Raw genomic sequence first — 72,089 nt, forward strand, 5'->3', positions numbered from 1 at the left:
TTTTTCCCTGGTCATTAAATTAATCAGATCCTGAAAGAAGGCATGAAAAAAGCAATCAGTATTAAAATTTGAGCTGAGGGGAACTGAATATTAAGCAAGGTGACATACATTAATAATTATTCAGCAAAATGGTTTTTCCAGCTGATTTAAACTATAATTTACTATAGCCTATGAAATGTTCTGTTATCTATTAACTGGTCATTTATTAGCCTACACTTACTTTTTCTCCATCCAGAATCTAATGACACTTTAAGAAAACTTGCAGATCTTAGGCTTCTTGGTGAATGGAAATTTTATTCAAAATAATTATTGTATCTCTTTGTATTGAGTTCTATGACTCTATTTAGGTTTTTCAATAAATAAAGTTACTTCACCATAAATGACAAAAAAATCAGTCCATTTGACTTTCAGAGTCTATTCAGTTTTAAATTTTGAATGAAATTATAATAGGAATAAAATATTCTTTTGAAATTTGAAATTAAGTCTTATTTATTAGACTTTGAGGAAGATCAGGATATTCAGTCCTGTTCCCTCCACAAGTAGAATTGCATTTATTAGACCATGTGTCCTGGAATTGTCCTGATGTCACATTTTCTATGTCATTGGTCCAAAGTGTTCAGTCTCACTTGTTAGTGGCTCATTATTTTTCTCTTTGTAAAATAAATTCAAGATAAGTATGCCAGATCTTTCTGTGACATAATGCTGTAATGCTCTCCCACAGAAGTTAGTATCTACAGGTTTCAAACACTTTGTTGTTGTTTCAGTTGCTAAGTCATGTCCAGCTCTGTGACTCCATGGACTGCAGCAACCCAGGCTACACTGTACCTCAGTATCTCCCAAAGTTGCTCTAATTCATGTCCATTGAGTCAATGATGCTATCTAATCATCTCATCCTCTGCCTCTCCCTTCTCCTTTTGCCTTCAATCTTTCCCATCATCAAGGTCTTTTCCAATGAGTTGGCTCTTCGCATCAGGTGGCCAAAGTATTGGAGTTTCAGCTTTAGCATCAGTCCTTCCAGTGAGTATTCACGGTTGATTCCTATTAGGATTGACTGGTTTGTCCTCCTTGCAGTCCAAGGGACTCTCAAGAGTCTTCTCCAGCCCCACAGTTCAAAAGCATCAATTCTTCATCTTTCAGCCTTATTTATAGTCCAAGTCTTACACCACACGTGACTATTGGAAAAACCATAGCTTTGACTATACAGACCTTTGTCAGCAAAGTGATGTGTCTGCTTTTTAATATGTCATCTTAAGCTTCGTAGGTGGCACTAGTGGTTAAGAATTTGCCTGCAAATGCAGGAGACATAAGAGATGTGGGTTCAATCCCTGGGTCAGGAACATCCCCTGGAGGAGGGCATGGCAACCCACTCCAGTATTCTTGCTTGGGAAATCTCATGGACAGAGGATCCTGGAGGGCTACGGTTCATAGGGATGCAGAGTCAGACACGACTGAAGCGACTTAGCCCACCTGCAGGTTTGTCATATCTTTTCTTCCACAGGGCAATCATCTTTCAATTTCATGGCTGCAGCCACTGTCCATAGGGATTTTGGAGCCCAAGAAAATAAAATCTGTCACTGCTTCTACTTTTTCCCCTTCTATTTGCCATGAAGTGATGGGACCAGATGCCATGACCTTAGATTTTTGAGTGCTGAGTTTCAAGGCAGTTTTTTCACTCTCCTCTTTCACACTCATCAAAAAGCCCTTTCAGTTCCTCTTCATTTTCTCCCATTAGAGTGGTATTTTCTGCATATCTGAGGTTTTTTATATTTCTCCCAGCAATCTTGATTCCAGCTTGTGATTCATCCAGCCCAGTATTTCACATGTTGTACTCAGTATATAAATTAAATAAGCAGGCTGACAATATACAGCCTTGAAAGACTCCTTTCCCGATTTGGAACCAGTCCGTTATTTCACGTCCGGTTCTAATTGTTGCTTCTTGACCTGCATACAGGTTTCTCAGAAGACAAGTAAGGTGGGCTGGTATTTCCATCACTTTAAGAATGTTCCACAATTTGTTGTTATCCACACAAAGTTTTTAGTGTAGTCAATGAAATAGAAGTAGATGCTTTTCTGGAATTCCTTTGCTTTCTCCATGATTCAATGAATGCTAGCAACTTGATCTCTGGTTCCTCTGCCTCTTTGAAATCCAGCCTGTACATCTGGAAGTTCTTGGTTCACACACTGCTGAAACCTAGCTTAAAAGATTTTAAGCATAACCATACGTGCATGTGAAATAAGCACAATTGCATAATAGTTTGAACAATCTTTGGCATTGCCCTTCTTGGGACTGGAATGAAAACTGACCTTTTCGAGTCCCATTCAAACACTTAGTATATGTCAATACCACAGAAGTTGATGATTGAAGTTTTGTATACTGTGCATGATCATGAAGTATGTATCTCTCAATCTTCCACTTAGTTTGATCATCTTAATAGATGAATTAATTTAAAAGAACCAAAAGCAAATAAGCAAGTAGAAAAGGAAGCATAGACACAGTCTCCAAAACAGTGCCAGTTCTTAAAATTGAAGGTCAAAAGAACTCATTAATGAGTGATGCAAGGAGGAGAGTTTATATGTAGTTGAACCATCTACTCTTCTGTCCCATTTCAACTCTGAGTGACAGGCAGCTGATATCCTGATTTCTAATTGTTTACAAGGAAGCAGGAAAGACCACAAATGCCCAGAGCAGTCTGGGGAGCACAATGATAATACATATGTTATATGTATCATTATATTATATGTATCATTTTATTATATATATCACATGTTTTTATGTCCCCCTTTTTATGCATAGCTGTGAAATTTATCCCATTTGTAGGTTCTTGTTCCTACCACTAAAATTAAGATACAGAGTCATTCCATCACCCTAAAGAACTTACTTTGCAGACCATCCCCACCTCCACAACCCTTGAAAATCCTTGAAATCTGCTGATGTCCTGGTTTCCAATTATTTGTAACTAATAAGAAGAGACCACAAAGGCCACAACAGCCTGAAGAGCAGCTTGATATTCTAAAATATATATGCTAATATAATAATTACATATACATACCAGGAAATTGATATTGCCAAAATTTTATTGAAATACAGATCACTATCTGATACATCAGTTTTATATGCAATCTGGTTTTGATGCATAGCTCTGTGAAACTTTATCACATGTATAGGCTCTTGTTACCACCATTAAAATCATGATATAGAGTTGTTCCATCTCTCTTAAAAAACTCTCTTTGTACATCCTCCCGAGGCCTGCAATTCTTTACAAACCAGGTCACTACTGATAGATACCTTTCATCTTTTTTTGTCCTGTTGAGAATGTTGTATAAGTAGAATCACACTACGTATACAGTCATAATAATCCAATAAGTGTAATCATATACCATGTAGCTTCTGAGATTGATTTTTTTTTACTCAGCATAACATCCTGAGATCCATCTAGACTATTGCATATATCAATAATTTTTACCTTTTAATCACTACAGACTGTCCCCAACTTAATTTAGGATAATTCAATTTAGGATTTTTGACTTTACAGTAGTGAGAAGGTGGTATGCATTCAGTAGAAACCAAACTTGGAATATTGAAATGTTATCTTTTCCTGGGCTAGCAACATGCCGTATTATGTTTACTGGTGATTCTGGGCAGCAAGAGTGAGCTGAGCTCCTGGCCAGCCTCAAAATCATGAGTGTAAACAACTAACACCTTATAGCCATTTCATACCCATATAACCACCCTGATTTTCACTTTCAGTACAGTAATCCACACCTTCATAAGATTTCTGTCATTTTAGTATAAAATAGACTGTGTGAGATGATTTTTTCCCATCTGTAGGCTAATGCAAGTATTGGCCACATTTAAGGGAATCTAGCTTAAATATATTGGATGGATTTTCTTTTTTTTATTTTAATTGATTTTTATTGGAGTATAGCTGCTTTACAATGTTAGTTTCTGCAGTGCAGCAAAGTGAATCAGTTTTACATGTATATATTTATCTCTATTCTTTTTTAGATTTCCTTCCCATATTAAATGAACTTTTGACTTCCTATTCTTTCAACTTAAAATGATTTTTTGCAAAATAACCCTCTTGAAGTTGAGAAAGATGTATAAATAATATTTCATTGTGTGAATGTACTACAGAATATTTATCTGTTCATTCAGTGAAGATCACTGGTTGATTTGCAGTATTAAGAATTCAGCAAGTGAATATTTAAGTGTATTTGAAATTCTTGGACTCTTTTCCAGAATGACTGGGCCAATCACCCACCAGCAATGCATGAGTGCTCCAACTTCTTTGCATCCTTGCCAGAACTTGGTATTGTCAGTATTTTTAATTTTAGCCCTTATGATATATGTGAAGTGGTATCTCTTTGTAGTTTTACTCTGGATTTCCCTAATATAAATTTAGGGGTATATTCTTTGTCTTTTCTACATAGATAATCATGTTACCAGCAAATAGTGGCAGTTTTACTTCTTCTTTCAACTATAAGATCATTACATCTACTTTCTTTATTTCTTGCTCCAACATCTAGCCCTATACCGAAAGAGTGACAAGAATGGACACTCTGTTTTTTCTTTCTTAGAGAAAATTATATTCTTTTATTAGTAAGAATACCACTAGCTTTTGAGGAAATTCCCCACTATTCTTGTGATTCTCAGAGTTTTCACCATAATTGACTACTGAATTTTTGCAAATCCTTTTTTTCTGACTAGATTAATATGATGATATGATTCTTCTTTTCTACCCTGATAATATGATGAATTCTATCCATTGATTTTCAATGTTAAAGTGTCTTGCACCCTTGAAAGAAATTACATGTGTGCTTGGTATAGTACTCATTTTACATATCAATGAATTTTACTTGCTAAAATATTTTAAGAAATATGTGTCTATCTTCTAGATAAAAGATATTTCCCTGTACTTTTCAGTTCTTTATGGTCTTTGTCTGGTTTTGGCATCAGGGTAATATTAGCCTCATAAAATGAGTGAAGAATTATTTTCTTTCTATTGTCTGCAAGAAACTGTGTATGTTGCTAAGTCGCTTCAGTCGTGTCCGACTCTGTGTGACCCCATAGACGGCAGCCCACCAGCCTCCCCTGTCCCTGGGATTCTCCAGGCAAGAATAATTCTGCTTCAATGTTTGACAGAATTCTTCAGTGACACTGAGTCTGGGGATTTGTTTTTTATTAAAAATTCAATTTCTTCATAGACATCATGACTTCAGCTTTCTCTGGCCCCTGCTCTGAGGAGAGATGAGGAGGAGCAACCCCTGGAGCCCACAGTGAGGTTTGGGGACAGACAGCAGGTGCTTCCAGAGCATTGTGCCCTTGCCCAGAAGTAGGTTCTTGCATCTGAAAGCTGGGCAGCCATGAGGTGCAGGGAGCTCTGCTGCCTGGACTCTCCAAGCCGACCTGCCCATCTCTGCTGCATCTTCGCTTCTCCACCCTTAGCTAATATCATCAAGAGGACAGGACTGCCCCCAGGCCTCTGCTTATACCACTGTAAGCTGCTTAAAATGCTTGAGGAATTGCAGTACGTGGTGAAGTTCTCTCCTTCTTGCAGAAGCAAGAATTCAGGAAAATTCTTTATCTGTTATTTATTCATTTCTGTTCAGGAAAACAGAGGGAAGTAACAGAGAAAGCCTGATTAGATGTTAATTCTCTCAGCTGTCATGGTCTCTCATTCTTCTTGTGTATTTTCTTCTTCTTTCCATGTCTGTCTCCCCAACTCTATCTCCTACTTTTTAGTTTTCATTTTTTTCCCTCAACATCCTGCTCTCAATCAGAAAATCCCAGTCCTACAGTTGCCTGCAGATAAGATTCCACTGTGATGAATTTTCTAGGAGCAATCAGGGAAACCCAAAACTCACGTGATATTTGTATCCATAAGATCAACACTGGTGCCAACAGTAGCATCTCCCTTTTCTTCCTCTTCAGAAAGAGTTGCTGAATCTGCCTGCTCCTAAAAGGGTTTCCCTTGTATCACCTTCTTCCAGACCTATAGAAACCTGGTCTATACTGCCTTTGGGAAATAAAAAAGAAAGGAGTGACTGCAGTTTGAGACAGCCCATCACTTACCACCATGTTACCCACCCATCTTCCCCACGGAGTGCCTATGTTTGCAGATGCTGCCCCTCTGTGAGTGGATCAAAAATTGCTGATACAGTTCAGTTCAGTTCAGTCGCTCAGTTGTGTCCGATCTTTGCAACCCCATGAATTGCAGCACACCAGGCCTCCCTGTCCATCACCAACTCCCTGAGTTCACCCAGACTTACGTCTATCGAGTCAGTGATGCCATTCGGCCATCTTATCCTCTGTCGTCCCCTTCTCCTCCTGCCCCCAATCCCTCCCAGCATCAGAGTCTTTTCCAATGAGTCCACTCTTTGCATGAGATGGCCAAAGTACTGGAGTTTCAGCTTTAGCATCATTCCTTCCAAAGAAATCCCAGGGCTGCTCTCCTTCAGAATGGACTGGTTGGATCTCCTTGCAGTCCAAGGGACTCTCAAGAGTCTTCTCCAACACCACAGCTCAAAAGCATCAATTCTTCGGTGCTCAGCTTTCTTCACAGTCCAACTCTCACATCCATACGTGACCACTGGAAAAACCACAGCCTTGACTAGATGGACCATTGTTAGCAAAGTAATGTCTCTGCTTTTGAATATGCTATCTAGGTTGGTCATAACTTTCCTTCCAAGGAGTAAGCGTCTTTTAATTTCATGGCTGCAAGTCACCATCTGCAGTGATTTTGGAGCCCCAAAAAATAAAGTCTGACACTGTTTCCAATGTTTCCCCATCTATTTCCCATGAAGTGATGGGACCAGATGCCATGATCTTCGTTTTCTGAATGTTGAGTTTTAAGCCAACTTTTTCACTCTCTTCTTTTACCTTCATCAAGAGGCTTTTTAGTTCCTCTTCACTTTCTGCCATAAGGGTGGTGTCATCTGCATATCTGAGGTTATTGATATTTCTCCCGGCAATTTTGATTCCAGCTTGTGTTTCTTCCAGCCCAGCATTTCTCATGATGTACTCTGCATATAAGTTAAGTAAGCAGGGTGACAATATACAGCCTTGACGTATTCCTGGTCCTATTTGGAACCAGTTTGTTGTTCCATGTCCAGTTCTAACTATTGCTTCCTAAGCTGCATACAGGTTTCTCAAGAGACAGGTCAGGTGGTCTGGTATTCCCATGTCTTTCAGAATTTTCCACAGTTTATTGTGATCCACATAGTCAAAGGCTTTGGCATAGTCAATAAAGCAGAAATAGAAGTTTTTCTGGAATTTTCTTGCTTTTTCGATGATCCAGTGGATGTTGGCAATTTGGTCTCTGGTTCCTCTACCTTTCCTAAAACCAGCTTGAACAACTAGAAGTTCACGGTTCATGTATTGCTGAAGCCTGATTTGGAGAATTTTGAGTATTACTTTACTAGTGTGTGAGATGAGTGCAATTGTGCAGTAGTTTGAGCATTCTTTGGCATTGCCTTTCTTTGGGATACAGTAATACCTGGTAAATAGTGGTTACTCAAACATTTGTTGAATGATAAATAAATGTGTATGTTTACTTATATGAGAATTTGAATGCAAATGTCCCAAAGAGTAATTTAATTAATTACTCTTTAAAGTAATTAAAAAATGCCCTTCCATGAATGCAAACTATCAGGCATTGCTTGTAGATATTTAGAAATGTTACCTTTGGAGAACTGTGTTAGCCTCAGTAGCCCTTGTTCTACCATTACAAATTATCACAAATTTGATGGCTCCAAAAAGCAAGAATTTGTTCCCTACAAGCTGGAGGTCAGAAGTCTGAAAATAAGGTGTCAGCAGGAACATAAACCTTCTAAATGTTCTAGGAGAGAATCCTTCCTTGCCTCTTCTGGCTTCTGGTGGCTCCAGGTCCTCCTTTGCTAGTGACTGTATACCTCCAACCTCCTCCTCCATCGAGAAGACCTCACAAGACCTTCTCACCTGTGTGTCTCTTAAAAGGACACTTGTCACTGGATTGAGGCCCCAACAAGATAATCCAGTATGATTGGATTTTGATACCCTTTTCTCAATTACATTTGAAAAGTTTCTTTGTTAAGTAAGTTCACATTCAAAGTTTCTATGGATTAGGATGTGAATGTATCTTTTGGGGCCCACCCTCCAACCCACTATAGGGTTCTTAATGTCTTTGAAGTGTTGCCATGCAGTTATATAAATGGTAGACATCTCAAGACTTCTTTAAAGTCAAAAGTAAATCTGAATCTGAATTACTTTATATATAGAAACAGAAAGAGTAGCAAGATTTCAGATGTAATGGAAAAGGAAAATCCCATGAGTTAACAAAGTTCTTTTTTTAATTTTATTTTATTTTTTAACTTTACAATATTGTATTGGTTTTGCCATATATAAAAATGAATCCACCACAGGTATACATGTGTTCCTCATTCTGAACCCGCCTCCCCCCTCCCTCCCCGTACCATCCCTCTGGGTCATCCCAGTACACCACCCCCAAGCATCCAGTATCCTGCACTGAACCTGGACTGGTGTCTCATTTCATATATGATATTATACATGTTTAAATGCCATTCTCCTAAATCATCCCACCCTCTCCCTCTCCCACAGAGTCCAAAAGACTGTTCTATACATCAGTGTCTCTTTTGCTGTCTCATATACAGGGTTATTGTTACCATCTTTCTAAATTCCATATATATGCATTAGTATACTGTATTGGTGTTTTTCTTTCTGGCTTACTTCACTCTGTATAATAGGCTCCAGTTTCATCCACCTCGTTAGAACTGATTCAAATGCATTCTTTTTAATGGCTGAGTAATACTCCATTGTGTATATGTACCACTGCTTTCTTATCCATTCATCTGCTGATGGACATCTAGGTTGCTTCCTGGCTATTATTCACAGTGCTGTGATGAACATTGGGCTACCCATGTCTCTTTCAATTCTGGTTTCCTCAGTGTGTATGCCCAGCAGTGGGATTGCTGGATCATAAGGCATGTCTATTTCCAGGTTTTTAAGGAATCTCCACACTGTTCTTCATAGTGGCTGTACTAGTTTGCATTCCCACCAACAGTGCAAGAGGGTTCCCTTTTCTCTGCACCCTCTCCAGCATTTATTGCTTGTAGACTTGAATCACAGCCATTCTGACTGGCATGAAATGCTACCTCATTGTGGTTTTGATTCGCATTTCTCTGATAATGAGTGATGTTGAGCATCTTTTCATGTGTTTGTTAGCCATCTGTATGTCTTCTTTGGAGAAATGTCTATTTAGTTCTTTGGCCCATTTTTTGATTGGGTCATTTATTTTTCTGGAGTTGAGCTGTAGGAGTTGCTTGTATATTCTTGAGATTAGTTGTTTGTCAATTGCTTCATTTGCTATTATTTTCTCCCATTCTGAAGGCTGTCTTTTCACCTTGCTTATAATTTCCTTTGTTGTGCAGAAGCTTTTAAGTTTAATTAGGTCCCATTTGTTTATTTTTGCTTTTATTTCCAATATTCTGGGAGGTGGGTCATAGAGGATCCTGCTGTGATGTATGTCAGAGAGTGTTTTGCCTATGTTCTCCTCTAGGAGTTTTATAGTTTCGGGTCTTACGTTGAGATCTTTAATCCATTTTGAGTTTATTTTTGTGTATGGTGTGAGAAAGTGTTCTAGTTTCATTCTTTTACAAGTGGTTGACCCGTTTTCCCAGCATCACTTCTTAAAGAGATTGTCTTTAATCCATTGTATATTCTTGCCTCCTTTGTCAAAGATAAGGTGTCCATATGTGCGTGGATTTATCTCTGGGCTTTCTATTTTGTTCCATTGATCTATATTTCTGTCTTTGTGCCAGTACCATACTGTCTTGATAACTGTGGCTTTGTAGTAGAGCCTGAAGTCAGGCAGGTTGATTCCTCCAGTTCCATTCTTCTTTCTCAAGATTGCTTTGGCTATTCGAGGTTTTTTTGTATTTCCATACAAATTGTGAAATTACTTGTTCTAGCTCTGTGAAGAATACCATTGGTAGCTTGATAGGGATTGCATTGAACCTATAAATTGCTTTGGGCAGTATACTCATTTTCACTATATTGATTCTTCCAATCCATGAACATGGATATTTCTCCATCTATTAGTGTCCTCTTTGATTTCTTTCACCAGTGTTTTATAGTTTTCTATATATAGGTCTTTAGTTTCTTTAGGTAGATATATTCCTAAGTATTTTATTCTTTCCGTTGCAATGGTGAATGGAATTGTTTCCTTAATTTCTCTCTCTGTTTTCTCATTATTAGTGTGTAGGAATGCAAAGGATTTCTGTGTGTTGATTATTTATTTAATTTATTTATTTTTATTTTATTTTTAAACTTTACAAAATTGTATTAGTTTTGCCAAATATCAAAATGAATCCACCACAGGTATACATGTGTTCCCTATGCTGAATCCTCCTCCCTCCTCCCTCCCCATGCCATCCCTCTGGGTCGTCCCAGTGCACTAGCCCCAAGCATCCAGTATTGTGCATCGAACCTGGACTGGCAACTCATTTCATACATGATATTTTACAGGTTTCAATGCCATTCTCCCAAATCTTCCCACTCTCTCCCTCTCCCTCAGAGTCCATAAGACTGTTCTATACATCAGTGTCTCTTTTGCTGTCTCGTACACAGAGTTATTGTTACCATCTTTCTAAATTCCATATATATGCGTTAGTATACTGTATTGTTGTTTTTCTTTCTGGCTTACTTCACTCTGTATAATAGGCTCCAGTTTCATCCACCTCATTAGAACTGATTAAAATGTATTCTTTTTCATCTGTGTGTTGATTTTATATCCTGCAACTTTACTATAGTCATTGATTAGTTCTAGTAATTTTCTGGTGGAGTCTTTAGGGTTTTCTACGTAGAGGATCATGTCATCTGCAAACAGTGAGAGTTTTACTTCTTTTCCAGTTTGGATTCCTTTTATTTCTTTTTCTGCTCTGATTACTGTGGCCAAAACTTCCAAAACTATGTTGAAAGTGGGCACCCTTGTCTTGTTCCTGACATTAGAGGAAATGCTTTCAATTTTTCACCATTGAGGATAATGTTTTCTGTAGGTTTGTCACATATGGCTTTTATTATGTTGAGGTATGTTCCTTCTGTTCCTGCTTTCTGGAGAGTTTTTAATCATAAATGGATGTTTAATTTTGTCAAAGGCTTTCTCTGCATCTATTGAGATAATCATATGGTTTTTATTTTTCAATTTGTTAATGTGGTGTATTACATTGATTGATTTGTGGATTTTGAAGAATCCTTGCATCCCTGGGATAAAGCTCACTTGGTCATGGTGTATGATCTTTTTGATGTGTTGTTGGATTCTGATTGCTAGAATTTTGTTAAGGACTTTTGCATCTATGTTCATCAGTGATATTGGCCTGTACTTTTCTTTTTTTGTGGGATCTTTGTCAGGTTTTGGTATTAGGGTGATGGTGGCCTCATAGAATGAGTTTGGAAGTTTACCTTCCTCTGCAATTTTCTGGAAGAGTTTGAGCAGGATAGGTGTTAGCTCTTCTCTAAATTTTTGGTAGAATTCAGCTGTGAAGCCGTCTGGACCTGGGCTTTTGTTTGCTGGAAGATTTCTGATTACAGTTTCAATTTCCGTGCTTGTGATGGGTCTGTTAAGATTTTCTATTTCTTCCTGGTCCAGTTTTGGAAAGTTGTACTTGTCTAAATTTGTCCATTTCTTCCACGTTGTCCATTTTATTGGCATATAATTGTTGATAGTAGTCTCATATGATCCTTTGTATTTCTGTGTTGTCTGTTGTGATCTCTCCCTTTTCATTTCTAATTTTATTGATTTGATTTTTCTCCCTTTGTTTCTTGATGAGTCTGGCTAATGGTTTGTCAATTTTATTTATCCTTTCAAAGAACCAGCTTTTGGCTTTGTTTATTTTTGCTATGGTCTCTTTTTTTATTTTTGCATTTATTTCTGCCTTAATTTTTAAGATTTCTTTCCTTCTACTAACCCTGGGGTTCTAACAAATTCTTTGAAATGCACATAATTGGGATAACTTTTCCATTTCAGCCATGTTGAATTTGAACACCCAAATGAAGACAAATCTAGCAATGCTATGTTGATGAAGGCTCCACCTCCACCCTAAAAGAGCAACGGGTCTGGAGCAGCACTTGGGGATGCTTTAAAAGTTCCCTTGTCTTCATGCAGATCAAGAGCCCTGTCACAGTTTACATAGAAGAATGTAAACCAAAACAGAATAGTCACCCACTGGAGAAGACTGCCCTTTCCCAACTCACACCATTGTATTTGCTATAGCCTATCTCTGGGTCTTGTGCTGTGAAGGAGATATTTGCTAAATGAAAAGAAGGGAAACTGACTGTGCTTTGGTTTGTGGACTAAAAGGAATCTCTTCATGCCTCGTAGGAAACAGTTTGAATGAATATAAATATAAGATGTCCCTTAGTAGCAAATATTCCTGTCAAACCATCTTAAGAGGGGACCAGATCCAAGAATATTTATAATCAAAAGTTAGCAATATTATCCTCTATGATTTCACATAAGAAATAATGTTGCTTGAACTTGGCTGTAAGGGTTGAGTACATATATGTGTTTTACACAAGTACCTGGGAAAAACCATTCTGACCACAGAGGACAACATCTGCAAAGCTTCAGATTAAGGAAAAAGCTTAATACCAGCATAAATGGTTTTATTTTAAAGTGGCTGATGTACATCTAGAGTATGAGGCAGAAAAGGGTGAATGAGAAAACTAGAAGTAACTCAGGGAAAAATTGTACATTGCCTTGTAATTCTTAATATAAAATTTGACCTTTACAATTTCTAATGGCTCCTCATTATCCAAGGATGAGCAGGAAGTGAACTAATTTTATGTTATTGTTGTTACTATTGTTGCTATTGTCATTCAGTTATTGTTATTGTTGTTCAGTCGCTAGGTCATGTCCAATTCTTATTGACCCCATGAACTGCAGCACGTTGGGCTCCTCTGTCCATGGGATTTCCCAGGCAAGAATACTGCAGTGGGTTGCCATTTCCTTCATATATATATATATATATATATATATACTCTGTGGTCATGTAGAAGTCAGATTCAAAGAGTTGAGAATAAAGGCAGGAAGAGAGTGAAGCAGCCTTTGCAGTTATCCAAGTCAGAGGTGCTAAATGCTTGGATTAGGGGAGCTGCAAGGAGTATAGAGATGAGGAAGTGGGTGTGGGTGCTATTTGAGAAGTAAACTGACATGACCTTGATGATTATTAATGTCTATGTGCTTCATTAGCACTCTGGTGCCAGTTTGCCACAAGGAATGTATTTATTCTATCAGCTCACGTGGATCTAGTGGCCAAAGTTACCTCCAGTGATCCTTGATCCCTGATATCTGGGACCTTGTGTAACCCCTGCACACACTGAGTCCAGGCTGGCTGCATGACTTACTGTAGTAAACAGATGAGCAGAAGTTAACATCATGCCAGTTCTGAGGCGAAAGATGGCGACTCTTTGGCAGTTGACACTTCTGTGATTTTGGAAGCCCCGAGGCACAGTGTAAGCTGCCCAGCTTCCCTCAGGATCACAGAGAGAGATCACATGGTCACTCCTGAGAATGTCTGAAGAAGAGATGAGCCCGGGCCTCTGAGATTTCATTGAGCCTCAGCTTCCAGTCAACCCCACTAATTAAGTGAGTAAATTGAGGGATTCCAGTGTAGTTGAGCCCCCTTTCACTGCATGGAGCAGAGGTATCATGAGATAATTAAACAGTAAGTTTTGAGGTGGTTTGTTGTGCAGCAAAATGCAATGACACTAAAGCCCATGAAGAATCCTGTTGAAGACTTGTGAGATATTAGCAAGAATAAAATGTGTTTTTCCTCTCTCTGAATTCTGATTGTCTCTAAGAGCTGGACCTGAAACATCTGTCTGTTTCACCAAACTTCATTTCACGTGTGGTCTGAGTGCTCCTGCCTTAGCACAGAAGATTAGCTGGTGATGCTCAGGTGTGATCAGAGAAGGCAATGGCAACCCACTCCAGTACTCTTGCCTGGAAAATCCCATGGACAGAGAAGCCTGGTGGGCTGCAGTCCATGGGGTTGATAAGAGTCAGACATGACTGAGAGACTTCACTTTCACTTTTCACTTTTCACTTTCATGCACTGGAGAAGGAAATGGCAACCCATCCCAGTGTTCTTGCCTGGAGAATCCCAGGTACGGGAGAGCCTGGTGGTCTGCCATCTATGGGGTAGCACAGAGTCAGACATGATTGAAGTGACTTAGCAGCAGCAGCAGCAGCAGCAGCTCAGGTGTGATGAGAGCCTTGGGCCCCATAGAACAGGAGCAGGTGGTTGGTTGCTCATGTTGGGGCCCTACAGTAAACAGGGAGATGTGAGCTTTCCTTGTTCAATTTGATTTTTATATTCCACTCATTCTTCTCACTCAATGTGACTTTAAAAAATGAGGGACTATTTAAGAGGTCAGATCTGTATCTCTATAACTAACACAACAGAATATTTTCAATTTCAAATCCATTTGAGAAACCAAAGAAACTGAAAAGTTTGGCGCATGTTTTCTTGGTTATATATGACTTTCATAAAGACACAGATATTTTTTAAGGAATCTCATTTCCAGGTTTGCATTTTCCCCAGGTTTATAAGAATAGATTTTCCAAATTATGTGCCTCTGAATCCAGGAATTGATTACCTGTGTGAAAAGTGCTTTATCTCCTTATCTCCTAAGATGAGGAAGAACCCAGGGAATGTGGAATCACAGGTCAGTTTCAAGCAGCATTCTATATTGAAGTGCTGTACAAATGTAATCAGTTTCTATATGTTCTTTGGTATGAAAAATACATGAAGCACTGTGTTGCAGCAACACACAGTACAGACACATTTTGTCCTTGCTTTTTCTCTGTGCTTTTTGTTTCTACCAATTCATAGTTAGCTAAAACACAGGGTCTTCACTGAAATTTATTCCATTGATCTTTATGCCAATAATGTTGAAGATCCAGTTTGGGAAGTTGACCAGCAGCTTTTTTTTTGCATGTTGTTTAATTCCATCAACACTATTGTACAATGAACTACAGGTTCACCTCATTCACTTCTGTGCTCTACCTTCTAGTTCTATCCACATTCATATAGCAAAATGGATTCAACCATTTGCAATCTGATGGACAAATAGATTCATTACTGCCTTGTGAATGATCTTTGACAAAGAAATCTTTCACATGAAATAGTTTTGGTCTGAGGGGTTTGTATGCAAACCAGTATTGTTTTTATAATATGTATTATCTTTCCTAAACATAATGACACTAACGGATTTTTTAAAATATAAATTTATGAAAGAGAGAGAGCACAATAGCAATGTAATTCAGGAGGCTGGACAGAGGCTGGCTATTAATTACTGATGTGTATGGTGGGGCTGCTGCTGCTGCTGCTGCTAAGTCCTTTAGTCGTGTCCGACTCTGTGTGACCCCATAGACAGCAGCCCACCAGGCTCCGCCGTCCCTGGGATTCTCCAGGGGAGAAACCTGAAAACACAAGCTATAAGATGAAGAGGCCCAGAAGCAAGTTAATTCATGTTGACAAACCCCAGAAAGACCCCAGAATTAGCAGCCTCTGCCAGAGGACCCTGGCGGGTTACCGTCCATAGTGTCCATAGCTTAGAGTCGGACACACCTGAAGCGACTAAGCAGCAGCAAAGCATCAATGCGGTATTAAGTTAAAGTGTTAGTCACTCAGTCGTATCCAACTCTTTGTGACTCCATGGACTATAGCCCACCAGGCTCCTCTGCCCATGGGTTTATCCAGGCAAGCATATGGGTAGCCATTCCCTCCTCCAGAGGATCTTCCTGACCCAGGGATCGAACATGGCTCTCCTGCATTGTAGGCAGATTCTTTACCATCTGAGCCATCAGAGAAGCCCAATATGGTATTAAACTGGTGGGATATTTGGAAATCTGAAAAATGAGCACAGGATCAGACAATTCATCAGCTTCATATGCCTGGAAATTACTAAGTAAGAAACTCAGATCCTAGAGTTCCCTTACTTATTCATTAATCACAATTACAATATAAACTGGGGGAGAGACCAAGTTTAGTAGTGAATTTCCCCTATCAATGCTTCTTCCAGATATCACAGCAATTTTTCAAAATGCAAACAGCCACATAGTAAAGAAATGACATACAGAAGTCCATGTAGTGGGAAGTTTGAACTAAAGCAAAACCAGAATCTCCAGTGAGTTAAATGAGACAGAATTGACTGTTCTGTTATAAAACATGCAGACTTCCATGACAGATGTGTGACACAGCATATTCCCATATTACATTCATGCATATAAGGAAATACCATAAAGGCTAGCTCTTAGGATGTAGCAACAGTGAAGGGTAAATATTACCCAGGTATAACCACATTATTTTAGAGAGGTTTGAAAACTATCTAGTTTACTTGGAATCACAGCGAAAGAGGAGGTTAGGAATTGGAATTAATGATATGGCCAGTATACTGGTGGCAGTGGAGATTAGTGATGTTTAGGAACAGTCCAGTTAGTCGAGGAAGCTACAGTGACTGGAATGCCTGTTTATCTATGTCTGCATTTCCCCCTGATTACCAAAAACAGTCATTCATTGAATTTCCCTTTTCCTCCAGCAATGGCTCTTCGTCCATGCTGGTCCCAGAGCAGCAGCAGGCACGGGTTTGGGTATGGGCTGCAGAGGGCTGAGGGGCACTGTGTGGAGGCACAGAGGTATGTAGCTGAGTCTTCAGGCTGGGATCCTCTGAGGTACATGGAGCTGTAGCCCTCCTTAGTATTCAGAGTGACTCTCACTCGTCCTTGCTTCTTTTCATCCCCATTTACACTTATTACAAACAAGTTCTTGGGGCTCTTTGCAGGTTCCCATCTGTACCAGTGTAAAGCATAGAAAGAGCTGGAAGGGAAACTGCAGGTGAAATTGGGGCTCTCTCCTTCCTGAACCCACAGCAAGGGAGGACGCTGTTCCACAGTCAAGAGGCTGCTCACTCCTGTTCAGAAAGACAAGGTCACACATAGAAACTGATTTCTCTACAGTGTTCATTGCCTTCACACACTCCCAAATATTAGAATTATGAGGTGCCTGACTGCATCTCCCTCCTTCCCCATCACCATCCCAGACAGTTCAGAATGTCTTCAGCAACCCCAGGACATACGGCCAAGATGAAGCTACAGGATCAGCCATGAGGCTGGTAAAGTGTTCCTCTCCATTTATCTTGATCAAGTATCCTCAGGAGTGGGACGTTCTGCAGCCTAGATTTGTGAAACATGCTGCTTCAGAAAATAGGTTTCTGTACCTGGATGCCCAACCAATCAGAGACAAGACCACATACATGTGCTAGAAACACACCAACCATTTCTGCCCTAGAATCAGTTGCCTGTGGTTCAAAATGAGGGATCAAACACCGCTTTCTTGAGACCAACTTCACAAACATTGAGATGAGCTCACTATACTAAGAGAACTGACAACCTTTCAGAAGTGGGCTGCTTAATCATGGACTGCTACTATTCTCCTTCAGAGAGTGGGATGGTAATATGTGACATGAATCCTGCTTTGATTAAGAATCTTTATATGTATTTTAAACAAAATTTTTAAAACTTTCAAATTCCCCAAATAGAAATGTTCACCCACATAATGTACTGAATTTTCTTTTGCTTCATGTACATTATTCTAATATGAAAGTCAGACAATACAGTTACTATTATTCCTAATTTACAAATAACAAATAGCTCAAAGAGTTTGGGTGATTAACTCAAGGTGAAATATCAGGGAAGTGGCATAGTAAGAATTAGAACACTTATCTATCTGGTATGGAGCATATCGTGTTTGGAATTTGTCATGCCCCTACGTTAATGATATTCTGTAAATGTTTTAAATGTCAGAGGTTATATGTTTTAAAAATAAGAGTCTACTTGTTGATTTTCTTTCTTTTTTTAAAAAGAATTTTCTTGATGTCAATCATTTTTAAAGACTTTATTGAATTTGTTATAATATTGCTTCTGGGTTTTTTTAATTTTTTTGGAGGATGGGGACAAGGCATGTGGGATCTTGGCTCCCCGATCAAGAATAAAACCAGCACAGCACCCACTGCACTGGATAAGCACTTCAAGGACAAGACAATAGTGTATTAAGATCTAGAGTTACTCTTGGGATAAGGAAAGGCCTGTGCTCTAAGTAAGGTAGGGAGGGAGGGCTCCACTCTGACCCTTACTGTGCACACCAGGCAAGGTATTGAACCTCTCTCATGTTCAATTTCCATTTCTGTGAATAGTCAGTATCCTTCTGCTGGGCACCGGGCTCACAGTGGCATTCATCATCTCATTCACTTCTCCTGAGAACCCTGCATGGTAGATTCTATCAATATCCACCTTGCAGATATGAGGAAACTGACGCATAAAAATAATTAAGTGATACTCCAAGATCACTCAACTAATGAGTGGTAGGTCTGGAAACATAAGCCAAGTCTTCCATCTCAAGCACTGTTACACTGCCTCCCTAAAGTAGTGTGGACCCAACTTGAAGGGTTAGGATAGGAGCTAAGTGAGAACACCCCTGAAAACTGCCTTGCACAGCACTGCCCCAGCGTGTGCTCTCAGTCAGCTACAGGCAACACACAGAACGCTGAGGACTGTCAGCCAGACTCTCAAATTGCAAAGGAGTCTCTCCACAAGATAGAGCTTAATATTTTTTGAGGTGTAATTGACAGTTTAAATGGTAGATTTCATGTGAATAAGTTTCCATGGTCTATCATGTCCTTACTGTTCAGGGAAAATCAGTTCATTAGGGTGTTATATTGAGAGATTGAGATGTTGTTGTTGGAATGAATATACCAAGCAGTGTTTGCTGTGATTGCTTAGTTTTCCCCCTATTTTTGAATCTTGCTCCCATTCTCAGAATATTTCTATACTATACTACAAGAAAGGACAGAGCAGTAGAAACTATTTCACTTACCAGAAGAAGAAGAGAAAAAGAAAACAACCCTTTGTGCAATAATTCTGAGCTTCCTTTCCAAGGTAGCCTATTACTTGCCAGCCAAAATCATCACATGTAAGACGTTACAAGAAAACATGAAGATACTTTTTGGCCAAACCAATATTTGTCATTTGAAGTCAATCATTTTCACATCTGGTAGGCAAAGATTAAAAACCAGCCAGTTGTTCCGAATCTTCTCTCTCCTTTGATTTCTGCATTGAGACGTTTACTGACTTTGGTTGAACATTGGTAGCCCCTATTGTGACTAGCGTGCATGCGTACATGCTTAGCCTCTCAGTCTTTGAAACCTTTGGACTGTAGCCACTCAGGCTCTTCAGTCCATGGGATTCTCCAGGCACATAATACAAGGGACTAGGTTTGCCCGCAAATTAATTCATGATCACCAGAGGGCAGCAAGGAGCCCAGGGTAAGCGGCACAAAATATTTAGCAGGACACCAGGTAGTAGTGCTTCAGCTTTCATTCTTGCTATGCAGTCGCTGGAGCCTGATTCTCTGGGAATGCAAATAGTAACACTAAGATAAAGCAGTCACAAAGGTGTGACATTTGAGTTTTCAGAGGTGCACTATGTAAATATTTCAGGGGATAGCGTCACAGCAGAGAGGTCAAAGGCAAGGGGCACAGGTCTTGATATAGGGATATACTTGGAGTGTTTAAGGAGTGATATCTCTTCTTTTCTTGTAGCCTCTTGTTTTTCCAGGCACACTACAACTAACAAACTTGCTAAAGCATTTAGCCCTTAACTGGATAGTGAATGATTTCCTCATCTACTGATCCTGGGGCAATTTTGACCTACGTTTACCATCTTCTTTCCTGGTTGCCTTTAGTTTCCAGTTTAAACTAGTATAATGTCACCATCACTGAGACATCCAGCCTCCCTGTCTTAGATTCAAGTGCTTCTCCATACCCAAACTTTCTCTTAAGGAGCCCTCTGAGGTGGTATACTCTGGAAGACAATAAAAGTTTGGGACACTTTTCACAATTAGAAAAGTTATGTCTCACTTCTCAAAGATTAAAAGAAATGGAACAATAAAACCTGTAGCATAGGGTTTTAACACTTAAATTAGATAATGGATTGTAAATTCATCCCATGCCTTACTATATTATAGTAAGTTCAATAAATATCAACTTTCTTTACTCTACTAAAGCCTACCTTTCCTTCAAAGTCCACTTTGTGACCTACTTTCCCCGCCCCCCCACCCCGCACATCAGTTCAGTAATGGAAGCTTCCAGGATATTTACTTAATCACTTCCTTTCCTGGAGATAGTCATTATTTTTCCTTATCCTTTTGGTGTCATGTACATCTAGCTACATTGATACACTCAGGCTGAAAGCACATGGATGGAAGAGATGAGGTTTGATCTTGGTTTCTGTAAAAACAGTAAAATCAAGGTAATATTGCATGTTTACTACCTATTGGATATAATATTTCTGATTTGGAGCTCTAAGATTTTGCTATTCTTATTAGCTATTTTCTCTTCTTATTGATTTATGCGCTTTTAATATATCCTGCATTTGAGTCCTTTTTCAGGACTGTGTATTGCATACATAGCCTTCCAGTTGAGCCTTGACTTTTCCCTCTCTTTGCAGTTATTTTTAACAAACAAAAACAATTTTAAAATATACTTTCGAGGGAGGAGCCATGATGGTGGAGGAGTAGGACGGGGAGAACACTTTCTCCCCCACAAATTCATCAAAAGAGCATTTAAACATCGAGTAAATTCCACAAAACAACTTCTGAATGCCGGCAGAGGACATCAGGCACCCAGAAAAGCAACCCAACTCTTCTAAAGGAGGTAGGAAAAAATATAAAAGACAAAAAAAGAGACAAAGGAGGGAGGGATGGAGTTCCGTCCCGGGAAGGGAGTCTTAAAAAGAGAGAAGTTTCTAAACACCAGGAAACCCTCTCACTGCCGAATCTGTGCCGAGCTTTGGGAGCACAGAGGGCAACATAAAAGGGAGAAAAAATAAATAAACAATTAAAACTCGCAGATTGCGAGCCCTACAGTAACTCCCCCAGCGGAGAAGCAGCGCAGAGGCCTGCACATGCCATTAGCAAGCGGGGGCTGGGCAGGGAGGCGTGGCGTGGGCTACATCACTTAGAGTTAGAATCTGGCCTAAATACCCTGAGCGCTATCTGAGCGAAATAATTTGGGCTAGCAAACCAGACTGTCGGATATCTACCACGCGAAAAGCTAGCCCTAACCTAAGACACCGCCAGGCCTGCGCAGGGAACAAAGGACTGAACAGAGATAGCCGGCTGCAGACCTTCTCCCTCCGGTGACAGGCAGCCAGAGCCGGAAGGGGGCAATCGCAGCCCCAGAGAGACATTATCTATAAAACTGTAAGCAGGCTTCTTTGCTAACTAAAACTTCTTGGGGGTCTGGACGGTCAACATCTGCCTGAGAAGGTGCTCTGGTTTTACACCCAGATAACTGAGTGGTGGGGAGGCCATAAGTCGCAGCATTGGCACTCGCCAAACACCTCATCACCTGAGCTGCTCGGATCTGGGAAGAGCACAAAACGCAGGCCCAACCGAGTCTGCGCCTCTGAGGACTACCCGAGTGCCTGAACCTGAGCGGCTTGGACCTGGGAGGTGCATGCTGCCCAGGGCGGGCCTCGGATTGTTCCCGGCAGAACAACCTAGAGCCCAAGCAGTGTGGGCAGGGAGGCTACACGTACCGTGAGCGGGGCAGACCCAGTGTGGCTGAGGCACTGCGAGTGCAGCCAGTGTTATTTGTTTGCAGCGTCCCTCCCTCCCTCCCCACAGCGCGGCTGAACAAGTGAGCCTTAAAAAAAAAAAAAAAAAAAAAGTGTCCTCCACCGTCCCCTTTGTGTCAGAGCGGAAACCAGACACTGAAGAGACCAGCAAACAGAAGAAGCTATAACAGAGGGAAAAGCCTTGAAAGCTACAGGCAATAGATTAAAACCCTGTGGTTAGAACTGAATACATAGGAAGGGGCCTATAGATCTTGAGAAATTTAAGTCGGACCAAGGAACTAGCCAAAAATGAACTGAACCCACAATACTCACAACAAAACCAGAGAAAGTCCTAGATATATTTTTACTATTTTTACAATCATTCTTTCTTTCTTTTTTTTTTAATTTTTTAAAAAAAATTTAAGTCCTCTATTGTTCCTTTAATTTTCATTTTTATCACCTATTACTTTGCAAAAAAAAAATACCCTATTTTTTTTTCTTCTTCAGCAAACTTCATATATATATATATATATATATATATATTTTATAATTTTTTCACCTTGGTTTTTTTTGTTTTTCTTCTTTTCTTTAACATTGTAGTTTTGAAATTCCAAACTCTACTCTAGATTTTTAATTTTAGCTTTTTGGTATATGTTATCAATTTTGTACCTATACTTTTTTTTTTTATAATTTCTGTGACGTTTTTTTCTCTTTCTCTTCTTCTTTTATATAACATTGTATATCTGAAATTCCAAACTCTAGATTTTTAATTTATGCTTTTTGATATTTGATACCAATTTTGTACCTGTATTTTCTTTATAATTTTTGCGACATTGCTTTTGTTTGTTTGTTTGTTTTCTCTCTTTATTTTTCTTCTTCTTTTTTTTTTAACATCGTATTTTTGAAATTCCAAACTCTACTCTAGATTTTTAATTTTGCTTTTATGTACCTTTAAGTACCAATTTTAAGGTACCAATTTTGTACCTTTAAGAACCCAATCTTCAGTACCCATTTTTCACTAGGGAGCGAGATTACTGGCTTGACTGCTCTCTCTCCCTTTGGACTCTCCTTTTTCTCCACCAGGTCGCCTGTGTCTCCTCCCTAACCCCTTTCTACTCTACCCAACTCTGTCAATTTCTGTGTGTTCCAGACGGTGGAGAACACTTAGGGAACTGATTACTGGCTGGATCTGTCTCCCTCCTTTTCATTCCCCCCTTTTATCCTTCTGGCCACCTCTGTCTCCTTCCTCCTTCTCTTCTCTGTATAATTCCATGAACATCTCTGAGCGGTCCAGTTGTGGATTGCACATAAGGAAGTGACTACTGGCTAGCCCACTCTCTCCACTATTGATTCCACCTCATCTCATTTGGGTCACCTCTAACTCCCTCCTCCCTCTTCTCTTCTCCATGTAACGCTGTGAACCTCTCTGAGTGACCCTCACAGTAGAGAAACTTTTCATCTTTAACGTAGATGTTTTATCAATGGTGCTGTATAGATGGAGAAGTTTTGAAACTACTGTAAAAATAACACCAATAACTGGAAGCAGGAGGCTTAAGTCCAAACCCTGACTCCAGGGAACTCCTGACTCCAAGGAACATTAATTGACAGGAGCTCATCAAACGCCTCCATACCAACACTGAAACCAAGCACCACCCAAGGGCCAACAAGTTCCAGAGCAAGACATACCAAGCAAATTCTCCAGCAACAAAGGAACACAGCCCTCAGCTTCAAGATACAGGCTGCCCAAAGTCACCCCCAAACCATAGACATCTCATAACTCATTACTGGACATTTCATTGCACTCCAGAGAGAAGAAATACAGCTCCACCCACCAGAACACCGACACAAGCTTCCCTAAACAGGAAACCTTGACAAGCCACCTATACAAACCCACACACAGTGAGGAAACGCCACAATAAAGAGAACTCCACAAACTGCCAGAATACAGAAAGGACATCCCAAACTCAGCAAGTTAAACAAGATGAAGAGACAGAGGAATACCCAGCAGATAAAGGAACAGGATAAATGCCCACCAAACCAAACAAAAGAGGAAGAGATAGGGAATCTACCTGATAAAGAATTCCGAATAATGATAGTGAAATTGATCCAAAATCTTGAAATTAAAATGGAATCATAGATAAATAGCCTGGAGGCAAGGATTGAGAAGATGCAAGAAAGGTTTCACAAGGATATAAATGAAATAAAAAAGAGTCAATATATAATGAATAATGCAATATATTAAATTAAAAACATGCTGGAGGCAACAAAAGGTAGAATAACAGAGGCAGAAGATAGGATTAGTGAATTAGAAGATAGAATGGTAGAAATTAATGAATCAGAGAGAATAAAAGAAAAACGAATTAAAAGAAATGAGGACAATCTCAGAGACCTCCAGGACAATATTAAACGCTACAACATTTGAATCATAGGGGTCCCAGAAGTAGAAGACAAAAAGAAAGACCATGAGAAAATACTTGAGGAGATAATAGTTGAAAACTTCCCTAAAATGGGGAAGGAAATAATCACTCAAGTCCAAGAAACCCAGAGAGTCCCAAACAGGATAAACCCAAGGCGAAACACCCCAAGACACATATTAATCAAATTAACAAAGATCAAACACAAAGAACAAATATTAAAAGCAGCAAGGGAAAAACAGCAAATAACACACAAGGGAATACCCATAAGGATAACAGCTGATCTTTCAATAGAAACTCTTCAAGCCAGGAGGGAATGGCAAGACATACTTAAAGTGATGAAAGAAAATAACCTACAGCCCAGATTATTGTACCCACAAATGATCTCATTCGAGTATGAAGGAGAAATCAAAAGCTTTTCAGACAAGCAAAAGCTGAGAGAATTCTGCACCACCAAACCAGCTCTCCAACAAATACTTAAGGATATTCTCTAGACAGGAAACACAAAAACAGTGTATAAATTTGAACCCAAAACAATAAAGTAAATGGCAACGGGATCATACTTATCAGTAATTACCTTAAACGTAAATGGGTTGAATGCCCCAACCAAAAGACAAAGACTGGCTGAATGGATACAAAAACAAGACCCCTACATATGTTGTCTACAAGGGACCCACCTCAAAACAGGGGACACATACAGACTGAAAGTGAAGGGCTGGAAAAAGATTTTCCATGCAAATAGGGACCAAAAGAAAGCAGGAGTAGCAATACTCATATCAGATAAAATAGACTTTAAAACAAAGACTGTGAAAAGAGACAAAGATGGTCACTACATAATGATCAAAGGATCAATCCAAGAAGAAGATATAACAATTATAAATATATATGCACCCAACACGGGAGCACCGCAATATGTAAGACAAATGCTAACAAGTATGAAAGGAGAAATTAACAATAACACAATAATAGTGGGAGACTTGAATACCCCACTCACACCTATGGATACATCAACTAAACAGAAAATTAACAAGGAAACACAAACTTTAAACGATACAATAGACCAGTTAGACCTAATTGATATCTATAGGACATTTCATCCCAAAACAATGAATTTCACCTTTTTCTCAAGTGCACATGGAACCTTCTCCAGGATAGATCACATCCTGGGCCATAAAGCTAGCCTTGGTAAATTCAAAAAAATAGAAATCATTCCAAGCATCTTTTCTGACCACAATGCAGTAAGATTAGATCTCAATTACAGGAGAAAAACTATTAAAAAATCCAACATATGGAGGCTGAACAACACGCTTCTGAATAACCAACAAATCACAGAAGAAATCAAAAAAGAAATTAAAATTTGCATAGAAACGAATGAAAATGAAAACACAACAACCCAAAACCTGTGGGACACGGTAAAAGCAGTCCTAAGGGGAAAGTTCATAGCAATACAGGCACACCTCAAGAAACAAGAAAAAAGTCAAATAAATAACCTAACTCTACACCTAAAGCAACTAGAAAAGGAAGAAATGAAGAACCCCAGGGTTAGTAGAAGGAAAGAAATCTTAAAACTTAGAGCAGAAATAAATGCAAAAGAAACAAAAGAGACCATAGCAAAAATCAACAAAACCAAAAGCTGGTTCTTTGAAAGGATAAATAAAATTGACAAACCATTAGCCAGACTCATCAAGAAACAAAGGGAGAAAAATCAAATCCATAAAATTAGAAATGAAAAGGGAGAGATCACGACAGACAACACAGAAATGCAAAGGATCATAAGAGACTACTATCAACAATTATATGCCAATAAAATGGACAACGTGGAAGAAATGGACAAATTCTTAGTAAAGTACAACTTTCCAAAACTGGACCAGGAAGAAATAGAAAATCTTAACAGACCCATTACAAGCACGGAAATTTGAAACTGTAATCAAAAATCTTCCAGCAAACAAAAGCCCAGGTCCAGACGGCTTCACAGCTGAATTCTACCAAAAATTTAGAGAAGAGCTAACACCTATCCTACTCAAACTCTTCCAGAAAATTGCAGAGGAAGGTAAACTTCCAAACTCATTCTATGAGGCCACCATCACCCTAATACCAAAACCTGACAAAGATCCCACAAAAAAAGAAAAGTACAGGCCAATATCACTGATGAACATAGATGCAAAAATCCTTAACAAAATTCTAGCAATCAGAATCCAACAACACATTAAAAAGATCATACACCATGACCAAGTGGGCTTTATCCCAGGGATGCAAGGATTCTTCAATATCCGCAAATCAATCAATGTAATACACCACATTAACAAATTGAAAAATAAAAACCATATGATTATCTCAATAGATGCAGAGACAGCCTTTGACAAAATTCAACATCCATTTATGATAAAAACTCTCCAGAAAGCAGGAATAGAAGGAACATACCTCAACATAATAAAGGCTATATATGACAAACCCACAGCAAACATTATCCTCAATGGTGAAAAATTGAAAGCATTTCCTCTAAGGTCAGGAACAAGACAAGGGTGCCCACTTTCACCATTACTATTCAACATAGTTTTGGAAGTTTTGGCCACAGCAATCAGAGCAGAAAAAGAAATAAAAAGAATCCAAATTGGAAAAGAAGAAGTAAAGCTCTCACTATTTGCAGATGACATGATCCTCTACATAGAAAACCCTAAAGACTCCACCAGAAAATTACTAGAACTAATCAATGACTATAGTAAAGTTGCAGGATATAAAACCAACACCCAGAAATCCCTTGCATTCCTATGCACTAATAATGAGAAAACAGAAAGAGAAATGAAGGAAACAATTCCATTCACCATTGCAATGGAAAGAATAAAATACTTAGGAATATATCTACCTAAAGAAACTAAAGACCTATATATAGAAAACTATAAAACACTGGTGAAAGAAATCAAAGAGGACACTAATAGATGGAGAAATATCCATGTTCATGGATTGGAAGAATCAATATAGTGAAAATGAGTATACTACCCAAAGCAATTTGTAGATTCAATGCAATCCCTATCAAGCTACCAACAGTATTCTTCACAGAGCTAGAACAAATAATTTCAGAATTTGTATGGAAATACAAAAAACCTCGAATAGCCAAAGCGATCTTGAGAAAGAAGAATGGAACTGGAGGAATCAACCTGCCTGACTTCAGGCTCTACTACAAAGCCACAGTTATCAAGACAGTATGGTACTGGCACAAAGACAGAAATAGAGATCAATGGAACAAAATAGAAAGCCCAGAGATAAATCCACGCACATATGGACGCCTTATCTTTGACAAAGGAGGCAAGAATATACAATGGATTAAAGACAATCTCTTTAACAAGTGGTGCTGGGAAATCTGGTCAACCACTTATAAAAGAATGAAACTAGAACACTTTCTAACACCATACACAAAAATAAACTCAAAATGGATTAAAGATCTAAACGTAAGACCAGAAACTATAAAACTCCTAGAGGAGAACATAGGCAAAACACTCTCTGACATACATCACAGCAGGATCCTCTATGACCCACCTCCCAGAATACTGGAAATAAAAGCAAAAATAAACAAATGGGACCTAATTAACCTTAAAAGCTTCTGCACATCAAAGGAAACTATTAGCAAGGTGAAAAGACAGCCTTCAGAATGGGAGAAAATAATAGCAAATGAAGCAACTGACAAACAACTAATCTCGAGAATATACAAGCAACTCCTACAGCTCAACTCCAGAAAAATAAATGACCCAATCAAAAAATGGGCCAAAGAACTAAATAGACATTTCTCCAAAGAAGACATACAGATGGCTAACAAACACATGAAAAGATGCTCAACATCACTCATTATCAGAGAAATGCAAATCAAAACCACTATGAGGTACCATTTCACACCAGTCAGAATGGCTGCGATCCAAAAGTCTACAAGTAATAAATGCTGGAGAGGGTGTGGAGAAAAGGGAACCCTCTTACACTGTTGGTGGGAATGCAAACTAGTACAGCCACTATGGAGTACAGTGTGGAGATTCCTTAAAACCTGGAAATAAAACTGCCTTATGATCCAGCAATCCCACTGCTGGGCATACACACTGAGGAAACCAGAAGGGAAAGAGACACGTGTACCCCAATGTTCATCGCGGCACTGTTTATAACAGCCAGAACATGGAAGCAACCTAGATGTCCATCAGCAGATGAATGGATAAGAAAGCTGTGGCACATAAACACAATGGAGTATTACTCAGCCATTAAAAAGAATACATTTGAATCAGTTCTAATGAGGTGGATGAAACTGGAGCCTATTATACAGAGTGAAGTAAGCCAGAAAGAAAAACACCAATATAGTATACTAATGCATATATATGGAATTTAGAAAGATGGTAACAATAACCCTGTATATGAGACAGCAAAAGAGACACTGATGTATAGAACAGTCTTATGGACTCTGTGGGAGAGGAAGAGGGTGTGAAGATGTGGGAGAATGGCATTGAAACATGTAAAATATCATGTATGAAATGAGCTGCCAGTCCAGGTTCAATGCACGATACTGGATGCTTGGGGATAGTGCACTGGGATGACCTAGAGGGATGATATGAGGAGGGAGGAGGGAGGAGGGTTCAGGATGGTGCACACAAGTATACCTGTGGCGGATTCATTTTGATATTTGGCAAAACTAATACAATTATTTAAAGTTTAAAAATAAAATAAAATTTAAAAATAATATATACTTTCATGCTCATAAGAAGCTCTTGAAACGTTTATGTGTTTGTTTTCTTTAGAAATGCTTGCCTTTTGTGTCTGTTATTGCCTGTGATAAGCCAGGTATCATTATTAATGATGTTTCCCAGAATACAGCATATCAATTTCCCCTGAGTATTAGTAAGAGTTTTACCCACTAAAATAGACATTGGATTTGTCTTCAATGCTTTGCAAACTTCTGCCAAAACCACAGAGGTGGACTTGCAGAATTCCTTATTCATCTTTATTACTTTCCATATAGCGTTGTTCCTGAATCAGGAGCTTGTTTTATATGAAGTTAAGTACAACAGTGAGTGGAGATTCTTTCTATGAGCAGAGATTATAGAATAGGTAATGCAGGAGCTAGTTATAAATACCAGTTACAACCTTGTGGCCATTTGCAGTAATGAAAAACATAATAGTTATGAAATTACTTTCATTTTATATGAATATATTTATGTATACATTATCCATTTTTAACTTCCATCTCCAGTTTTCCTGCCTGTAGTAGCATAAAATGTGCTGCTGCTGCTGCTAAGTCACTTCAGTCGTGTCCGACTCTGTGTGACCCCATAGACGGCAGCCCATCAGGCTCCCCCGTCCCTGGGATTCTCCACGCGAGAACACTGGAGTGGTTGCCATTTCCTTCTCCAATGCATGAAAGGGAAAAGTGAAAGTGAAGTCGCTCAGTAGTGTCTGACTCTTAGCGACCCCATTGACTGCAGCCTACCAGGCTCCTCCATCCATGGGATTTTCCAGGCAAGAGTACTGGAGTGGGGTGCCATTGCCTTCTCCAATAAAATGTGCTACTGCAAGTTAATTTTTATCTCTTTGTATCTCAGTAGTCAAGTTAAAGAATTCAATGGATCCTCTGATTCAGCTATCAGAGGAAAGAGCATCACCCCTAAATGGATAAATGAACTTGGTATTCTCTTTGAGGGAGATAGGTTGCTTTGGCTGATTGAAGAAATAATTACATCATGTTATCAGGAAGCATAATTTTCCTGTTGTCCTTATTAAAAAGTAGTGTTGTTCAAGGAGGTACTGATGAATACTTAGTTAACAAGGAGGGACGTTAACTAGTTAAGGTATTATGGTAGCTTTGTACTGTTTCACCTTAACTATCTGAAAATCTATTTCCTTGAATTTGCTTCCCTTTTTTGTTCTGGGTTAGGCTTGGCCATGAAAGAGATTTGTGTAAGTTTTGGAAGGTACTTGTGGTGAAGTAGCCATATTTTTATGTTCCGTGGGTTGGTGCAGAGCTCCAGGGACTGGCAATACATAATGTTGCTGATTATCTGATTGTTCAACTTATTATTGACTCATAACTCCTCTACCTGCCATCAGATCTCTTACTCATGTTCTCCTTGTGTTGGACCAAGTATGCATGTAGCATGATGGCAAATGGCATCCACTTCTCCTGAAGGCCACCCACCACTGTGCGATGAAGGAGGTAAGAGACGGACTAGTTTTAGTGTGACTTGTGGGTTCCGTTGTCCTCATACACTTCCATACATGTCACAGTTTCTCCATGCTTATGTCCACATCCAACTTTCCTTCACAAATGTTACTTTAGTTGACTTACAGTGAATTAAACTCAACTACAAATAAAACCATTTTTATTGACTCTTCCACCAGCTCTACCTGTTGCCTGTGTTCTAATCCTTATAACTTATCTCTTACTCTACATCACTGGTGGTTCTCTTTCTCTAATTGTGCCCCGACACAAAATCTGAGAGGAGAGGATTTAAGGAAATTATTTTCATGACGATTTCAGCTTCTAGACCTAGATTTGTGATGTGAGGATCTTTAGGTGAAACTGCCATTTTATATTCTTATGGGGCAAGTTTTCAAATTTAGACAACTTTACACATACTCTGGATGGTTGACTTAAAAGTCAAAAATTCAAGATGAGAATATAGCAGTAGAAAGTTACCCTGGACACCTGCTTCCAAATGACATGGAAGGAGCTTTCTTTTAGTATTAAATCTTCTGATCCAGACCACAGATGAAACAAGCACAGGACTATCATCTCTTGTCTGGGGTCTGCAGGTGTGTATTTTGGTGGTAGTCCTGCAGCGGGGGTGGGAGGGGGTCAGGTTGTGGGGGAGGGGGTCTTCTCTCTTATCCAGCTCAGGAGTTTTTGTTCAGCTTTTCCTATCACTTCAACCACTGTGAGTTCCCAGAGAGCACAGAAGTACTTTGCTGAGTCTTCCAGCTTTAAGGCTGAGATAATGAGGCTGATGGCTTTACGTGATCTCTGAAAATGTATTGAGTAGCGGCCATACCTTGCATTCGGGCTGTAAGAATTCTGACCAATAAGGTAAATCATCTCTCCACTGGGAAGTTGTTTGTACCAGAAAATGTTATAACTGTTCCAACTTGTCTCATACTGACAGTTCATGGTGGCTGACTCCCCAACTTGACTGGATATTTCTGGTTGGTCTTGAGTAACTTTCTGGGCCACACCAGATCCTGTGGAAAAAATCAGAAAACAGAGATGAAGCAGTGAATAAAACAGTGTAGGAATTGGACTCATTTAGGTCTCCAAAAAGAAAAACCAAACTGAAATCATAAGGTGCTTGCTTTTCCCCAGTCCCCCTTTCCTCCCCAAGTCCCTGTGAAGCACCGTGCTCCTGTGTGCCGTCCTTTCACCCTGAACACGCGCACCCATGCTTGGAAGCACCCCTACCAGAGAAGGTGAAGGCCAAGAGCACCCAGAGCAGACTGGAGAGTAGCATGAGGCACGGAATCCCCTGCTCAAATGTGCTCAGTTCTGCCTCAGCTGAGAGTTCAGTGTCTTTGAGTGCCCGGCAGCACATATACATAGTAACTGGTTCCTGTGTGATTCCTTCAAACAGGAAGTGGGGTTTGTCATGTTCATAGGTAACCATGGGGGAAAAAAGTGTGATTCACCACAAACCTTTACTTTGTCTATTTTTCTTTCACAATAATTAAGTTACACTGAATCTGAAAAAAGGGCTTCCCTGATAACTTAGTTGGTAAAGAATCTGCCTGCAATGCTGGAGACCCTGCTTCAGTTTGAGCCTGAAAGAGGACTTTGCAAAAGCAGTTATTAGTAAAGATTTGAGCTGAGGGGTATTGAAGAACAAACAAGTTGACATCCATTGATGATTATTCAACAGAAAAATTTTGCCATCCCATCTAAAGTAGGATTTGTTTTTAAAATTTTTATTGGAGCATACTTGATTTATAATGTAGTGTTACAGCAAAATGAAATGTCCATGGACAGAGGAATGGATAAACATGTGGCACATATGTACAATGAAATTATTGTTGTTCTTTAGTTGCCAGTCTTCTCAGACTCTGTGACCCATTAGGCTCCTTTGTTTGTGGAATTTCTCAAGCAAAAATACTGGAGTGGGGTGCCATTTCCTTCTCCCAGGGACTATACCTGACCCAGGGATCGAACCCACGTTTCCTGCTTGACAAGCAGATTCTTTACCACAGAGCTACCAGGAAAAACCCACAATGAAAGCACTCAGCCATGAAAAAGAACAAAATAATGCCATCTGCAGCAACATGAACAGACCTAAAATAAGATGTAGTATAAGCTATGAACCCTTCTTGTAATCTACTTACTTATTAGTCATTCATTTAGCCTATGCTTACATTTATCCATCCAGAATCTAAATACTCTTTTTAAAAATTCACAGACTTTGACCTTGGAGAAAGGCAGTCTTATCCAAAATTTTTAACGAAATTTTTTCTGGGTTTTAGAGCTCTAAAATATTGTTAAAATACAAATGATAGCCCGATACCTCAGCTTTCTATGCACTCTTTTTTATGCATAGCTCTGTGAAATTTTGTCACAGGTGTAGGTTTTTGTACCACCACTAAAATCATGATACAGAATTGTTCCGTCTCTCTAAAGATAACCATTTTCATGCCCTCCCCATCCCTGCAACTGGTGATGACCCCTAGCAGATGCTGATCTTTTCATCTCTATATTTTGTCTTTATAAGAACTCTATATAAGTAAACTCATACATTATGTATACAGTCATAAAAGTATGTTAAGTGTAATCATCTACCATGTAGTCTTCTGAGACTGACTTTTTTTTCACTCAGCATTGAGATCCATTTAGGCTATTGAGTGTATCAATACTCGTTTCTTTTAATCACAAGAGACTGTCTCTAAATTATGATGAATCAACTTAGGATTTTTGACTTTAAGGTTTAGAGAAAGTTATGTATGCATTTACTAGAAACCATACTTTGATTTTTGAATTTTTATCTTTCCCCATGCTAGCAACATGCTGTATTACATCCTCTGATGGTTCTTCGTAGCAACCATGAACTGAGCTCTCAGTCAGACCCAGGAACAGGAGGGTAAACAACCGATACACTTACAACCATTCTGTACCCATACAACCATTACATTTTTCACTTTCAGTATAATACCTTTAAGGTAGGCCAGGCAAAGCTCTGACTCACAGTAGGTTAAGTATATTAAATGCATTTTCCACTTACTGACATTTTCAACTTAAAATGGCTTATTGAGACTTAACCCTATTGCAAGTTGAAATAGATCTATAAATTATATTTTATTGTATGAATGTTCAGTTCAGTCACTCAGTCATGTCTGACTCTGTGACCCCATGGGCTGCAGCAGGCCAGGCTTTCCTGTCCATCACCAACCCTTGGAACTTACTCAAACTCATGTCCATAGAGTCGGTGATGCCATGCAACCATCTCATCCTCTGTCATCCCCTTCTCCTCCCGCCTTCAATCTTTCCCAGCATCAGGGTCTTTTCCAATGAATCAGCTCTTCCCATCAGGTGGCCAAAGTATTGGAGCTTCAGTTTCAACATCAATCCTTCCAATTAATATTCAGGACTGATTTCCTTTAGGACTGACTGGTTGGATCTCCTTGCAGTCCAAGGGACTCTCAAGAGTCTTCTCAAGCACCACAGTTCAAAAGCATCAATTCTTCAGCACTCAGCTTTCTGTATAGTCCAACTCTCACATCCACACATGACCACTGGAAAAACTATCACGTTGACTAGACGGACCTTTGTGGGCAAAGGAATGTCTCTACTTTTTAGTATGCTGTCTAGGTTGGTCATAGTTTTTCTTCCAAGGAGCAAGTGTCTTTTAATTTCATGGCTGCAGTCACCATCTGCAGTGATTTTGAAGCCCAATAAAATAAAGTCTGTCATTGTTTCTACTATTTCCCCATCTATTTGCCATGAAGTGATGGGACTGGATGCCATGATCTTAGTTTTCTGAATGCTGTTTTAAGCCAACTTTTCATTCTCCTCTTTCACTTTCATCAAGAGGCTTTTTAGTTCTTCTTCGCTTTCTGCCATAAGGGTGGTGTCATCTGCATATCTGAGGTTGTTGATATTTCTCCCGGCAATCTTGATTCTAGTTTGTGCTTCATTTAGTCCGTCATTTCTCATAATGTACTCTGCATATAAGTTAAATAAGCAGGGTGACAATATACAGCCTTGATGTACTCCTTTCCCGATTTGAATCAGTCCATGTCCAGTTCCATGTCTAGTTTTGTTGCTTCTTGACCCGCATACAGGTTCCTCAGGAGGGAGGTCAGGTGGTCTGATATTCCCATCTCTTTCAGAATTTCCCACAGTTTGTTGTGATCCACACAGTCAAAGGCTTTGGCATTGTCAATAAAGCAGAAGTAGATGTTTTTATAGAACTTTCTTCCTTTTTCCATGATCCAGTGGATGTTGGCAGTTTGATCTCTGGTTCTTCTGCCTTTTCTAAATCCAGCTTGAACATCTGGAAGTTCATGGTTCACATACTGTTGAAGCCTGGCTTGGAGAATTTTGAGCATTACTTTGCTAGCATGTGAGATGAGTGAAATTGTGCAGTAGTTTGAACATTCTTTGGCATTGCTTCTCTTTAGGATTGGAATGAAAACTGACCTTTTCCAGTCCTGTGGCCAATGCTGAGTTTTCAAAATTTGCTGGCATATTGAATGCAGCACTTTCCCAGTATCATCTTTTAGGATTTGAAATAGCTCAACTGGAATTCCATCACCTCCACCAAGTTTGTTCATAGTAATGCTTCCTAAGGCCCACTTGACTTCCTATTCCAGGATGTCAGGCTCTAGTTGAGTGATTATGGTTGTCTGTGTCATGAAGATCATTTCTTATATAGTTTTTCTGTGTATTCTTCCCACCTCTTTACATCTTCTCCTTCTGTTAGATCTATACCATTTATATCCTTTATTCTGTTCATCTTTGCATGAAATGTTCCCTTGGTATCTCTAATTTTCTTGAAGAGATTTCTAGTCTCTCCCATTCTATTGTTTTCCTCTATTTCTTTGCACTGATCACTGAGGAAGGCTTTTTTATCTCTCCTTGCTATTCTTTGGAACTCTGTGGGGCCAGTAAAATGACTATCAACAAAGTTTATTCAGATTTTATGAAAAATATTGGCATTTCTCAATTTTTAGAGGATGCAAACTGCACCTTTTCCCTGTTAGCTGAAATATAATTGTTTATACCACATGAATGGCAAGTTGTCACTTTCTCAAAAATATTTTAAAAGCTCCTTGTTTTGTGAATAGCCATTCTAGTTTCAGACATTACATTATAATAGAGATGTCCCCGTAGATACAAAAATGAATTACAAAGATATATAAAGACAACACTCTTTATGATACCACAGCAATGGAAACAATTGTTTATTAATGGAAAGGCAATTAATGACAGAATGTCTCAGAGTACTATATGGGCATTGTAAAGAATGAACTGGACCTCTTCCCAGGTGGCACAGTGGTAAATAATCTGCCTGCAGTGCTGGAGACAAAAAAGACCAGGTGTGATCCCTGGGTCAGGATGATCCCATGGAGGAGGAAATGGCAACCCACTCCAGTATTCTTGCCTGAAAAATCCCTTGGACAGAGGAGCCTGGCAGGCTACAGTTCTTGAGGCCTCACACAAAAGCCTTTGGAACAGGAGAATTATTTGTACTTTCCTCACTTGTAGGTTGAGACTAACACACTGGAACCAACATTTTATTGATACAAGGAAGAACCATGACAAATTGTTAGTGCTTCTCACTTTATTTCTGTATTGCAATTAGGATTCTTAGCAGCCATATAATTCTTCTCAGCCACATCAACCAATGAAGCACCACTTCCTTGTCCTCCTTTTTAACTTTTCTTTATGCATCTTCTCCCCTTTTCCTTCCCTTCATTTTCCTCATCTCTTACTGCTCTCTGACTCTCCTTCCAGATGACACTAGATTTGCTTTTGTGACTGCTCCCCCACTGTGTCCCCCCTTCTGGCCACCAGAGAAACACTGCACAGGTGCAGCCCCGTCTGTCCCAGTGTGCCTCTCTCAGGACGCAGTAGTACACAGCGGCGTCTCTCAGGGTGACCTGGGGCAGGACCAAGGTGCTGCACTTTCTGTCAGAAGCTGTGTTCAGCGAGGCCATGCTGCTGTTTCCGGTGCTTCATAAGCCATGAATGACATACTGTGGACTCTGATTGGGATTTTGCTGATATGAATGTATATAATCATTTCTACCAATGGTATAGTTATTACAAGGCAGGTTTACATCTTCTCCTTCAGCACAATCCATGGAGCTGGGCTGGGTGGTCTTAGCATCAGTCACATTCCCTATGGGGTTAAGAAATCAAATTAGCTCCAAAGCACAAATCAGTGTAATTCTATGGATCAAAGTCACAACCCTCCCATAACCCCTACTCCACTGTTCTGTTTATGTCCTGCAAAAAATATTATTGGTGTTCATTATTGGACTGCAAGGAGATCAAGCCAGTCAATCTAAAAGAAATGAACCCTAAATATTCATTGGAAGGACTGATGCTGAAACTGAAGCTCCAGTATTTTGTTTACTTGATGACAAGATCTGACTCATTGGAAAATATCCTGATTCTGAGAAAGATTGAAGGCAAAAGGAGAAGGGGGCGGTAGAGGATGAGATGGTTAAACAGCATTACCGTCTCAGTGGACATGAATTTGAGTGTACTCCAGAAGACAGTAGAGGACAGCAGAGCCTGGCATACTGCCATCCATGTACGTAAAAAGTTGTATACAAGTTAGTGACTGAACAACAACTTCGGTCTTAGAGACCGAAGATGTGGCAAGAATCAGAGATCCATTGGCTTTGTTCCATGGGTGGTTGGCTCAATAGACACAGAGATTTCCTACAATCTGCTTACTGCTAAGGACTCGTCCCGAATCATGGCCATTATTTAACCTGTCATGTAGATATCTGTCCTCTTTAGCAAATCCACAGATAATTTCTCAGTTCCATCATTATAATGCTGAATAAAGCACAGGGAGAGGAGTAGAGAGCAAATAACTTTGTGGCTCTTTGCCCTCAAGTCATCCCTTGTAGACAGAGAACACTCACCCAAGGTCAGAAACACAGTTACTCCAGTCACCAGCCTCATACTTCAAGGACAAGCTAGGACCACGGGCTCAGAGCTCAGGCTTGTGTCTGAGACTTGGCTTAAGGAGGTTCCAGAGAACAGAGGCAACAGCTGTTAGTAAAGACTTACAATGAGTGCAGATACCACTGTGTTGTTGCCAGAACCTTCTGAGCCAATGACCAAGCATTTCCTTATCTAGGTCTTCCTCCCCTGTTTTAGTCATGTCCCCAAAAGATGGTGAAACGTTCCCAGCTCACTGTGCAATCATCTGTGAAGTTTAATGTCTGGCTCTGGCAAAGGAACACCAATCACAGTGATGTGTCTATGCACAACCATTGGTCTATCATTTGTTTCCTAAGAAACTGGCTGATGCTCCAAGAAGCTTGTGGAATGCAGTATTTAATCCCAGAAAAATGCACTGAGCTCCGTGTTGTAAGATGATGAAAATTCCCATCCACGTTTCAGAAAATCTTTGGGAGATTCAAAAGTAGGATGTGGTCTGGGAGATGGAAAGATTAACACTGAGACTAAAAGCTACACATCCTGGAACTCAGAGCTCTTGTAAGTGTTCTTGGAAGCATGCATCTATCGCCATCTAGGTAGACATTTTTCATACATCTGTTCTTAATATACTAACTGATTGATATAGATGGTGTTTACCTCATCCTCCTTGAACAGTGGTCCTTAATCCTCATGTTCCCTATGCCAATGCTTGTGGCTGCTGTGCAGCAAGGATGCTAAGGCAGAGGAATAGACAGAAAGAAAGGCAAACCAAGTGGGGTTCGGGCAGAGAAGAGTATGAATGGTAAAAAAAAAAAAAAAAAAAAAAAAAAGCTGGAGTTGGGGAAAAAGATTTTAAGGAATAGAAAGGTGAAGGGATAATCAGAGCAGGGAAATGGGAAAGCAGTGTTTAGGGTGGTACATGGAAAGGGCTTAGGCTATTGGGCTAAGAGCCCCTGAATCCTTGACCACACACATTGAACAAGGGATAATAAAGCACAAGTTGTCTAAAGAAGATGAAAGCATATCATTTTTCCTTTTCTTGGCACATCAATGGAAAACAAGTTTCCCTTCCTTTCTCCCAGAAACAGTTTTCAGATGAAGCAGCCCCTTCTTGTGACTGAATAAAAGAACTGGAGAGCTAAACCCAGACTCAAAGTCAGCAAGCAAGTATTTGAAAAGTTCCTCAGGTTTGAAGGTAAATAATCTTCTCAGGTAACTCCCTGATGGTTCAGTTGGTAAAACCCACCTGCAGTGTTGGAGACCCTGGTTTGATTCCTGGATTGGGAAGATACACTAGAGAAGGGGTAGGCTACCCACTTCTGCCCTGGAGAAGTATGCTGCCCTGGAGAATTCCATGGACTACGGTCCATGGGTTCACAAAGAGTCAGACATGACTGAGTGGCTTTCACTTTCACTTCAGGTGACTCTAGTAAAGAACTCACCTGCCAATACAGGAGACTTAAGAGACACAGTTTCAATCCCTGGATTGAGAAGATCCCCTGGAGAAGGACATGGCAACCCACTCCAATATTTGTGCCTGGAGAATCCTTTCGACAAGGGAGCCTGCTGGGCTATAGACCATGCATTCACAGAGTCAGACATGACTGAAGTAACTTACCACACAGCACACACATCTTACTTGTAATACCTCTGTACTCATCTGTATTTTCTTGGTCCTAAACACTCTATAGAAGGGTTTAACTATCTTTGACTGCTTTATTGCAGTCATATGATTCTCACTTCTTCATCTCTTTAGTTTTCATTTGTATCCAACATTCCCATATTTAAAATTTACTCAAAAGCCCATATAATTCAAATGTTTATGAGAGGCTGATACAGACTAGGCACTCAAGAATTATCTGTTTGCTGAATGAGCCAATGGATTTATTGAATTTAATGAAAATGTTATGTTGAATACTGCTTAAATTATTTAAATTAAGGGATTTGATTTAGGTTGTACCTGAATGGCCTATTGGTTCTCCAGCCTTTCTTCATTTTAAACCTGAATTTTAAAATAAGGAGCCCATAATCTGACCACAGTCAGCTCCAGATCTTGTTTTTGCTGACTGTAAAGGCTCACCACATGCTAGTAAAGTGATGCTTAAAATTCTCCAAGCCAGGCTTTAGCAATACGTGAACCATGAACTTCCAAATGTTCAAGCTGGCATTAGAAAAGGCAGAGGAACCAGAGATCAAATTGCCAACATTCGCTGGATTGTCGAAAAAGCAAGAGAGTTCCAGAAAACATCTACTTCTGCTTTATTGACAATGCCAAAGCCTTTGACTGTGTGGATCACAACAAACTGTGGGAAATTCCAAAAGAGATGGGAATACCAGACCACCTGACCTGCCTTTTAAGAAATCTATATGCAGGTCAGGAAGCAACAGTTAGAACCAGACATGGAACAACAGACTGGTTCCAAATAGGAAAAGGAGTACGTCAAGGCTGTATACTGTCACCCTGCTTATTTAACTTATATGCAGAGTACATCATGTGAAATGCTGGGCTGGATGAAGCACAAACTGGAATCAAGATTGCTGGGAGAAATATCAATAACCTCAAATATGCAGATGACACTACCCTTATGGCAGAAAGTGAAGAAGAACTAAAGAGCCTCTTGATGAAAGTGAAAGAGAAGAGTGAAAATATTGGCTTAAAGCTCAACATTCAGGAAACTAAGATCATGGCATCCAGTCCCATCACTTCATGGCAAATAGATGGGGAAACAGTGGAAGCAGTGTCAGACTTTATTTTTCTGGGCTCCAAAATCACTGCAGATGGTGACTGCAGCCATGAAATTAAAAGATGCTTACTCCTTGGAAGGAAAGTTATGACCAACCTAGGTAACATATTGAAAAGCAGAGACATTACTTTGCCAACAAAGGTCCGTCTAATCAAGGCTATGGTTTTTCCTGTGGTCATGTATGGATGTGAGTTGGACTGTGAAGAAAGCTGAGTGCCAAAGAATTGATGCTTTTGAACTGTGGTGTTGAGAAGACTCTTGAGAGTCCCTTGGACTTCAAGGTGATCCAACCAGTCCATCCTAAAGGAGATCAGTCCTGGGTGTTCATTGGAAGGACTGAAGTTGAAGCTGAAACTCCAATACTTTGGCCACCTGATGCAAAGAGCTGACTCATTTGAAAAGACCCTGATGCTGGGAGGGATTGAGGGCAGGAGGAGAAGGGGCCGACAGAGCATGAGATGGCTGGATGTCATCACTGACTCAATGGATATGGGTTTAGGTGGACTCCGGGAGTTGGTGATGGACAGGGAGGCCTGGCGTGGTGCGATTCATGGGTTTGCAAAGAGTCGGACATGACTGAGCGACTGAACTGAACTGAAAGAGTTTCTCCATCCTCGACTGCAAAGAGTATAACCAGTCTTATTTCTTTATTAACCATCTGGTGATATTCAAGTGTAGATGGTCTCTTGTGTTGTTGGAAAAGGGTATTTGCTATGACCAGTGTGTTTCTTGACAAAACTGTATTAGCCTTTGCCCTGCTTCATTTTGTACTCCAAGTTCAAACTTGCTGAGATAAGTTTGCATTGCTTCCTGAGTTTGCATTCTAATCCCCTGTGATGAAAAGAGCATCTTTTTTGGGTGTCAATTCTAGAAGGTACTGCAGATTTTAATAGAACCGTTCTTCATAGATCTCTTTAGGTTCCATTTTAACCATAGTGCCACCATCACTGAAACATCCATTCATCCTGTTCTGGGTCAAGAGATTCCTCATACCCAAATCTTCTCCAAGGAGCCCTCTAAATGGTACTCCCTGGATGACAATAAAAGTTTGAGACATTTTTCACAGTTTGGAAAGTTATGTATGTCTCATTTCCCAAAGATTACAAGCATTGGAACAATAAAACCTGTCTCATAGGGTTTTGATATTTAGATTAGATAATGAATCGGAAATGCATTCTGTAGTTCCTGACATATAGCAAGTTCAGTAAATATTAACTTTCTTTATTCTACTAAAACTTGCGTTTGCTTCAGTGTCCAGATCTGTGATCTGCTTCCCCCCCACCCAACCCCCTCACAACATCAGTTCAGGGATGGAAGCTTCTAGGACATTTACTTAATCTCTTATTTTCCTGGAGACAGTCATTATTTTTCCTTTATCCTTTTGATATCATATACAACTAGCTACATTGATACATTGATCCACTCAGGGTGCTGAGAGGACATAGATGAAAGAGGTGAGGTTTGATTTTGGTTTTCCTAAAAATAGTAAAATCAAGGTCATCTTGCATGTTTACTACCTATTGGATATAATATTTTTGATTTGGATCTCTAAGGTTTTGCCACTCTGGTTAACTATTTTCTCTTCTTCTTGATTTATGAGCTTTTAATATATTCTGTATTTGATTCCTTTTTCAGAAATGTCTTTTTCATATATTCCCTTCCATGCTGGCATTGACTTTCCACTCTCTTAGCAGTGATTTTCAACAATGACAAAAAAAAAAGCAATTTAAAAATATACTTTCATGCTCATAAGAATATCCCTTGCAAGTTTTATTTGTTTGGTTTCTTTAGAAAATTTACAAATGCTTTCCGTTGTGACTGCTGTTGCTTGTGATGATAGTCAGGTATCACTCTTAATGATATTTCCCAGAATACAATGCCATCAATTTCCCATGAGTATTAGCAAGATTTTTTTCCCACTAAAATAGACCCTTGGATTTGTCTTCAGTGCCTTGCAAACTTCTGCTAAAACCATACCAGTTGACTTGCAGAATTTCTTATTCATCTTTATGACTGTCCACATAGCAATGCTCCTGAATAAGCAGCTTGCTTTATAGGAAGTCAAGTACAATAGTGAGTGGGTTCTTGCTATGATAAAGAGCTTATGGAATGGGTAATGGATTGAGGTAGTTATAAACCCTAGTTACAATCATGTGGTCATTTGCAGTAACAAAAGCTATAGTAGTTATAAAATTATTTTAATTTTATATGAATATATTTATGTATACATTAACCATTTTTAACTTCCCTCTCCTGTTTGTCTGCCTGTCATAACATAAAATATGCCACTACAAATTAATCTTTATCTCGTTGTATCTCAGTAGTTAAGAATCAGGATTCAGTGGGAGAGTGTGATTTAGCTAGAAGAGGAAAGAATCTTAAACGGATAAATGAATTTGGTATTCTCTTTGAAGGAGACAGCTTGTTTTTGGTTGAATGAAGAATAATTGCATTATATTAACAGGAAGCATAGTTTTCCTGTGGTATTTATTAGAAAGTTGTGGTATTCAAAGAGGTACTGATGAATGCCTAGTTAACAAAGAGGGAAGTTAACCAGTTAAGCTGTTATGGTAGGTTTCTACTGTGTCAACGTAACAATCTGATAATCTATTTCCCAGGATTTGCTTCCCTCTATTGTTCTGGGTTAGGTTTGGCCATGAAAGAGAGTCATGTAAGTTTTGGAAGGTACTTATGATTAAGTAGCATGTTTCTATGTTCCTCAGGTTGGTGCAGGGCTCCAGGCACTATGGCAATACATACTGTTGCTGCTGCTCTGATAGTTCAATTTACTGTTGACTTAAAACCCCTTGACCTTCCACCAGATATCTTACTCATGTTCTCTTTGTATTAGACCAAGTATGCAAGTAGCATGATGGCAAATGACATCCACTTCTCCTGAAGTTCACCCACTACTGTGAGCCCTAAGGAGGTTAGAGACAGACAAGTTTTAGAGTGTCCTGTGGGTTCCATTGTCCTCATATATTTCCATACATGCCACAGTTTCTCCATGCTTATGTCCACATCCAACTTTCCTTCACAAATGTTATTCTAGTTGACTTACAGTGAATTCAACTCAGTACCAAATGCAAATGTAACAGTTTTTATTAACTCTTCCACCAGCTCTACCTGTTGCCTGTGTTCTAATCCTTATAACTTATCTCTTACTCTACATCACTGGTGGTTCTCCTCCATTTGTGCCCCAACACGAAGTCTGAGGGGAAAGGACTAAGGAGATGATTTTCATGACAATTTCAGCTTCTAGATCCAGATTTGTGATGTGAGCCTCTTTAGGTAAAACTGCCATTCTATATTTTTATGGGACAAGTTTTCAAATTTAGACTTTTGCACATGTTCTGTGTGGCTGATTTAAAGTCAAAAATTCAGGAGGAGAATGTATCAGTAGAAAGTTACTCTAGGCACCTGCTTCCAAATGACATAGAAGGAGCTTTTATTTAGAATTAAATCTTCTGATCCAGGCCACAGATGAAGCAACCGCAGAACTACCATTTCTTGTCTGGGGTCTGCAGGTGTGTATTTCAGCCTGGGTCCCGCAGCAGCAGGGCTCTCTCTTATTAAGCTCTGGGGGTTTTGTTCAGCTTTTCCTATTACTTCAAGCACTGTGAGTTCCCAGAGAGCGCAGAAGTACTTTGCAGAGTCTTCCAGCTCTAAGTCTGAAATCGTGAGGCTGATGGATTTACGTGAGCTCTTAAAATTTACAGAGTAGCGGCCATACCTTGCATTCTGTCTAGAAGAACCCAAACCAATAAGGTGAATTATCTCTCCACTAGGAAGTTGTTTGTACCAAAAAATGTTGTAACTGCTCTGAGTTGTCTCATATTGACAGCTCAGTGTGACTATCTCCCCAACTGGACTGGAAATGTATGGCTGGTCTTGAGTAACTATCTGGGCTACACTGGATCCTGTGGGGAAAATCAGAAAACAGAGATGGAGCAGTGAATAAAATAGTATAGGAATTAGACTAAAAAAATCCAAGCTGAAATCATAAGATATTTGCTTCTCTTTTAGAATACCTACCAGAGAAGATGAAGGCCAGGAACACCCAGGGCAGACTGGAGAGCAGCATGAGGCATGGATTCCCCTGCACAAATGTGCCTAGTTCTGCCTCAAGCTGAGAGTTCAGTGTCTGAGTGCCTGGCAGCGCATATACATAGTATCTGGTTCCTGTGTGACCCCTTCAAACAGGAAGTGGGATTTGTTGTGTTCATAGGTGACATGGTCTGTGCACAGACAGGAAAAAAAGTCTAGCTCACCACAAACCTTTCTTTATCAATTTTTTCCTCCACAGGTAATTAAAGTAGGCTGTGCCTGAAAGGGGGCTTTGCAAAAGCTATTATTTTAAAGGTTTGAACTGAATGGAACTAAAGAACAAACAAGTTGATTTTCACTTATAATTATACCACAGAATAATTTTGCCATCCCATTTAATATAGGATTTTTGTTTGTTTGTTTGTTTGTTTGTTTTACGTTTTTATTGGTGTTTGGTTACAGCAAAATGAAATGTGCTTTGACAGTGCAGTTCAGTCGCTCAGTTATGTCCGACTCTTTACGACCCCATGAACCGCAGCACGCCAGGCCTCCCTGTCCATCACCAACTCCCAGAGTCCACCCAAACCCATGTCCACTGAGTTGGTGATGCCATCCAACCATCTCATCCTCTGTTGTCCACTTCTCCTCCTGCCCTCAATCTTTCCCAGCATCAGGGTCTTTTCAAATGACAGAGGAATGAATAAAATGTGTTACTTATGTACAATTTTATTATTGTTGTTCTTTAGTCACTAAGTAGTGTCTGACTCTTTGGGATCCATGGACTGTATTCTGCTAGGCTCCTCTTTCCAGGGGATTTCCGAGGCAAGATACTGGAGTGGGATGCCATTTCCTTTTCCAGGGATCTTCCTAAGCCAGGAATCGAACCCATGTGTCCTGCTTGGCAGGTGGATTCTTTACTGCAGAGCCACTGGGGAAATCCCACAGTGAAATTGCTGAGCCATGAAAAAGAACAAAATAATGCTGTTTGTAACAATATGAGCAGAACTAAAATAAGATTTAGTATAAGCAATGAACCCTTCTTATAATCTACTTATTTATTAGTCATTCATTTAGCCTATACTTACATTTCTCCATCCAAAATCTAAATACTCTATATAAAAACTCACATACTTTCAGCGAAAGGCAGTCTTGTCCAAAATTTTTAACATATTTTTTATAGGTTTTAGGGCTCTATTTGGTTTTTTTCAATACATAAAACCATTTTGACATAAAATGATAAAATATCAGTCCTTCTAACTTCCAGAATCTATTCTCTTTTTTATGTTTGTATGAATTTATAACAAGAATAAAATAATCATTCTTTTGAAACTTGATATTGAACCTTATTTATCAGACTTTAAGGAGGATCAGGATATTCAGTCCCATTCCTTTCATGAGTAGAATTGTACTTCTTAGATCATGTGTCTTAGAATTGTCCTCATGTTATTTTTTATGTCTCACTGGCCCAAAGTGTTCAGTCTCACTAGTTAGTTGCTTGTTATTTTTTGGTTTTGTTAAGTAAAATTAAGATAAGCATGCCAGTTCTTTCTGTGCCAGAATACTATAATGCACTCCAACAAAACTTGGTATCTACAGACTCCAAGCACACACTATATGTCTACAGCACAGAAGGCGATGACTGAAATTTTGTAAACTGTTATCCGTTCATTTGAATGTAGCTGTCAACTTTCCATTTGGTTTTACCATTTTAATGGATGAATTAATATAAAAGAACCAAAGGCAAAAAAAAAAAAAAAAAACAAAGAAAAGAAAGTACAGACAAGGTCTCTAAAACAGTGCCAACTCCTTGCTTTTAAGTTGCTTGAGTGGTGTTGTTAATGACTGATGCATGGAGGAGACTGCACGATTAGTTGAGACACCTCCTCTGTCCCATTTCACCTCTGAGTGCTTACAGGCAGCTAATGCTCTGGTTTGCATTACCAAACCTACTTGTATTTAAGTAGAAGAGATCACGAATGTCCACAGCAACTGGGCAGCAGCATGGTATTGTATATGTAGGCATATATAATTATAGATATTATATATATACCACAAAATTGATATTGATAAAGTATTACTAAAATACAGATGATAATCTGATATATTAGCTTTATATGCACTCTTTTTTTATACATAGCTCTGAAATTTTATCACAAGTACAGGTTTTTGTACCATCACTAAAGTCATGATGCAGAATTGTTCCATCTCTCTAGAGCAAACCACTTTCACACTGCCTCCACCTCTGCAACTCATGATAACTCCTAGCAACTATTGATCTTTTCATCTCTATATTTTGTCCACTCTCAATATATATTGAGAATGCTGTATAAGTAAATTCATACATTATGCATGCAATTGTAATAATATGGCGTGTAAGCATGTATCATGTAGTCTTCTGAGATACTTTTTTTCACTCAGCATTGAGATCCATCTAGGCTGTTGCATGAATCAATAGTAAGTTTCTTTTAATCACTACAGACTGTCCCCAACTTGTGATGAATCAACCTAGGATTTTTCAAGGTACGGTAGTGAGAAACCTACATATGCACTCACTAGAAACCATGCTTTGCATTTTTAATTTTTATCTTTTCCCATGCTAGCAACATGCTGTATGACCTTCTCTAGTGATGCTGGGCAGCAACAGCAAGCTGAGCTCTCAGTCAGCCCTGGGATCATGAGGGTAAACAACTGATCCACTTACAGCCATTCTGTACCCATACAGCCATTCTGGTTTTCACTTTCAGTACAACACCTTTAAGATTAGGCCAGGCAAAACTCTGATGCGCAGTAGGTTAAGTATATTATATGCCTTTTCCACTTACAACATTTTCAACTTAAAGTGGTTTATTTAGACTTAACCTTATAGAAGTTGAGATAGATCTATGAATAATATTGTACTGAATGGGTGTACCACAGCATATTTATCTATTCACACAATGAAGAACGTTTGGCTGGGTTCCAGTTTTTGGCCATCACATATATAGTTTCCATGAATATTCAAGTACAAATTTTGTGTGAGCATAAGTTTTTCATTATTCTATTATAAATGCCCATAAAGGAGTGTGATTGCTGAATTGTAAGGTGAGTGAATATTTAAGTTTATGTGGAACTGCTAAGCTGTCTTCCAGAATGACTGTTCCATTACCTACCAGCAATGTATGAGTGATCCAATTTCTCTACATCATTGCCAGAAGTTGGTATCATCATTATTTTTCATTTTAGCCATTAAGAAAGATGTGGAATGATATTTCATTGTGGTTTTAATTTGCATTTCCTTGATGATTAATGATGTTGAACATCTGTTTACATGCTTATTTCCCTAACACATGGCTCTTCCACGAAATGTCTGGGTGAACCATTTTCCATTTGGACTACTTGTTTTCTTCCTGCTGAGTTTAGACAGTCATTGTATTCTAAATACCATCCTTTGATGAAAATACATTGTGAAAATATTTCCTGCCATTCTGTGGTTTGTCTTTTTTATTCTCTTAATAGTATATTTCACAGAGCAAGCATTTTTACTCTTGATGACATATTTTATTTTTTATGGATTGTGCTTTGATGTCATGACAAAAATCATTTTGTCCAACACTTGGTCATGAAGACTTTTTTTTTCAAAAAGATTTATAGTTTTAGATTTTACACTTGGATGTATGGTCCACTTTGCAATTTTCCTCAAATTTTTGTATAAGGTGTGAAATTTAGGCCAAGATTCAGTTATTTGCCTAGGAATATCCAATTGTCCCTAAATCATTTGCTCATAAGACTATCATTTCTCCATTGAATAGTCATTGCACCTTCGCCAAAAAAATCAGATTTCCCCACTTTCTCATATCCCCACTTGGGATGAACAGTAGCATTATCCTGTTAATGATTTTTTTATTATCTCTTTTTATTGAACTTTTTGTCTGTATTGGAGTATAGCCACTTAGCAATGTTGTGATAGTTTCAGGTGGACAGCAGAGGGACTCTATCCTTTTAACACTTAGCAACTATTGTTTACTTTTTTATTCTTTATATTTCTAATTTGTGTTTTCTCTTTTTTCACCATGATAATTCTACCTAGGAATATAGTTTATTAATCTTTTTAGCAAAATTAACTTTGTATCTATGATTATTTCTATTATTTTATTTATGTTTTACCAATTTGACATTTTTATTATTTTCTTATTTCAGTTTATATTAGTTATAATTTGTTCTTCTTTTTCTATCTTTTTTGCTGAAAGCTTAGATAATTGTTTTGCAGCCTTTTTCTTTAGTAGTATAGGTATTTAAAGAGGAATTCTTCCTATGTATATTAGCTGTATCTCATAACATTTATATGTATATGTTCTCACTATATTTTCTCTCACAATATTTTCTAATAGCCAAGTAATTATTTCTTTAACCTATGGGTTATTCTAAATTTCAATGCCTCAATTTCAAATATTTGGGCTTTTTTTTCTTTTAAATTTTTTTTTTTTGGCATTTCTAAAGATATCATTTTGCTATTGATTTTTTAAGTCAATTCCACTTTTGATCAAAGAATAAGTTCTATATAATTTCAATTTTCTTAAATATATTAAAACTTTTTATGCACAAACTGATGTGTGCGTGTGTCTGTGAGTATATTTCTGCACAGAAGTAGGTGGCTGAGTCCCCAGGCTGGGAAGTTGTGATGTGCAGTGAAGGCTGTTTGACACTCTTATTGAGGGAAACTGTGAGTCTTCCTTTTTTATTAACAACCAAACATATGGTTATCAAGAGTGCAGGGCCTTAACCAGGGTGCTGCTGATACCATTCCTTTAATATTCCTTGCGTGCTCAGTGGTGTCCAATTCTTTGTGACCTCATGGAATATAGCCCATCAGGCACCTCTGTCCATGGGATTCTCCAGGCAAGAATACTGGAGTGGGTTGCCATTTCTTTCTCCAGGGGATGTTCCCGACCCAGGGATGGAACCTGGGTCTCCCACATTGTAGGCAGATGCTTTACTGTCTGAGCCACCAGGGAAGTCTGTAGGAAGTAGTCAAATGCACTCTTCTCATAAGTACAGTTCAGAATGGAAATCTCTCTTTACTGGACTGTTTCCTGGATTGAGGGCTGTGTTTGAGATTAAGAGCAAAGACAAGGGTCTGTTTTTGCACGGGTGTGGTTGTGAAGAGAATGCTGCTCCCATCTCTAAATTCAAAATGTTTTAGATGAGGGAGACTAAGGAGCAACCACAAGAGAGAGAAATATATTATACTGGTCAGTTTTTAGTTAAGGCCATGTGGAAGGGATTTTCACAGAGGCTATTGCTTCCTTAACTAAAATGGAGTGTAAAGATAATCATTCCAAAGCTCCTTTATAAATGTTCCTCTCTCTCTTCCATTTCAACAGACTTTGAAATTTAGACAAGATGAACTTCCTTATCTGTTATTACAGCAAACCAGAACCAAGCACCAGATTCTGGGATAATGTTAACGATAAAGATGTTGGCTAATAAATCTCACTGACTGCATAGCATGCCACAGTGTTTCAGGAGCCCTTTAATATTTAAGGATATGGCAGGTACTGTTCATTGTCTACAAGTAGATTTACTTCTTCATCCTTACCAGAATCCCAATATTCTGTTTGTTAGCAATGTTCCTAGAGAAAAATGCGTAACTTCCCCAGACTTTCATAGCTTGGGATCAGCTTGAATTCTGTTGTAATCAATAAGATGTAAGCCTCTTGAGCAATTTATCACCCTTTCCTATTCACTAGAGTTTTCTCTTTTCCTAATAATGCCAAATGTCAACGTGTTGGTACCTTGATACTACATGCGTTTCATGTGTGCGAAGTCACTTCAGTCATGTCTGACTCTTTCTGACCCTATGTACTGTAGCCCTCCAGGTTTCTCTGTCCATGGGATTCTCCAGGCAAGAATACTGGAGTGGGTTGTCATGCGCTCCTCCAGGGGATCTTCCTGACCCAGGGATTGAGCCCGAGGCTCCTGCAGTTCCTGTATTGCAGGCGGATTCTTACCGCTGAGCCACTAGGGAAGCCCTGATACTAAAGATCAAAATCACACATTTGTACCTCAGATAGATGAAAAAGACAAATGACACATTTCTCATCTATGATCTATTAATAGAAAGTCAATGCTTACACATGGTCAGAAGTCATGCTTGTTTCACAAATGTGTTCTTACTTAAATATTTCAGTAGCAGAAAAGGAAAACTAGAATGAAAGCACCTGGAAATTTTAGTTTTAGTTTATTGTCACCTTATAACTAAGAATTAATAAGAGGTCATCATGTATCATTTTAGTTTTTATTGGAGTTTTATATTCATATAAGAAAATGTAATATAAGGGTCAGTTCACACAGCATGGTAAATTTTCACATAAGCAACACCCTTATAACCAGCACTCAGATCAAGAAACAGCGCATTATCAGCCCTTCAGAGCTCCCTTTATGATACTGACCCATTTATAACAGTATTCTGATTTCTACCAGTGTAAATTAGCTATGTCAGCTTATGCACCTTATGGGAATGACATGTTTATTGACCATTTGAATATCTTCTATTGTCAAATGCCTACTTCAGACTTTTGTCTTTTCTATCAATTTGTTTGTTTTCTTGTTGATTTGAAGGAGATATTTTGAAATCAAAATGAGCCCTTTGATAGTATGATAATATATTTTATAGCTAATCTTTGCTAATAAAATACTTTTATAATTAATAATATTAACTTTGATAACAATAATGCTGTAAATATATTCACTGCTGCTAAGTCACTTCAGTTGTGTCCGACTCTGTGCAACCCCATAGACAGCAGCCCACCAGGCTCCCCCGTCCCTGGGATTCTCCAGGCAAAAACACTGGAGTGGATTGCCATTTCCTTCTCCAAAATATATTCACTAAGGCAATGACACCCCACTCCAGTACTCTTGCCTGGAAAATCCCATGGATTGAGGAGCCTGATGGGCTGCAGTCCATGGGGTCGCTGAGGGTCGGACACGACTGAGCGACTTCACTTTCACTTTTCACTTTTCACTTTTATGCATTGGAGAAGGAAATGGCAACCCACTCCAGTGTTCTTGCCTGGAGAATCCCAGGGACCGGGGAGCCTGGTGGGCTGCTGTCTATGGGGTCGCACAGAGTCGGACACGACTGAAGTGACTTAGCAGTAGCAGTAGCAGTTACCCTTTAATAGATTTTCTTGTTATCTTTTTAACTCTTGAATACTTTTAATGGCAGTTTTAATATACATCAGTTTTTTAATGAAGGGTAGTTGGTTTACAATGTTGTGCCCATCTCTGCTATACAGAAAGTGACAAGAAAAATGAATGTATATGTGAATATAGACTAGTTTTGATACTTAGCCATGTTTGTGTCCTGTTTAAGAAATGTGTACCTAACACAAGGTAATGAACAAGTTTTGTATTTTTTCCATTAACTTCATACATTATTCTTATATTCAGATCTGTACTCTGACTGCTATTTACATATGAGCTGAAGGCCATAATACACTTTTCCATAGGAAAAATGATGGAATGTCACTTATTGAAATGAAAATCCTTAATCCTTGGTGCATAAAGGCAAATGTTTTCCAATTTTTAGTGTAATACAATTTCAGTATTAATTTTACCACAAAATTTTACTTTGTCACCCTCTCCATCTGCTTATATCATTCTCCTTTATTTCAGTTTTTCTTCTGTTTTTAGAATTTTTTTAATGTTTTATAGTTACCACATATTTATTACTTGGATGATGCAGTTTTATAAACTTTCATTCTAGTTACTAAAATGAATTATTTTCAGAGGTTTTCTACTCCTCTTTGTGCCCAGAATGCTTTCTTTTCCATGTGCTGTATTGTATGTACACTTGTTATTAGTTAGTTTGAGAATCACTTAGTATGTTGCCTGTTTTATGCAATTCTGGTGTAACAAATGAATTAGATATTCTTCTTACTTTAGATTCAGTCCCTCAGATGTGCAAACAGGCAGAATTTGCAAAATGTTAGAATCCTCAGTGTGCACTGCTAACAGTCTCTTCCTGATTCAACTTATTAATGTATTCGTTGTAGGGAAAAACAGTTAAAAGACACAGTGAGCCATGGAGCTCCAAGTTCCTAACTCGGTTATTTTTCTTGTGAGATCATCTGCTCATGGTGAATCTCTATTGGTAGAATTAGTGATAGAACTAATGACAGTTCTACTAAACAGCACTCATTAATTCTGTGATTTCTAAAGATACATTTGGTAGAAGGTTTTAAAGCAGGACACATTTGGTATAAGGATAGCACATGATTTTTTTTTTTTTTTTGGTAAAGATTATTTCTGAATGAAGATGAAAAAACGGTAATGAGAAAAGACTTTCTAAATCTGTTCACCACGTTTGGGTTGGCAAGCACTGTGTTTCCAATGGCCATGGGTTGCTGAAATACCATATGGACTTTTTACACCTTTGTTGGCTTATAGTTATGGAAGATGACATAAATGAGAATACCAGTTGATATCCAAATAACTATTTTTTGTATCCATTTTTCTAAAATTAGGAGAATTCCCTGCCTCACTGGGGAAATGAGTTAAGCACAATTTAAATCTTTAAAAATATCTGGTGTTAACCACTTTATGAGAAACGCAATGTATTGGGAATTTTAATGGAAGAAAGAATTTTGTGTTGGAATAAACTAAAGTTTCACAGGAAGACCTTAACAAAGTACTTGGGGACCTATCTCACTAACAATGATAGGAAAGAGGAGTAAAGAGAGGAAAGAAGAAAAAGAAAGAGGAAGAGTGGAAGGAAAAGAAAGGGAAATAGAAGGATAGGATCAATGAGTTTATGAATGAATAAGTATTTTCAAATATACCCATCTTCATTGTGAAATCCATGTGATGTTGACTTTCTCTTCTATTTTTAAAAAAGATATAACTCACCTTTTCAATATTTTATTGCATTCCTAGCAATGAGCGCCAAAGAATTGATGCTTTTGAACTGCGGTGTTGGAGTAGACTCTCGAGAGTTCCTTGGACTGCAAGGAGATCCAACCAGTCCATCCTAAAGGAGATCAGTCCTAGGTGTTCATTGGTAGGACTAATTCTGAAGCTGAAACTTCAATACTTTGGCCACCTGATGCAAAGAGCTGACTCATTTGAAAAGACCCTGATGCTGGGAAAGATTGAGGGCAGGAGGAGAAGGGGACAATAGAGGATGAGATGGTTGGATGCCATCACTGACTCAATGGACATGGATTTGGGTGGACTCCGGGAGTTGGTGATGGACAAGGAGGCCTGGCATGCTGCGGTTCATGGGGTCGCAAAGAGTCAGACATGACTGAGTGACTGAAATGAACTGAACTGAACTAGTAATTATTAGTAACATCAGTCATAAATATTTCTTTACTCAATAAATATTTGTTGAACACTCACTATTTGTTGGGTACTGTGCTGATTACTGAGAACTTCAATAAACAAAAGGAATGAAAAGATATGTTTCAGGAAAAGTGAAGTAAGGAAACAGAAAGTGAGCTCAAAGGCCATGAAGAGGAGGAAATGAGTGAAAAAGTGACTGGAGGGATATGCTGATTTGGAAAATGCTACAGCACCTATCATTGTACCTTCCAAGATTGAGTACAAGTATCTGTTCATTCATCTCGGACTCACAAATCAAAGCAATTTCCAAAGAATAAACACAGCAATATACCTTTAGGTATACATCCTATGCAGTAGGATAGATTTCTCAGTCTTTTTGATGATCCAAGAACATTATGTTAGTGATGCCGCTCACATCAAGGGCCAGAATGCCTCCCTATTACTTTCTCTGTCTTGTGCTCTAATTTCCTCTATATCTTTTCTCTTGGGGAAAATGTGTGGCTAATAAGGAGCTAGGGATGTTTCAGAATCCCGCTACAATCAGTAAAAGATATTTCTACTGCTATTTGGATATTTAGAGGACTAGCATGTCTCTTTACAGAATTAAGGATTATTGCTTTTCTTGAGTCACAACATATGCCTTTTGTTCTAACACTTGACATTTTGCCCTAAAATGTGTGTCACCTTCAGCTATGGGAATTGTGATTCATTCCACTGACTTTCCAGTTGACTCACTGTTTCAGGGCTTTCTTCTTACTGTTGCTTCCAGGAAGGCCAGATTGAACTACACATGCTGAGATTTTGGAGCTTGACATTGGCAGATTTAAAAATAAATATAACTGTGGGTCTGAGACATATTAAGATAAAGATAGGCAACTTTTAAAATCTCTTTGAGGCTTGGCTTTCTGAGAGGTACCATAGATCTCAGAATAACTCCCTAAATGGTAACGAGGATTAAAAGGTACATTTAGGGCTTTCTAAAAGACACTGATTTTAAAGCTAAAAAGAAATAAATTTTTGATAGATTTGACAGTGTAAGAAAGGTAGTATGTTAGAATAAAACAAACAAGTAAATATGAAAGTCAAAATATCATGTAAGATGTCAAAATAATTCTAGCAAACAGAAATAAAGCTAAGTTAATGGAAAAAATGGTCAAAAGATAGGAACAAGCATATGAACAAGGTTGATGACAGAGTGCCAATATACAGAGAAAACGTTGCTCGAAAGCACTAGGATCAGTAAGATGTCTATAGATAAAGTACATTTGGATTGTTAAAATGAAAAAGGCTGGTAATTCTCAATTTTTAGAGGATGCGAAGTACACCTTCTCACTCCCTGTTGGTTGAAGTATAATTGTTTATACCATTTGAATGGAAAGTTGTCACTTTATTAAAAAAAAAAATTAAATGCACCTTGTTTTGAAAATAGCCATTCCAGTTCAGAAATTTCATTACAATAGACATGTCCTCATATATACAAAAGTCAATCTACAAAGTTGTATAAAGACAACACTCTTAAGGATAGCACAGTAATAGAAACAAATACTTATTAAGGTAAACATAATTAATAATAGAACGTTTCAGAGTACTACACAGGTGTTATAAAGAATGAATTGGAGCACTTCCCAGGTGGCACAGTGGTAAAGAATCCTCCTACAATGCAGGAGACAAAGGAGAACAGATTTGATCCCTGGATCTGGAAGATCTGGAAAAGGAAATGGCAACCCACTCCAGTATTCTTCCCTGGAAAATCCCAAGGACAGAGGAGCCTGGCAGGCTACAGTTCTTGAGGTCTCAAAGAGTCGGACATGAAAGAAAACTTTGGAACAGGAGAATTATTTGTATTCTTCTCACTTTTAGGTTGAGACTAACACACTGGAACCAACATTTTATTGACATGAGAAAGAACCATGAAAAATTGCTAATGCTTCTCACTTTATTTCTATGTTGCAATTGGGATTCTTAGTATTCCCATAATTCCCAAAATTCTTCTCAGCCACATCAACAAATGATGCACTTCTTCCTTGTCCTTTTCTTCTTTTCTTTACCCTTCTTCTTACCTTCTCCTTCCCTTCATTTTCCTCATCTCTTACTGCTCTCTGACTCTCCTTCTAGATAACTCTAGATTTGCTCTAGTGACTGCTCCCCCACTGTGTCCCCCCTTCTTCCCACAAGAGAGATACTGCACAGGTGCAGCCCCATCTGTCCCAGTGTGCCTCTCTCAGGATGCAGTAGTACACAGCGGCGTCTCTCAGGGTGACCTGGGGCAGGACCAAGGTGCTGGACTTTCTGTCTGAAGCTATGGTCAGAGAGACCGTGCTGCTGTTCACTGTGCCTCGTAAGCCATGAATGACATACTGTGGACTCTGATTGGGATTTTGTCGATACCAATGTATATACTCATTTCTACCAATGGTAGAGTGGTTACAAGGCAGGGTTACATCCTCTCCTTCAGTATAATCCATGGAGCTGGGCTGGGTGGTCTTAGCATCAATCACAGTTCCTGGGGGGTTAAGAAATCAAATTAGTTCCAGAGCACAAATAAGCATAATTCTATGGATCAAGTGCATAACCCTCTCATAACTGCCTGGTCCTAACCCCTACTCCTGTGTTTCTATTTATGTCCTGGAAAAATATTATTGGTGTTCAATATTGGACTGCAAGAAGATCAAACCAGTTATCCGAAAGGAAATGAACCCTAAATATTCATTGGAAGGACTGATGCTGAAACTGGAGCTCCAATAATTTGTACACCTGATGAGAAGAGCTGACTCATTGAAAAATACCCTGATGCTGGGAAAATTGAAGACAAAAGGAGAAGAGGGCGTTAGAGGATGAGGTGGTTAAACAGTGTCACAATCTCAATGGACATTAATTTGAGCATATTCCAGGAGATAATAGAGGACTGAGGAGTCTGGCACACTGCTGTCCATTTGGTAATAAAAGTTGGATACAACTTAGCGACTGAAAAACAACAAAATTATTGAGACCAAAGATATGTGGCAAGAATCAGAGGTCCACAGGCTTTGTTCCATGGGTCCCTGGCTCAATAAACCCATATATTTCTTACAACCTGCTTACTGCTAAGGACTCTTCTGGAATCATAGCCAAGGTTTAATATGTCATGTAGAAGTTTGTGTCCCTAGCAAATCCATAGATCAGTTCTCAATTCCATCACTATAATGCTGAATAAAGCACAGGGAGAGGAGTAGCGAGCAAATAACTCTTTGTGGTCCTTTGCCCTCAAAGTCATCCCTTGTAGACACAGAACACTTACCCAAGGTCAGAAACACTGTTACTCCAGTCACCAGCCTCATACTTCAGGGACAAACCAGGATCGTGGGCTCAGAGTTCAGGCTTGAGTCTGAGCCTTGGCTTAAGGAGGCTCCAGAGAACAGAGGCAACAGCTGTTAGTAAAGACTTACAACCAGTGCAGATATCGCTGTGTTGTTGCTAGGACCTTCTCAGCCAATGATCAAGCAATCCCTTATCTAGGTCTTCCTCCCCTGTCTTAGTCATGTCCCCAAAATATGGTGAAACATCCCCAGCTCACAGTGAAATCATCTCTGCAGTTAAATGTCTGCCTCTGGTAAAGGAATACCAATCACAATGATGTGTCTATGAACAACCATTGGTCTTTCATTTGTTTCTTAAGAAAATGGCTGATGCTCCATGAAGCTTGCAGAGCATAATATTTAATCCCAGAAAAATGTACTGAGCTCTGTGTAGTAAGACAATTAAAATTTCCATCCATATTCCAGAAAATGTATGGAAGATTCAAAAGTAGGCAGTGATGTGCTCTGAGAGATGGAAAAATAAATAACATTGAGACTAAAAGCTACACATCCTGGAGCTTGGACCTCTTGGACCATGATTCTTGGAATCATGCATCTATCACCATCTAGGTAGACATTTTTCATGCATCTGTTCTTAATATACTAACTGACTGACATAGATAGAGTTCACCTCATCCTCTCTGAACAGTGGTCCATAATCCTCATGTTCCCTATGCCTATGCTTGTGGGTGTTGTATAGCAAGGATGCTAAGGCAGAGGAATAGACAGAAAGAAAGGCAAACTAGAGGGCGGTGGAGGTGGGTGTGAGTGGTATAAAAAGTTGGAGGAGGGGGGAAAAAAAGCGTGTAAGGAATAGAAAAGTGAAGGGATAATCAGAGCAGGGAAATGGGAAAGCAATGTTTAGGGAGGTACATGGAAAGGGCTTAGGCTATTTGGTTAAGATCCCCTGAATCCTTGACCACACACATTCAACAAGGGGGAAAAAAAGCTCAAGTTGTCTAAAGAAGATGAAAGCATGTTATTTTTCCTTTTTTTTTTTTTTTTTTTTTTTTTTGGCACATCAATGGAAAACACTCCATTTCCCTCCCTTTCTCCCAGAAACACTGTTTTCAGAGGAATCAGCCCCCTCTTGTGACTGAATAGAAGAACTGCAGAGCTAAACCCACACCAAAAGTCAGCAAGCAACTTCTTGAAAAGCTCCTCAAATTTGAAGATAAATGGGCTTCCCAAGTGGCGCGAGTGGTAAAGAACTCACCTGTCAATGCAGGAGACTTAAGAGACCCATGTTCAATCCCTGGATCAGGAAAATCCCCTAGAGAAGGGCTTAGCAACCCACTTCAGTATTCTTGCCTGGAGAATCCATTGGACAGGGGAGCCTGGTGGGCTACAGTCCATGACTCCCAGAGTTAGACACAATTGAAGCAAGTTACCACACAGCACACACATCTTACTTCTAATACCTCTGTACTCATATTTTCTTGGTCCTAAATACCCCATGCTGCTGCTGCTAAGTCGCTTCAGTCGTGTCCGACTCTGTGCAACCCCATAGACGGCAGCCCACCACACTCCCCCGTCCCTGGGATTCTCCAGGCAAGAATTCTGGAGTGAGTTGCCATTTCCTCCTCCAATGCATGAAAGTGAAAAGTGAAAGTGAAGTCGCTCAGTCGTGTCCGACTCTTCGCGACCCCATGGACTGCAGCCCACCAGGCTCCTCCTTCCATGGGATTTTCCAGGCAAGAGTACTGGAGTGGGGTGCCATTGCCTTCTCTGCCAAATTCCCTAGGTTACTGCAATTACTAAAGTAAATTTGAAATGTAATTTGAAATACCCCATAGAAGGTTTTAATTATCTTTGACTACTTTCAGCTCAGTTCAGTTCAGTTGCTTAGTCATGTCCAACTCTTTGCGACCCCATGAACCACAGCACACCAGGCCTCTGCAGTCATACGATTCTCATTTGTTGATCTCTTTTTCATTTGTCTCTAACCTTCCTATATTTAAAATTTACTTCAAAGCCCATGTAATTCAATATTTATAAGAGTTTGATACATAGTAGGCACTCAAGAATTACATGGTTTCTGAGTGAGCTGATGAATCATTATTTATGAATTTGATGAGAAATTACGTTAAACAATTTTTTAAATTACTCTGAAAACAATCTTCCAACTTTATGGGATGCATGCCAAATAAAAGACTCCGATAGTATAAACAGAGGGTTATTATTGTGAACAATGAACAATAGACTATAAACAATAAATCCAAGTCTAGCATGGAGGAAAATTATGCTGAAGACATAGGAGTAAATGTTACGGTAATCATGCTTTGTTCATTTAACAAATATTCATAAATACTCGCTGGAAGCATTGTTGTTCAGTCTATAAGTCATGTCTGACTCTTTGCGACCCCATGAACCACAGCACACCACAATTTCTTGTCCTTCTCTATCTCCAAGAGTTTGTTCCAGCCCATTTCATTGTGTGGATGCTGCCATCCAATCACCCCCTTCTCCTCCTGCCCTCAATCTTTCCCAGCATCAGGGTCTTTTCCAATGAGTCAGCTCTTTGCATCAGGTGGCCAAAGTATTGGAACTTCAGCTTCAGCATCAGTCTTTCTGATGAATATTCTGGGTTGATTTCCTTAAGGTTTGACTGGTTTGATCTCTTCACTGTCCAAGAAACTCACAAAGGTCTTCTGTAGCACCACAATTAGAAAGCCTCAATTCCTCGGCACTCAGCCTTCTTTAGGGTCCAACTTTCACATCCGTATGACTACTGGAAAACCATAGCTTCAACTCTGTGGAACTTTGTTGGCAAAGTGATGTCTCTGCTTTTTAATATGCTGTCTAGGTTTGTCATAGCTTTCCTTGCAAGGAGCAAGTGTCTTTTAATATCATGGATGCAGTCTTCTTCTGCAGTGATTTTGGAGCCCAGGAAAATAAAATTTATCACTGCTTCTACTTTCCCCCCATCTATTTGCATTAAGTGTTGGGACCCCAGATGCCATGATCTTAGTTTTTTGAATGTTGAGTTTGTCACTGTCCTCCTTCACCTTCATCAAGAGGCTCTTTAGTTACTCTTCTCTTTCTGCCATTAGAGTGGTATCATCTGCATATATGAGGTTGTTGGTATTTCTCCCGGCAATCTTGATTCCAGCTTGTGCTTCATCCAACCCAGCATTTCACATGATGTACTCTGCATATTATTTAAATAAGCAGGGTGACAGTATACAGTCTTGATGTATTCCTTTCCCAGTTTTGAATCAGTTTGTTGTTCCATGTCTGGTTCTAACTGTTGCTTCTTGACCTGCATACAGGTTTCTCAGGAGGCAGGTAAGGTGGTCTGGTATTCCTATCTATTTAATAATTTTCTGATTTTTTTTGATCCACACAGTCAAAGGCTTTAGCATAGTCAACGAAGCAGAAGTAGATGTTTTTTCTGGAATTCCCTTGCTTTTTCTATGATCCAGTGAATGGTCTAGTGGTTTTCCCTACTTTCTTCAGCTTAAGCCTGAATTTTGCAATAATGAGCTCATGATCTGAGCCACAGTCAGCTCCAGATCTTGTTTTTGCTGACTGTGTAGAGTTTCTCCAACTTTGACTGCAAAGAATATAATCAATTTGATTTCTGTATTAACTCTCTGGTGATATCCATGTGTAGGGTGGGCTCTTGTGTTGTTGGAAGAGGGTGTTTTCTATGACCAGTGTGTTTTCTTGGCAAAACTCTATTAGCCCTTTCCTGCTTCATTTTGTACTCCAAGGCCAAACTTGCCTGTTACTCCAGGTATCGCTTGACTTCCTATGTTTGCATTCCAATCCCTTATGATGAAAAGGACATCTTTTTTTTTTTTTTGGTGGTATTTCTAGAAGGTCTTGTAGATCTTCATAGAACTGTTCTTCATAGATCCCTTTAGGTTCCAGTTTAAACCTATCATTTCACCATCACTGAGACATCCAGTCACCCTGTTCTGGGTCAAGTGCTTCCTCATACCCAAATCTTCTCCAAGGAGCCCTCTAAATGGTACATTCAGGATGACAACAAAAGTTTAAGATGCTTTTCACAGTTAGGAAAGTTATGTCTCATTTCTCAAAGATTAAAAAAAATTGGAACAGTAAAATCTATCTCAAAGGGTTTTGATATTTAAATTAGATAATGAATCAGAAATACATCCTACAGTGCCTGACATATAGTAAGCTCAATAAATACCAACTTTCTATATTCTACTAAAACCTCCTTTCCATTAATGTCCACGCCTGTGACCTGATTTTTCAGCTCCACATCAGTTCAGTAATGGGCGTTTCTAGGAAATTTATTTAATCACTTTTTTCCTGGAGATAGTCATTATCTTTCCTTATTCTTTTGGTGTGATAGCCAGCTAACTACATTGATACACTCAGGGTGCTGAAAAGACACAGAGGGAACAGGTGAGGTTTGACTGATTTCCGTAAAAATAGTGAAATCAAGGACACCTTGCATGTTTATTAGCTATTGGATATAATATTTCTGAATTGGATCTCCAAGATTTTGCCATCTTATTAATGACTATTAATAAGTCATTCTTATTAATGACTAAGAAGTAACTATTTTCACTTCTCTTTGATTTATAAGCTTTTAATATATTCTGCATTTGATTCCTTTTTCAGTAATGTGTATTGCATATCTAGCCTTCCAGACTGACACTGGCTTTCCACTCTCTTAGCAATGCTTTTTGATTAAAAAGACAACTTAAAAATATGCTCATTAGAAGCTTCCTTGAAAGTTTTATTTGTTTGCTTTCTTTAAAAACTTTACAAATGCTTTCCTTTTTGCACTGCTATTGCTTGTGATGAGAAGACAAGTATCATTCTTAATGATGTTTTCCAGAATACAACATATCAATTTCCCCTGCCTATTAACAGGATTTTTTTTTGTGACTCGTCCACAAGATTTAATCTAAGAAAATAACATGGAATTATTTAAAGTGAGGAAACAACATGCATAGAACTATTTTATATTTAATTTAGGAAGCAAAAAGCACAGATTTACAATTTTTCAGCTAGAAGTCGTGTTGTGAATGGAGAAAAAAAGAATTTAGTATATGCCAACAAAGGAGCCTGGCAGGCTACAGTCCATGGGGTGGCAAAGAGTCAGACACGACTCAGCACAGCACAGCACAGCACAGCAGTTAAGGTGATCAAAATATCTGCTTAGGAGATCTGTTTTAATTTTTTTGTTTGTTTGTTTGTTTGTTTAATTTAATTTAATTTTAAAATTTACATAATTGTATTAGTTTTGCCAAATATCAAAATGAATCCGCCACAGGTATACATGTGTTCCCCATCCTGAACCCTCCTCCCTCCTCCCTCCCCATACCATCCCTCTGGGTCGTCCCAGTGCACTAGCCCCAAGCATCCAGTATCGTGCATCCTTAACACGATTTTTTTACTTACACTAAAATAGACCCTTGAATTTGTCTTCAACACCTTGAAAAATTCTGCCAAAACCACAGTGGTCAACTAACAGAATTCCTTATTCATCTTTATGACCTTTCACATAGCGTTGCTCCTAAATAAGGAGCTTGTTTTATAGGAAATCAAGTACACCAGTGAGTAGAGGTTCTTGCTATGCTACGAGGTTATGGAATGGGTAATGGATGAGGTAGTTATAAATACCAGTTACAATCTTGTGATCATTTGCAGTAACACAACCTAGAATATTTCTGAAATTATTTTCATTGTATATGAATATACTAATGTATACATTAGCCATTTTTAGCTTCCCTCTCCTCTTTGCTTGCCTCTGGTAACAGAAAATGTGCTGCTACAAGTTAATCTTATATCTCATTGTATCTCTGTAATAAAAATACAGGGTCAAATGGAGAGTGTGATTCAGCTAGAATAGGAAAGAATGTCACCCTTAAATAGATAAATGAACTTGGTATTCTCTTTGAAGGAGAGAGCTTGTTTTGGCTGAAGAAAGAATAATTGCATCATATTAACAGGAAGCTTAGTTTTCCTGTGGTCCTTATTCAAAGTTGTGGTTTTCAAAGAGGTAATGATGAATGCTTAGTTAACAAGGAGAGAAGTTAACTAGTTAAGCTATTATGGTGGATTTGTACTGTCTCAACTTAATCTATTTCCCAGAATTTGCTTCTCTGTATTGTTCTGGGTTATGGTTGGCCATGAAAGAGATTTGTGTAAGATTTCATTGACCTAGAGCCAGACATCCTGGAATGTGAAGTCAAGTGGGCCTTAGAAAGCAACACTACGAACAAAGCTAGTGGAGGTGATGGAATTCCAGTTGAGCTATTCCAAATCCTGAAAGATGATGTTGTGAAAGTGCTGCACTCAATATGCCAACAAATTTGGAAAACTCAGCAGTGGCCACAGGACTGGAAAAGGTCAGTTTTCATTCCAATCCCAAAGAAAGGCAATGCCAAAGAATGCTCAAACTACCACACAATTGCACTCATCTCACACGCTAGTAGAGTAATGCTCAAAATTCTCCAAGCCAGGCTTCAGCAATATGTGAACCGTGAATTTCCTGATGTTCAAGCTGGTTTTAGAAAAGGCAGAGGAACCAAAGATCAAATTGTCAACATCAGCCGGATCATGGAAAAAGCAAGAGAGTTCCAGAAAAACATCTATTTCTGCTTTCTTGACTATGCCAAAGCCTTTGACTGTGTGGATCACAATAAACTGTGGAAAATTCTGAAAGAGATGGGAATACCAGACCACCTGACCTGCCTCTTGAGAAATTTGTATGCAGGTCAGGAAGCAACAGTTAGAACTGGACATGAAACAACAGACTAGTTCCAAGTAGGAAAAGGAGTTCGGCAAGGCTGTATATTGTCAACCTGCTTATTTAACTTCTATGCAGAGTACATCATGAGAAACGCTGGACTGGAAGAAACACAAGCTGGAATCAAGATTGCCGGGAGAAATATCAATAACCTCAGATATGCAAATGACACCACCCTTATGGCAGAAAGTGAAGAGGAACTAAAAAGCCTCTTGATGAAAATGAAAGTGGAGAGTGAAAAAGTTGGCTTAAAGCTCAACATTCAGAAAATGAAGATCATGGCATCCGGTCCCATCACTTCATGGGAAATAGATGGGGAAACAGTGGAAACAGTGTCAGACTTTATTTTTGGGGGCTCCAAAATCACTGCAGATGGTGACTGCAGCCATGAAATTAAAAGACGTTTACTCCTTGGAAGGAAAGTTATGACCAACCTAGATAGCATATTCAAAAGCAGAGACATTACTTTGCCAACAAAGGTCCGTCTAGTCAAGGCTATGGTTTTTCCTGTGGTCGTGTATGGATGTGAGAGTTGGACTGTGAAGAAGGCAGAGTGCCGAAGAATTGATGCTTTTGAACTGTGGTGTTGGAGAAGACTCTTGAGAGTCCCTTGGACTGCAAGGAGATCCAACCAGTCCATTCTGAAGGAGATCAGCCCTGGGATTTCTTTGGAAGGACTGATGCTAAAGCTGAAACTCCAGTACTTTGGCCACCTCATGCGAAGAATTGACTCATTGGAAAAGACTCTGATGCTTGGGGGGATTGGGGGCAAGAGGAGAAGGGGATGGCAGAGGATGAGATGGCTGGATGGCATCACTGACTCGATGGACGTGAGTCTGAGTGAACCCCAGGAGTTGGTGATGGAGAGTGAGGCCTGGTGTGCTGCGATTCATGGGGTTGCAAAGAGTCGGACACGACTGAGTGACTGATCTGATCTGATCTGATCTGTGATGAAATAGTCATGTTTCTAGGTTCTGCAGGTTGGTTCAGGGCTCCAGAGACTATGGCAACTCATAATGTTGCTGCTGGTCTGATAGTTCAACTTATTGTTGACTCACAACTCCTCGCCCTCCCACCAGATTTCTTACTCATTTTCTCTTTGTCTTTGACCAAGTATGCTTGTAGCATGACGACAAACTTCTGAAGTTCACCCATTCCTGTGAGCCTGAAGGAGGTAAGAGAAAGACGAGTGTTGGTGTGTCTTGTGGGGTCCATTGTCCTCATGTACATGTCACAGTTTGTCCAGGCTTTTTCCAGTTTGTCCACAGTTGGTCCAGTTGCCACTTCCAACTTCCCTTCATAAATGTTACTTTAGTTGACTTACAGTGATCTCAAGCTCAAACCAAATAGAAATATAATAGCTTTTATAGACTCTTCCTCCAGCTCTAGCCCTGCCTGTGAATAATCCTTATAACTCATCTCTTACTCTACATCACTGGTGGGTCTCCTCTGGATATGCCCTGACACAATGTCTAAGAGGAAAGGACTGTATGATAACTCGCTTCAGTTGTGTCTGACTCTTTGCAACCCCATGGACTGTCGCCCACCAACTTCCTCTGTCCAAGGGATTCTCCAGGCAAGAATATTGGAGTGGGTGGCCGTGCCCTCCCCCAGGAGATCTTCCCAAACCAGGGATCAAATCTGTGTCTCTAATGTCTCCTGCATTGGCAAGCAAGTTCTTTACCCCTAGTGCCCAGGAAGGCCTAAAAGGAAAGGACTAAGGAAATGATTTTCATGATGATTTCAGATTCTAGACCCAGATTTGTGATGTGAGGATCTTTAGGTGAAACTACCACTTTATGTTATTGTGGAGCAAGTCTTCAAATTTAGACAACTTTACACATATTTTGTGTGATTGATTTAAAGTCAAAAATTCAAGAGGAGAATGTTATCAGTAGAGAGTTACTCTGTACACCTGTTTCCATATGTCATGGAAGGAAATTTTATTTAGAATTAAATCCTCCGATGCAGACCACAGATGAAGCAAGATCAAGACTACCATTTCTTGTCTAGGATCTACACTTGTGTATCTCAGCTGTGGTCCTGCAGCAGAGAGGCTCTCTCTTATTAAGCTCTGGGGGTTTTGTTCAGCGTCTCCTATTACCTTGAGCACTGTGAGTTCAAAGAGAGCACAGAAGTACTTTGCAGAATCTTCCAATTGTAAGATTGAAATGGTGAGGCTGGAGGATTTAAGTGGTCTCTGAAAATTTATAGAGTAGTGTCCATCCCTTGTAAGGAAAATCATCTCTCCACTGGGAGGTTGCTTATACCAAAAAATGTTGTAATTACTCCAACTTGTTTCACACTGACAGTCCATGGTGACTGCCTCTGCAATCTGAGTGAATATGTCTGGTTGATCTTGAATAACTTTCTGGGCTACACCAGATCCTGTGGGAAAAATAAAAAAACAGAGATGAAGCAGTGTATAAAATAGTGTAGGAATTAGCCTCATTTCAGATCACAGCCCCAAAAAACAAACTGAAATCCTAAGACTCTTTTCTCCAGTCTTCCTTTCCTCCCCAGGTCCCTGTGAAGCTCCACATGCCTGTGTGCAGTCCTTTCACCCTGAACATGCGCACCCGTGCTTGGAAGCATCCCTACCAGAGAAGGTGGAGACCAGGAACACCCAGAGCAGATTGGAGAGTGGCATGAGGCATGGATTCCCCTACACAAATGGGCCCAGTTTTGCCTCAAGGTGAGAGTTCAGTGTTTTTGTGCGCCTGGCAGCACATATGCATAATACCTCAGTTCTTGTGTGACTCCTTCAAACAGGAAGTGGTGTTTGTCATATTCATACATCATGTGGTCTATGTACAGATGAGAAAAAAAGGTCTGGCTCACCACAAAATTTTACTTTTTCTATTTCTCTTTCACTGGCAATTAAGTTAGGCTGATCCTGAAAGGGGGAGTGGGGTGCTGAAAAAGCAGGTAGTAATAAAGGTTTGAGCTGAGGGAATTGAGGAACAAACTAGGTGTCATTCACTGATACATATTCAGGACAATTATTTTGCCATCCCATTTATTTTTTTAATTTTATTTTATTTAACTTTACAATATTGTATTGGTTTTGCCATCCCATTTAAAACACCATTTGCTTTCTGTTTTTAAACTTTTTATTAGAGTATAGGCAAAATATTTGTCTGAGGAGGCCTTACAAATAGCTGAGAAAAGAATAGAAGAGAAAGGCAAAGAAGAAAAGACGCAATATACCCATTTGAATTCAGAGTTCCAAAGAATAGCAAAAAGAGATACGAAAGCCCTCCTCAGTGATCAATGCAAAGAAATAGAGGAAAACAACAGAATGGGAAAGACTAGAGATCTCTTCAACAAAATTAGAGATACCAAGGGAACATTTCATGCAAAGATGGGCACAATAAAGGACAGAAATGGTATAGACCTAACAGAAGCAGAAGAGGTAGAAAGAATACATAGAGGAACTATACAGAAAAGATCTTCATGATGCAGAAAGCCATCATGGTGTGATCACTCACCTAGAGCCAGACATCCTGGAATGCAAAGTCAAGTGGGCCTTAGGAAGCATCACTATGAACAAAGCCAGTGGAGGTGATGGAATTCCAGTTGAGCTGTTTCAAATCCTAAAAGATGATGCTGGGAAATTGCTGCACTCAATATTCCAGCAAAGTTGGAAAACTCAGCAGTGGCCACAGGACTGGAAAAGTTCAGTTTTCATTCCAATCCCAAAGAAAGGCAATGCTGAAGAATGTTCAAACTATTGCACAATTGCACTCATCTCACATGCTAGCAAAGTAATGCTCTGAATTCTCCAATCCAGGTTTCAACAATATGTGAACCATGAATTTTCAGATGTCCAAACTGGATTTAGAAAAGGCAGAGGAACCAGAGATCAAATTGCCAACATCTGCTGGATCATGGAAAAAGCAAGAGAGTTCCAGAAAAACATCTATGTCTGCTTTCTTGACTATGCCAAAGCCTTTGACTGTGTGGATCACAATAGACTGTGGGAAATTCTGAAAGAGATGGGAATGCCAGACCACCTGACCTTCCTCCTGAGAAATCTGTATGCAGGTCAAGAAGCAACAGTTAGAACTGGACATGGACTGGTTCAAATCGGGAAATGAGTACATCAAGGCTGTCTATTGTCACCCTGCTTATTTAACTTATATGCAGAGTACATCATGTGAAATGCCAGGCTGGATGAAGCCGCAGGATCAGTAATGAAGCTGGCAAAGTGCTCCTCTCCATTTATTCTGATCAAGTATCCTCAACAGAGGAAAGTTCTGCAGCGTAGGTCTGTGGAACATTCTGCTTCAGGTAATTAGAGATGAGACCACATACATGTACTAGAAATACACCATTTCTGCCCTTGAATCAACTTCCTGTGGTTCAAAATGAGGAATCAAACACTGCTTTCTTGAAACTAGCTTCACAAACATTTTAGATATCTCTTATGAGCTCACAATGCAAAGAAAGCTGACAACCTTTCAGAATTGGGTTGCCTTGGGATGGACTGCTGTTATTCAACTTGAGAGAGATGGGGATTGCAAATGTGGCAGGAAACACACTTTGATTAGGAATCTTTTACATAAAATTTCAATAAAATTTATAAACTTTCAAATTACCAATTTATAAATGTGTGCAAATGTTATGTGTTAAATTATCTTTCTGCACACTATTCTAATAGAAAAGATATGCAATAGAGATATTATTTCCAACTTACAAACAAGAAAACTAAAGCTGAAAGAGATCGAGTAACTAACTAAGCTCACACATACGGTAGGTAGCATAGTAAGAATCACAATATATATCTACTTGGCTAAGTAGTCTATTCCCTGGGATTTCCCAGTGTCTCAGATGGTAAAAAGAGTCTCCCTGTAATGCAGGAGACCCAGGTTCAATCCCTGGCGCGGGGAGCTGCCTGTGAGAACGGGGTCCTTTGTCCGAAGGACACAGCTCTCGGAGCTGCCTCAGTCCTTGAGGGTTTGCTTGCAAACACAGCTCTCTGTCCCGCCACCCCAGAGATTAGGCGCTTATTCACTGCAGGCACCTGGAATTCTGTGCAAACTTCTCACGCACAGAGAAATGTTATCTGGTGTAAGAAATAATAACAGGGTGCCATTCCCATGCTCTCAAGATTTCTTGTGACTGTTTGTAAGATGTATAGGTCAACAAAGAAAATGTTAACTATCTTGTCTTTCTCACGCTCTTCTGTATAAATATGAGATGCTGAATAAAGTTGATGTCAGACTGCGTCCCTTCGTGGAGACGTGTCTGAACCTCTCGACCCCATCTTTGCTGTAGTTTGCTTTAGTTTTCTTTCTCAGCCGCGCCATGCACGTTCTCAGGACCTGATCGACTTTGCCGGCTGGCACCGGCAGGTGACGCCCGAACAGGGACCTGGGAATCGGAGTGCAACGATGGCCGCTGCCCGCCAAGATTAAGGTAAGTGACAAGGAATTCCTAATTAATTAAAGTAAAGGGCAGGGAGTGTTATTGTCGAGAGTAATAAATCATGGGACAAGGCAATAGCCGCCAGTTATTTGTACATATGTTGAAAACTATGTTAAAAGGTAGGGGAATTCATGTAAATAAGTTACAGCTAGAGAAATTTTTACTTTTTATAGAGGAGGTTTGTCCCTGGTTTCCAGAGGAAGGAACAGTTAGTCTGGAAACTTGGAAGAAAGTAGGAAAACAATTGCAGACATATTACTCCTTACATGGTCCCAATCGTGTCCCTGTGGATGCTTTTTCTTTGTGGACTCTCATAAGAGGCTGTCTGGATCCTGAACATGAGGGGCATAAGATTCAAACGGCCCTCGGGAATTCCACAGAACCCGAAGTTGCAGAGCCTTCCACCCCTCCATCTGAGCTGCTTTATGCTGTGCCTGAGGGAACAGCTTGTAAGGCTGGAGGGAGTGATGATGTGTTAAGCTCTGATGAACAGGAAGAGTTAAATGAACAAGCAGCTCAGTACCATAGAGAGGATATGCCTTGGGAGATGATGGTTAGCATGCAACCCCCCACAGGAAAAGGGGAATTAAAGCATTCAGGGCTTTCCAAAGAACAGCTGGAGAATTTAATTCAGAAAATTGTTATAGCAGTAAAGAAGGATGCACAGGGAGAATCCCACTCCAGTCGGCCTGTGCCTCCAGCATGTCCTCCCTCGGTTCTTGCTGGACTCAATCCACCTCCGCCTTTCGTAGAACCACGAGAGCTTATATCTATCCCTGCTTCTTTGCCTGATGAAAACATAAAAATTAGAAGTGAGATATTATTATCTCCTCTTCAACAAGCGATTAAGCGAGCTAATGATGAAGGAGAACATATTCCCGGGTTTTCAGGAATCTATCCAGTATTTGAAAATGCTCAACAGCAGAGGTATTATGAACCGCTGCCCTTTAAGCAACTAAAAGAGTTAAAAATAGCTTGTGCACAATACAGCCCAACTGCACCGTTTACTCAGGCTATTATAGAGGCTTTAGGAAATCAAAATCTGCCACCTAATGATTGGAAACAGGTTGCTCGGGCTTGTCTCTCTGGAGGAGATTATTTACTATGGAAATCTGAGTTTGCTGAGCAGTGTGGGATCACAGCTGATATCAATCAGCGACAGGGACTGAACACCACTTATGAAATGATGGTGGGAGAGGGAGATTATCGAGACACTAATAGTCAACTTAATTATTTGCCTGGAGCCTACCCTCGGATTAGTGCTGTGGCTTTACGAGCATGGAAAAAGCTTCCAAATTCTGATAAAAAGACTGAAGATTTATCTAAAATTCACCAGGGGCCAGATGAACCATATCAGGATTTTGTTGCCCGCCTGCTTGAGGCAATTGGTAAAATGATAGGGGATGAGCAAACAGGGATGGTGTTGGCTAAACAGCTTGCTTATGAGAATGCCAATTCGGCTTGTCAAGCTGCCCTGAGACCTTACAGAAAAAACGGAGGCTTATCCGATTATGTATGGATTTGTGCCGATATCGGCCCTTCGTACGTTCAAGGCATAACTTTGGCCACGGCATTACAGGGAAAGACAGTCAAAGAAGTACTGTATCAGCAACAAAAGCAGGATAAAACTAGTGGTTGGCTTCGAGTCCCTGGCTCTGGCTGTTTTTCTTGTGGCCAAATGGGCCATCAGGCCACCCACTGCCCGCAGAAGCAGGCCCGGAGACCTGCTCAAACCCCTAACCTTTGTCCTAGGTGTAAGAAAGGCAAACACTGGGCGAAGGATTGCTGTTCTAAAACTGACTTACAGGGAAAGCCACTTCCTCCAGTCTCGGGAAACTGGATGAGGGGCCAGCCCCAGGCCCCAAAACAATGTTATGGGGTGATGCAAAATCTGACCAAATTGGAGACGCTTCAGGGCCAAAACGCAGAACTGTTACCGAGTTGTTCAGAGCAACTGCAGGGAGTGCAGGATTGGACCTCAGTTCCTCCACCTACACAGTATTAACTCCAGAAATGGGCATGCAGGCTTTACCAACTGGAATTTTTGGCCCTCTTCCAAAGAACACTATAGGCCTCCTATTGGAGAGAAGCAGGACTACAATGAAAGGTTTATTAGTAGCCCCTGGAGTCATAGACTCTGATTATATGGGTGAAATAAAAATTATGGCCCATTCACCACAGGGCATAACAGTAATACAATCTGGTCAAAGTGTTGCTCAATTAATTCTACTTCCTACAATTCCAGTTGGAAAAGCCATTAAGCAAGAATGAGGATCCCGAGGTTTCAGGTCTTCAGACGCTTATTGGATTCAGGCCATTAAAAAACAGCACCCTGAGCTTCTACTGTATATTCAAGAAAAGCCTTTTAAAGGTATTTTGGATACTGGTGCAGATGTTTCTGTCATATCTCAAAAACATTGGCCTGATGAATGGCCTAAGCTGGTTGTAATTTCTACTTTGCAAGGCATTGGGCAATCACACAACCCAGAACAGAGTTCAACCTTTTTAAAATGGAGGGACGAAGAAGGACATGAAGGACATTTTCAACCTTACGTTTTCCCAGGACTGCCGGTTAATCTATGGGGGAGAGATGTTATGATGAATATGGGGGTATATCTTTATAGTCCAGATAAAAAGATTAGTAATCAATTGTTAGACCAAGGCCTTTTACCCCATCAGGGGTTAGGGATAAATTCACAAGGGCTTTTACAACCCTTGATCCCTAAAGTTAAGAATGATAGAAAAGGTATAGGATGTTTTAAGAGGGGTCATTGATCGTCCTGCAATCCATGCTGATCCGATAAAATGGAAGTCTAATGATCCAGTATGGGTTGATCAGTGGCCCCTATCAGCAGAAAAAATCATGGCCGCCAATCAGCTTGTGCACGAACAGCTTGCTCTTGGCCATATTACCCCCTCAAATTCACCTTGGAATTCGCCTATTTTTGTCATTAAAAAGAAAACAGGTAAATGGAGGCTATTGCAAGATTTACAAAAGGTTAATGAAACAATGGAATTGATGGGCCCCCTTCAGACGGGGTTGCCTACCCCCATGGCCATTCCAAAAAATACTTACAAGATTATTATTGACTTAAAAGATTGCTTTCATACTATTCCCCTTGCCACTAGTGACTGTCAAAGATTTGCTTTTAGTGTCCCTTCTACAAATTATAAAGAACCTATGAAAAGATATCAGTGGCAAGTTTTACCTCAGGGAATGGCTGACAGTCCTACTCTCTGTCAGAAATTTGTTGCTCAAGCTTTAAAA

At 39.5% G+C, this 72,089-nt stretch overlaps 3 gene segments (V, D, J or C); all 3 read right to left on the bottom strand.

Annotated features, from left to right (window-relative positions):
- Positions 1-27,936: 27,936 nt before the first annotated feature.
- On the bottom strand, positions 27,937-31,554 carry LOC129620476 (T cell receptor delta variable 1-like; the record flags this gene model as incomplete). The annotated part of the segment is given in 3 exon segments: positions 27,937-27,965; positions 31,004-31,288; positions 31,506-31,554. Coding segments are annotated over 3 exon segments (363 nt in total), but the record flags the coding sequence as incomplete, so codon positions are not given.
- Positions 31,555-43,348: 11,794 nt separating this feature from the next.
- On the bottom strand, positions 43,349-44,036 carry LOC129622043 (T cell receptor delta variable 1-like). The segment is given in 2 exon segments: positions 43,349-43,872; positions 43,988-44,036. Coding segments are annotated over 2 exon segments (573 nt in total).
- Positions 44,037-55,452: 11,416 nt separating this feature from the next.
- On the bottom strand, positions 55,453-56,637 carry LOC129622044 (T cell receptor alpha variable 26-1-like). The segment is given in 2 exon segments: positions 55,453-55,823; positions 56,598-56,637. Coding segments are annotated over 2 exon segments (411 nt in total).
- Positions 56,638-72,089: the final 15,452 nt, after the last annotated feature.

The sequence above is a fragment of the Bubalus kerabau genome, chromosome 10 (assembly GCF_029407905.1).
Source record: "Bubalus kerabau isolate K-KA32 ecotype Philippines breed swamp buffalo chromosome 10, PCC_UOA_SB_1v2, whole genome shotgun sequence".
Classification (NCBI taxonomy): domain Eukaryota; kingdom Metazoa; phylum Chordata; class Mammalia; order Artiodactyla; family Bovidae; genus Bubalus; species Bubalus kerabau.